This window comes from Tasmannia lanceolata, unplaced genomic scaffold (assembly GCF_043159265.1).
Source record: "Tasmannia lanceolata isolate RefF3 unplaced genomic scaffold, GAP_Taslan_0.1 ptg000011l, whole genome shotgun sequence".
NCBI classification, from domain to species: Eukaryota; Viridiplantae; Streptophyta; class Magnoliopsida; order Canellales; family Winteraceae; genus Tasmannia; species Tasmannia lanceolata.
This window is the reverse complement of record NW_027518688.1, coordinates 16,737,026-16,809,114: the sequence shown is the minus strand read 5'-3', so window position 1 is coordinate 16,809,114 and position 72,089 is coordinate 16,737,026. Positions and strand designations below refer to the sequence as shown.

General features: G+C 39.3%; 2 protein-coding genes across 2 annotated transcripts; both read right to left on the bottom strand.

Annotated features, from left to right (window-relative positions):
* Positions 1-20,469: 20,469 nt before the first annotated feature.
* On the bottom strand, positions 20,470-23,508 carry LOC143886185 (uncharacterized protein At2g39795, mitochondrial-like). Its single transcript, XM_077390138.1, has 3 exons — positions 23,194-23,508; positions 22,108-22,469; positions 20,470-20,845 (listed from the first exon to the last, which is right to left on the bottom strand). The coding sequence occupies exons 1-3, from the start codon at positions 23,452-23,454 to the stop codon at positions 20,755-20,757; spliced, it is 714 nt and encodes a 237-aa protein (XP_077246253.1). The 5' UTR covers positions 23,455-23,508; the 3' UTR covers positions 20,470-20,754.
* Positions 23,509-24,368: 860 nt separating this feature from the next.
* LOC143886499 (ABC transporter B family member 13-like) lies at positions 24,369-37,923 on the bottom strand. Its single transcript, XM_077390492.1, has 11 exons — positions 37,466-37,923; positions 32,369-32,423; positions 31,640-31,815; positions 30,923-31,123; positions 29,446-29,705; positions 28,981-29,294; positions 28,644-28,867; positions 27,637-28,007; positions 27,124-27,551; positions 26,133-26,374; positions 24,369-25,845 (listed from the first exon to the last, which is right to left on the bottom strand). The coding sequence occupies exons 1-11, from the start codon at positions 37,736-37,738 to the stop codon at positions 24,622-24,624; spliced, it is 3,768 nt and encodes a 1,255-aa protein (XP_077246607.1). The 5' UTR covers positions 37,739-37,923; the 3' UTR covers positions 24,369-24,621.
* Between the last annotated feature and the right edge of the window lie 34,166 nt (positions 37,924-72,089).

The window sequence follows — 72,089 nt, the reverse complement described above, 5'->3', positions numbered from 1 at the left end:
GAGAAGATAGCATCTTGGCAGATGATCAGGGCGGAATGATTAGACAGTTATCATGATCAAACCTAAATTGGGATCTGGGAAGATAGCATCTTGACAGATCAACAGGGCGGAATGATTAGACAGTTATCATGATCAAACCTAAATTGGGATCTGGGAAGATAGCATCTTGATAGATCACCATGGCGGAATGATTAGACAGTTATCATGATCAAACCTAAATTGGGATCTGGGAAGATAGCATCTTGACAGATCAACACGGCGGAATGATTAGACAGCTATCATGATCAAACCTAAATTTGGATCTGGGAAGATAGCATCTTGACAGATCACCATGGCGGAATGATTAGACAGTTATCATGATCAAACCGAAATTGGGATCTGGGAAGATAGCATCTTGACAGATCAACACGGCGGAATGATTAGACAGCTATCATGATCAAACCTAAATTGGGATCTGGGAAGATAGCATCTTGACAGATCAACACGGCGGAATGATTAGACAACTATCATGATCAAACCTAAATTGGGATCTGGGAAGATAGCATCTTGACAGATCACCACGGCGGAATGATTAGACAGTTATCATGATCAAACCTAAATTGGGATCTGGGAAGATAGCATCTTGACAGATCAACACGGCGGAATGATTAGACAGTTATCATGATCAAACCTAAATTGGGATCTGAGAAGACAGCATCTAGGCAGATCAACAAAGCGGTATAATTAGACAATCATCATGATCAAACCACTCTAGGAACCAAGAACACGAAACTCAAGAAGGAACAATTTTGATTCAAGAAATCGAGATTGTGATCGAGTCCATTACAAGATTGATCGTCTCTTGCCGAGAACGTTAGGAGTGTGCGATCTCTGTTGAGAACCAGACACAGGTAACTTGCTGAGGTTTTGAGTATTGACCATTTTTTTCTGAGAGAACTGAATTTTGCCGGGGATTGAAGGCTGCGCGAGCAAATTCTAGACTCCACTGAGGAAATTGATTTTCTGGGGAAGTTGACCTTTCAGAGAGTGCACTTGTCTGAGAAGTTTGAAGTTTGGCTTGAGATATACTCGTACATCTCTTATCTCAACTTACTGAAGACATTGGCACTGATTGCCTTTTGTGCTTGATATCTTTTATGATGCAAGTCATAAAAGATGCCCCTAGTATATTGTGTTTCCATGACAGGAGTTTTAAGGAGGCAGGACAATGATGGTTGAAGAAAAGATGCTTCATTTCATGAAGGCTCAAGGATGCAAAGTTCTTTTGTATGGAGAGAATAGGACAATAACCATGATGGCTGAGTCTGAAAATCCCTTCTTTCGCATTGCTCACTTTTGGAGGCTTAAGGTCTCTGGTAGGTTTGAACAAGATGTCTCCCGCCCCTTCTGATACCTAAACCAGGATTTACTCTGAATTTTCTTCGCATTTTGGATGACACGCTCCCATTCTTCCAGCATCTGACAGTTTGGACTTCGCAAGGAGAGGGAACACAAATATGAAGGAGGAACAGATTTCCAAGGACTCAATCAAAGAAGATTCTCATTGTTCCAAGGACTCGACTCGCTTTTGACTCACTCTTGGATCTGATGTGTCATTTTTTAAGGGTATGGCTTAGCCACTCTTAGAGTATTTCGAAGACCGTGTCAAGATGCACAACTCTCCTTTTTCGGTGTTTATGTCATGGTTATTATCCCTTTTGGATTGCTCGGTTTCGATGCCCTCAGTTTAGAGGAATGTTAAAGTAAGCTTGCTGGCACTACTTGGACTCCGAGATTTTACCCTGGTTGAAGACTGTTTCTCCACCTCAATGATTCACTTTTTGCTGGAAGTCATTGCCATTGACCAGATTGCCTTTTCAGGTTTTCAATCTGACGGACCGCTTGCCCTAACTTTTGCCTGGTTCGCCCTTTCGGGTTTTCAATCCAGCGGGCTCGATACCCTAACTTTTGCCTAAGCTGACTTTTCAGTTGTCAACTTAGCGGGTGAATGACCCTAAATTTTGCCTAGACCGCCCTCCCGGGTTTTCAGCCTAGCGGGTCTTCAGATTCCATCGTTTTTTGTTCTTGACTTTGAACCTCTGCTTGTTCACCAGAAGGACTTTCTAAGTGGGCTGGGGTTCAAAACGGTTGGATATTTCTTTTGGATTTCAAAGTTTCGACTAGACTTGGATTGGCCAGGTTGCCTAAGTACCCCAACAATGGAGGATCAGGTTCGAGTGGTTCGCTGAGGTTTGGAACAGAATGATTTGGCTTTTAAGCTCAAAGGTTGAAAGGGAATAATTTGACTTTTATCCCAAAGGTTGAAAGGGAATAATTTGACTTTTATCCCAAAGGTTGAAAGGGAATAATTTGACTTTTATCCCAAAGGTTGAAAGGGAATAATTTGATTTTTATCCCAAAGGTTGACCGAACCTGAATTGATCAGGTTGCCTACGTACCCCCGAAGAGTTGGGGATCAGGTCAGACGTAGTTCGGGCCGAAATGCCCCTAATTTGCGGGTGTTTGAAAAGAATGTTTGATTTTGTTGAGGCTCGAAGGTGTTCGCAAAAGGATTTTTTTTTGAACTTGGGATTTTTGGCGTTTAAGGCTCAGGCGTCCAAGGATGGCCTTCTGATGTTTTGGCATACAAGCTTCTTGAATGGCTAAGGTTCAATGGCTTTGAACTTTTTTCCTTTCTCTTTTTTTTTTTGAGGAGTCTGGCGGCATTTCCTGGCAAGACTTCATCTGCACTGTGCAAGCTAGACTGATTGAATTCCCACTTTTTCTTTGGGATCTCGCACTGATATTCGGGATTCTACGGCTCTGGGTCTTCTATGAATGCTGAAGATGATTTTGAAATTTTCAATCCATTTATCGACTCTGCTTCCTGCGATTCTGACGTTCTTGAGGAGTTGACGTGGGGCATGCTCCCTTCTCCTTTCTTCTCTGGATTCTATCTTATTTTTCTTTGTTCATTCTGATTTTTATTTTTTTGCTTGGATGTGGGGAATGCCCCTACGCCTGGAATGCTTTAACTTGAAATTCCATCGCAATGTATAGCCCAAGTATTCTTTTTGGGGTTCATGCTCTATGCTCATGACTTTGTTGTCTGAAAGTCTTCTCTCAATTTTTCATTCACTGCATTTGATGTTTGGTATTCTTCATTTGAATTTTTTTGCTTTTTTGACCTGTCTGAAGCCGAGGGTGACTCACATTGAACGATGCCAAGGCACGCTTCTGGTTTATCCTCATAGGACCAAGCAACACTTCTTTGAACCCTCTAAATAGGTTTATCGATTCTTTGCGCTCTTCGGGAGATTTTGCCAATCCTTACTTCCCGAGTTTCGGATTTCGATACCACTATCCACGGTATCGATTTCATCTGCAAGTGGCTTTGCTCGACGCTCTTCCTCTCGTTTGATTATCTTTCAAATCACGAGGAGAATTTCATCGGCATCCTCGTCCGAGGAGGGTGTCTTTAGTTATTTTAAACATTAGATCCAAGAGTGAATCATAAAACATTGAAGATATTGAAATCAAACTTTATTGAATTGAAAACTTTCAAGTACATCAATAGTTCTCAACACGCCTCAGTGGGCTCTTCATCAGACTTGACAGAAAATAAAACACCGACTCTAAATGAAAAAGACTGACAAACAGGACACCCCCTTCTTTTTTTTTTCTTTTTTTTTTGACATTGACACTATGACTCACCAACCTTCAACACAAGAGTTGGTATACACTCGATAGAAGTTAAATCTTGAAACATGACATTTGGAACACCTCACTTGAAACACGACACTTGGACGCGGACAAGGACTAGGCACTGAAGTTCAGAAGTACACGTCTTTCTCCATGATGTTGTCGGCTAGTGGTTTCGGTCCTGGTATAGGAATCTCGGAAGAGGTGGTCCCATGTAGTTCTGTCGACCTGGCCCAAACTGCCCCTGAAAACCTGCTGGTGGCATCATGCTCTCTGCCCTGACATTCTTCGGAGGCTCACATTCTGACATTTTTTCTTTCCCTTTTGATGCATCCCTCTGCTTTGATGCAGCATAAACAGAGGTGGTGGAACCGTTGAAGGGTTGAATAGGTCTAACCGGTGCATAATTCATGAAAGCACAGAGTTCAGGAAGAAGGGAAGAGTCTTCATCTATCTCGTCCTGAATTTTGTGTTTCAATGCCAGGCACTTTTCTGTTGTATGACCAATACCTCTATGGTACTCGCAATACTGATCTCTTCTCCAGTGCTTGGGGAGTGGGATAGGAATAAGCTTCGGATCTAAAAGTGTCAAACGACCTTCGCTGACCCATTTCTTCATGATAACTTCCTGAGAACATGGTAGCTGAGCACATTCCCTCCTCAGTCTCTGACCCATCCTCTCTTCCACTGCTATGATTGGCTTCTTAAAAGGTTGACGATAGGGTTCAACATTCTGAACTTCACTGGGAACAAATACAGGCTTCGTCCCACTATGCAAATCAACATATCTGTCAAGAATTAAACTCTGAACTGATGTTTCTTCTGTCATAGTACCCATATCGGCAAACTGCTTAGGAGCTGAATCACATCCGGTAGACAGATATCGTATCTGAGTTTTCATCTCCTTCACTTCTTCAGTTAACATGGACATCTGACCAAAGAGTTTAACCATCCAGTTTTCCATTCGGATGAGGGCCGACCTTTCAAAAGATTCCTCCATTGGTCGAAAGTTTGATGGAACAGGTGGCATTTCTGAGATAGGACGAATAAGGGATGCAGGATCCAATAATGGTTCATCTGTAGAGATAGCTCCTACCATCGGTAAAGGGCTAACTGATCTTTGCACTGGTTTTTTGGTAGCCCCGGGTTCTCCAACAACTACCTTACCATCCTTGATAAGTTTTAGGATCTTATGCTTCAAGGCTTGGCAACTGTTGGTTGAATGTCCATGAACTCGATGATACTCACAGAAGTCTCGTTCATAAAAGTTGCTAGGAAGAGGATTTGGAGGAGGAGAAGGTTCAGGAAGTTCAAGTTTACCCACTTCGACCAATCCTCTCAAAGCTTTTTCAAAATTCTTCGGCAATGGAGGAATCTCTTTACCTGGTTTCTGAATAGGCTTATTTCTTTTCTGAGCCACCTTCTTGAAAGGTTGACGGGAGGTCTCCACATTACTGACTTCTTCAGCTGCTACCATAGTCCTCTTTCCGTCTCTAACATCAGTTGAGGTCCTTGTCTTTAGGCCTTTAGCCAGTGCATCCTCTACTTGGATTCCCGTCTTGATGAGATAGTTGAAATCGAGAAAGTATTGGATAGCCATATGATGGTAATACGGTGGAGACAGATTTTTCACCACAATTTTAATCTGATCTTCATCGGACAATCTGTGGGTCATCTGAGCAGCTTTTCTCCTCCATCTTCGGATGAAGGAAGTGAAAGTTTCATTATGCCCCTGTTTCAACATTTTCAGATCCCTTTTGGTTACCTCTATCCCTTCCTCCATGGAAAATTGATCCACAAACTTGTTAGCAATGTCTTCTAAGGTTCGGATCTCTTCAGACTTCAGACTCAAAAACCATTTCTTTGCAGTTCTGACTAGAGATCGAGGGAATACGAGGGCAATCTGCTCTGGAGAAAGTCCATGTTGCTGTAGAAGAGGAATGACAGATTTCAGATGACTGGTGGGGCATCCCGTCCCATCATACTTGTCAAGATCAGGTACTGTGAACTTAGGAGGAAGAACAACTCCCGGGACTATCATGAAGTCGGACATGCTCAACTTCTTAGGGCCTTGGAACTTCATGCTTTCCATTTCTCGGGTTAGCTTATCCAACCTATCTGTTATCGCTCTGCCCTCATTGGCTCTCTCCAGATGAGGGAGACAATTATCTTCTGCATACTGCTCATCCTCGACATCGTCTTCGACATTCAAAACAGCAAGCCTGGCCATTGCAGGAGGTGGGGGAGGTATAAGTGGAATTTGCCGGGGTACAGGTTCTTCAGAAGCAGAACCTCTATCACTTTTCAGACGGACTATCTCCTCACTCATACTATTCATCTGTTGGAGCATAGACTTCATCAACTCATTCATCTCGGCCAGAGTATTTCCAGATTCAGCCATAGGTTCTGGTGTGGGTTGAATAGAAATAGGTACTGCAAATGAGTGAGGTCAATAAGGTCAGACTCTCGCCATGGAATCGACAAACACTAGAGTTCAATATAGGGCAATCAAATGAAAATCCCATATACAAGCTGAGACAAAAGATGATACGAGTATATCCTCCCATGGATAAAATCCGGCAGCATAACATCTATGCAAGGAAATGTGGTAAGATAAGCACATAGAGTTTGTGAGCAAGTCTAAAGGATAATGACCAAACCCAAGGTATCTGAAAGAAAATCGGCAGCATGACGGCTATACTAGGAGGGTCTCAGCAACTAAACATGAAGAGTATGCCGTCATGGTCAAGATAAAGCAGGGCTCTCAGCAAGAACACACTCCGGTAATGATGATGGCAAGATAGACTCATAATCGACATGCGGAGTGATCTGATCAGGATCGATCAAATGATCAGGCTTACGGAAAACAGATCATGACTAAAAGAGCCAAGAATCTGATGATAATCCACAGAATGGATAGATGGGGAAAAATTGATTAGATTAGAAGGAAACCTAACTAAGAAGCAAGCCCTAATCTAATAATAAATATATACATATATATACATCCTAACCAGGGGCACCAACCCTAGTCTAATCTAGCGCAGCCAAGAAAATCTTGACCCAGAAGTGTCTGTGAGTGTACTAGATAACGCGGCGGGTAACCACAGTGTGACTTACCCTTCTACACTACATGGGTAGGCTGACTTCTATCCTAGGCTTACATATGTTGGTCGCACATGTTCGTCCTATATGAGTACATATATATAGTGTCCTAGCAAGGGTTCCCTAATTTTGGTTCTAAAGGGAGAAACTAATATATATACATAATATAATGAAATAAAAGTAGGGCCCGGGCATTTCTGCAGGGTACTATGCTTATGACCATACCCTTGATGTATAACGCCAGCACACCCAGCATTATACAAAGTATGTTCATTGCTCATCGGCTGCTGTAGAACACCAGCACACCCAGTGTCTACGGCTGCAGCTCCGGCGCATAGCTCGGAAATAGATACAACGGTTCCCATCTGGTACGCGTCATATCTATTCCCTGAGGCCAATAATGAAAATGATGAAAGAAATAAAGAATATGACAATGTATGATGTGCGATGTGTGAATCCCTTGTTTTATTTACGCGCCTACTTGGTGCCCCTGGATTTCTAACGATAAAGTTCCCATTTAACTCGATTTTGGCCCAAATTTCCTCAAAATTAGTAACAATGGCATTTTTACAGAGTTAGGCAATGTTTCAAGAAATCCCCAGCAGAGTCGCCAGCCTGTGGAACCAGATCCGGGACGGGCGTGGAGGGACGTGCCCCCGCGCGAGTCTCAGAAGATCGTCCACGTGAAGGAGAGCCCCACCAAGGAACTCTCGAAAGAGTGCCCCTCACAGCATGAGCGGCGATGTAAAGTGAGATACCTCTCGATTCGGGGACTAGCCCAGATTCGAGGCGTACCTTAAACAAAGAAGAGTCGCCATCCAAGGAAGTGGGCCCTGGATCCCATGCTGTGCTCTGTTGCAACAGATAACCAGAGATATAAAATAGGGTTCGTGCCTGATGACGAATGGGGAAGGGATTAGGCGCCCCCAATTCGCCCAAGTGCTAGCACCTGGTCTCTTATGCCATTTATTATTAATTTTGAAGAGTTTTGGGAGAAAATCATGCGAAATGGGAACGAATATCCCCGAGATAACGTCTAGCTAATCATGCACGTCTCGGAGATGAATAAGAAACACACATAAAAGAAGTGAAAGAAGTGTCACCTAAAATATCTAGGTTATGAGTGACATGCCTGATTGGTGTCTAAGTTCTGGTGGGCAAACACATGCATGCTACAGCTAAAGGTATAGGATCTGTACATAAAAATAAGAAAACACAGCAAAACACACAACACAACACGACTCGACACATGACCCGACACGACAAACCCTAGACTCTAATGCAATACTTGACTCGGACCAGGATGGCCATCCATCCTAGCTGCACTACGTATCCCGGCCTCGGGAAGAATCAGAGCCAACGTAGTTCGGTGCCCTATTCTAAACTACGATGCCTAAAACTCTAGGACCGCTATCCTAGACTCGATCCACTAGACTCGACTGATGTTTAAAGCTTTTTGTGCGATTGCTTAAATTCAAGTGGATTGTAATTTTTAGGACTCTATATGCCCTAACTAATGCAAGTGGGCCCTATATCCTATGTGTATCTAGGCTGTGCATTCTAAGGAAAACCATGGGTTGACTATATGCTTCCTAGTCTAGCCATCGGTTCGACTAAATGTCTAACCGATCGACTTGAGGCCTCCTAACTCTAGGGACACTCACACGACAGGACACACCATATCAATACAAATCAGGACCGACTCCTAACTCTAAAACACCCTAAATATCTAGGACAGACTCCTAATTCTAGGGGAAGATCTTTTTGAAAAGGTTTTGAAATTTTTTGTATTTTGAGAATATTTGAAATGTTTATTTTTAAAGGTTTGAAAGCTTATGGAAGTTTTGAAGTTTTTTGTATTTTTGGGAATATTTGAAATGTTTATTTTTAAAGGTTTGGCTGGACCTGGGATGTGAACCCCAAGCTGCACTACGTACCCTGTTGAAAGGGATCAAGCCAACGTAGTTCGGACCAGAATTCCTAACTACTCTGCACATGACTCAAGATTTTTTGAAATTTTGATTTTTAAAATGTTTGAATTGTTTTTGAGATGTTTTTGAATTTTCAAGTGTTTTTTGGAATGTTTTTGTTGTTTTCAAGTATTTTTGAAATGTTTTTATTGTTTTTTGACACCAGAGAATAAAATCCTATCATCATAAGGGTAGGGAGACTTCTGGAATCCCGCAAAGGTTGGACATCATCCTATACTTTGCGGGGGAACGAACAGGAAAATAACTCGGCAAGGGTTGGACAGCATCCTATACCTTGCAGGAGCGGGTAAAGATCACAACTTGATGGGAGGATGGACAGAATCCTAACCCCTATGATGACAGGAAAAATTCCTGGACTGACTGAAGGACTGACTCCTGTGCTGAAGACTGTTATAATTACTATTTATAATTACTATACAAGATTACTATTCAAAAATACTATTCATAATTACTATTTGTAGGTACTATTCAAAACTACTATTCATAATTACTATTTATAAGTACTATTCAAAACTACTATTCATAATTACTATTTATAAGTACTATTCAAAACTACTATTCATAGTAGGACCCGCTGATGTGGGACCCGCTGTTGTGGGACCCGCTGATGTGTGACCTACTGTGGGACCCGCCGATGTGGGACCCACTGCGGGACCCGCTGGGACCCGCTGTGGGACCCGTTGTGGGACCCGTTTGTGGGACCGCTGTGGGACCCGCTGTGGGACCCGCTGTGGGACCCGCGGATGTGGGACCCGCTGTGGGACCCACTGATATGGGACCCGCTGTAGGACCTACTGATGTGGGACCCGCTGTGGGACCCGTGTAGTGCAAAGAATGAATAATTATAAAATAAAATAAAAAAAATGAACTTACGCCAGCTATGGGAGGAACAAGAGATCCAGGAAAGTGTTGACAGAGTCGTGCTTGTGTGGGGCCCGCTGATGTGGGACCCGCTGATGTAGGACCCGCTGATGTGGGATCCGCTGGAGGTGGGGCCCGCTGGAGGTGGGGTGGAGGAGATGTGGATGCCGGTGGAGATGGTGTTGGCTAGCCCCCTTTTTTTTTTTTTTTTTTTTTTTTTATCTGCTGAAGAGGGTGAGAGAGAGTGGGAGCTGAAAACAAAGAGAGGATGAGGCAGAGAGAGGTCAGGAGCCCAGTCCCCCCAGAGTGAGAGGAGAGGATCCCCATATAGAGGTAGAGATGGGATCCTGTGGAGAAGGTGAGCCGTCCTCGGAAGAGGGCGGATTTTCCGGCTTTTGAGAGGGTTGTTGGGAGACGTCATTGAGCTGCTCAGCAGGAAGACCGAGACCAGACTTTTGATTTTTATTTTATTTTTTCACACATGGCTTGTAATCATACCATATATATAAAAAAAAAGAAAAGAAAGAAAAACACCCCATCAAAACAGTAAGAAGTCTTTGTTCCATATAACCGTCCAAAACCCGTGAATAGAAACTATTGTTGAAAATATAGCTTTGGTAGGACCCATTTATTCCATGCACGTATATCTTTTTTTTTTTTTTTGTTAAAAATAGAAAAGAGAGAAGCCTCCCCCAAATATCCCTTCTTTCATTGCCATATTTCAAATGAGAGGAGAAGCAAAAGTCCAACAATGTTTCTTTTTATATTATAAGGATGACGGTTGTCTTTTCAAAAGTGCCCTCCTTTTCTCATTGGATCCCCTCAAAATAATTTTTCTAATAAAGAAAGAGAGCTCAAAGACTTTGCTCATTTAGCCGTTTCACAAATAATTCTAATAAGCTTTCTTTTACTTGTCTTTTTCTTGGTGGGACCCACAAAAAATGCCTTTACAATGTGCGGGCCCCCCTGTTTGATCCAAATCTAAACAAATGGGGCCCACCAAACGGATCCAAATTCTCTCTTGCTCGGATTCATTCTATTCATTTTCCGCCTGACCTTGGGATTTCATTCGAATACGCGGTTTTAGGGCCCTGTCAAAATGGGGTGTCTACACTTTCCCTACCTTACTCCTAGCTATTTGTTTTCTTTTTCCTTCTCCAAAAGACAGAGACTCTTTTAAAAGCTGTAGATCTTACTAATCCTTTGTTTTTTTTTTAGAACTCTCTCGAAGTTTTTAGCTAGTTGATCTTTCCATTTACATCACTAAGAGTAAATTTCACTGTTAATTTTGATTGACTACAGAATTCTGCTTGTCTGGCTTGTATTTTTACTTTCATTTGTTTAAATTTGATGATAACACTGCTTTTGTGGGAATGGCATATGACATGATATATTTTCTAAGATGCCTGGCTTGAATTATCTTGTGTTATAAGTGGAGCTAGGTTGATCATGTAAATGTTTTTATCACAAGAAGTTTAAGCAGGAAAGATGTTATAATGTGCTTTCATAGAATATTCTCTCCAAGTCAGTGAATGATTAGACCTTTGAGTTGATGGATCAATGTTCTTAGTTTTTTATAATTGTGCTAATAAGGGGGACATGAGACAAATTTTGTCTTAGTGTGGAAATGGAACAATACATATGGTAGTCACTTATTTTCATGTTCTTTAGGTACATAACCTAAGGATCATCTCTTTCATGGCCATTGGTGTGTGAAGTTGATAGTGCGGAAGCTTAAAATTATTCATCTGAATTTGATCCCCTTATTCTCATTTACGACCCCTATTTGAATTTTCAAACCTTATGGTCCAATGTCTCAATGGGAATTGGGAGCCAGTATTAAGCTTCTTTACTATTGGAATTAGTCTCTTTAGTTTTATGATTATTGGCAGAAGGTTAAAAAGGGAAATTATGTGGGGAGATTTTAACTCATATTATTCTTTTCTCTACAGAACATCTATATATGGGTGTGCCTATATGTGTTTGTATATGTACATGTCCGTGTAAATATGTCTGTGAAGATGCGCATGTGTGTGTATGGGTTTGTGAGTATGTATGGCTATGTATGTCTATGTGATGATGTTTATGTATATACATTTATATGTGAGCACGTATATGTACACATGTCTGTATATGTGAGTAGATGTGGGTATGGCTGTGCATGTGTATGTGGTTGTATGTGTGTTATTTATACATAGGTGTATGTGTCAGTCAATGTGTGTTTTTGTGTGTGGATGTGAGGATGTATATGCAATTATGTGTGTAGGAATGGCTACCTTTATTCCATACATTATATTCTTCAGATTTTTTTGGAATGATCATCATTCTTGCTAGTCCGCCGCACCAATTGGTTTATAAGGTACTTATGCATGATTTGTTTTCATGTATATGGTTTGTTTATGGCAGAGCAGAGCCTGAAATCATTTACCATATATCCTGAGATTAGCCAACCTACAATTTGAAATTAGCCAGCCTAAAACTCAGAATCAGTTGGACAAAGCCTGAGATTAGCAAGCCAAAAAAAAAAAAAAAAAACTGATCCAGTTGGCGAAATCTGGAATTCAAATGGAGTAATTCAAAAGATGTTATGGTGTTTGGTCTTGAATGTATATGAAGACAGTAATGTCTTTTGTTAAAGAAAATGGAATCATCTCAGCTGTTGTTTGCTGATATTGTTGTCGAAAGCATTTGTTATGATTCATCCAAATTTAATCATGCATATGGTTGCCATAGCAAAGAAGGAAATTGTGTTTTCAAAATCTAGTTTTAGCATGGATTTTTCTCCTTGTAGATTTGATTGACACAAGTGTAGATTTTACATGTAGAGCAGGTACATGTCAAGGTTCTCACATCAGTTTTTAATTTCTCTTTTCTTCTTGTTCTTTATGAGAAATTTCACTGGCATTGATGTAATATGCATTGTGTTCAAAGATCATGCTTAGAATTTACAGGAAACATGATATTATTTTAAATGGGTTATCTCATCGCTTGGACAACACTTGTGATACTTTTATTCATAACACTGGATGATGGTACAGGTGCTAGTTTAAGAAAATGTTGTTAGAGCCCATGTCCTCTATATGGTCTGTATTTGTGAGAATATGGTGACATGCTATAGCTTTGGGTCCGAATGAGCAAATGATTTGGTTATGGCGGGTATTTGAATTTTATAATGGCTTCATATGTTCTGTTGGTGTTACTTGCTTGTACCCAAAATGTAATATCGAATGAATAAATCTCAGAATTTATATCAAGGAAGGTTATGGGGAAGCTTAAATCTTGGAAATCATATTTTGTACCTTTGAAAGTAGAGCTGAAACTTGTTGGGTGATTTGATTGAAATTCAGTTTTGTCAGAGGCAACATTAAGTTGTGAAAATAATTTTGCTTCAAGTTACTCTTTTGACTCTATTGCTATATGTAGGGAACATTTGCTTATCCTCTTCATTTTTCATTGACCCTGTAAGACTATCATGGATTAGGCAAATAGTTTGTATAAGAGTAGTTGCTTGTTAGGTTATCATTGGTGCTCATTGTCCTTATCCTTGTTACTTGTCATATAAATTGAGAATCCAAGGTAAGAATTCATTTGAATTGTTATTACAGGTAGCTGCTGTCCTATATGATTATTCACTTCATAATTATAGCATAACTGCTGTTCTATATGTTATTTCACCCCACAGTTGTAGCATAACTGCCGTCCATCTCTGCATAGTTGCTGCCCTATGGCTTATATGCTTCAAAGTTATGATTCTAATTGGAATTAAAGAACACAAAGCTGTTGTTCTGCACTGCATATCTGATGATCATCATTGTATATCTGCTGTCCTAACAGTTTATATGCTTTGCAATAATAATTTTGGGAGTGGATAAAAAGTATATAGTCGGCCTCTAGCATCTGATAGCTGCTACATTTGTAGGTGGTACCATTCTTTGGTAGTGTATTATTAGAGAGTCCTTGACTCATTTGTCCTTTTTAGTGGTATTATTAGAGAGTTCTTGACTCATTTGTCCTTTTAGGATTATTATTAGAGAGTCTTTGACTCATTCGTTCTTTTGTTGGTATTATTAGAGAGTCTTTGACTCATTTACCTTCGCTTTTGATAGTGTTATTAGTTAGGAGTTTCCCCTGTTAGCCCTAGGGTTTTGCTTTGTATATTCCCTTAGGTCTTTGACCAAAAGGGTAAAACTCTTTAAGCTTCAAAAACATTTGAAAAGCTTTAAAACTCAAAAACATTGAATATTTTAAAACTCAAAAATATTAGAAATTTAAAACATCAAAAACATTTGAAAACCTAAAAAATCTAAAGTGTCGAGTGTTTTAGAAGTAGTAGGTAGGAGAGTTCGTTTCGAACTACGTAGTGCAGCTTGGGATCTTTATCCCAAGTTCAGCCAAATCTTGTAAATAAACTTTGAAAATCTTTCAAAAACCTTTAAAACCTTGTTTTCAAAAGATCTTCCTCTAAAGTTAGGAGTTTGTCCTAGATAGAGAGTTTTGTTTTAGAGTTAGGGCTTAGTTTTTGATTTGTTGTATGCTTGTTCGTGCTTGTTTAGAGTTAGGGGTTTGTCCTAGAGTTATAAGAGCGCCTCCGTCCTCTCAGTTGGCGATCCACATCGTCGATTGATGACTAGAATATGATGCGTTAGTCAACCCTTTGTTTTCCTTAGGAAACGCAGCCTAGTTACACATAGGTTGTATGAACCACCTGCATTAGCTTAGGGCTAACCTGCATTTAGTTAGGGCATATACGGTGTCCTAAAATCCACAATTCACTGGAATTAAAATAATCGCTCAAGAAGCTTTAATAACTAGTCCGGTCTTTTAGATCGAGTCTAGGATAGAGGTCTAGGTGTCTTAGGCATCATAGCTTAGAATAGGCGCAAATAACTACGTTGTTCTGATTCTCGTGGAGGCGGGGATACGTAGGCTTCTTGGGATGAACATCAGACTATCCGAAGACTCGGGCTCAATCATTAGCCTTAGGATTTGTTGTGTTGTTATGATTGTGTATTTTGTTATTTTCTCTTACTTTCATGCGCAGACCTTATACCTTTAGTTGTAGCATGCATGTGTTTGCACATCAGAACTTAGACACCCATTAGGCATGTCACTCATAATCTAGCTGTGTTTAGGTGACACATCTTTTATCTTGTTTTGTATGTGCTTATTATTCCATCCCCGAGTCATGCATGATTAGGTAGACGTCTTCTCGGGGATATTTCATATGATTTTCGCCCGAAATTCTTTGGAGTTAGTAATAAATGACATAAGAGACCAAGTGCTTGCACTCGGATGAATTGGGGGTGCTCTTCGGACCTTCTCCATTCGTAACCAGGCACGAGCCCATATATATTTCTGGTTATCTATTGCACAGAGGATTTGATTTTGGGGTTCCATGGCCTATCCATGGATGGCGACTCTGAGTTATTTTAGGTACGTCATGGTTTGGGGATTTATCCTTGGATCAAGAGGTATCTAGTTTGTATCGCCACTCGTGCTATGCTATGAGGGTGGCACCGTTTTGAGAGTTTCTTGGCAGAGCTCTCCTTCACGCGTGGATGATCCAGAGGATTGGGGACTCGTTCCCTCATCGTCCTCGGATCGGGGTCCACAACATCCCAAACACTTCTGATTTCACTTTGAGAGCGTACACCCAAGTCTTCCTCATTGCATCGTCGATGAAAGTAACGAAATATCTCTTACCACCATAAGAGAGTTCCTGAGCCGGTCCCCATACATCAGTATGTACCAACTCTAGCTTCTTGCCCTTGTTGTGTCGCCCTTTCAATTGGAAACTGACTACCTTCTATTTCCCATAGATGTAGCTCTCACAAAAATTCATCTCCACCTTCTTTAGCCCTGGAAGCAACTACCTCGAATGTAACTCCTTTACACCCTTTTCGCCAAGATGTCCGAGTCAATAATGCCAAAGTGTGGACAGACTGCCGGTAGCTACTGTAGTTGCAATGATATCACCGATATTGTCTCCCTTGAGAAGGTAAAGCGTACCTGTACGCCTTCCCTTTGCTACTACTCTTGATCTGGAAGTAATCTTGCAAGTAATCATGCACTCTGTGCATCCAAAGGTTGTTACAAAACCTTCTTCGTCAAGCTTGCTGGTTGAGATCAGATTTTTCCAAATCTGGGATGTGCCTTGTTTCATGCAGAATAAGGTGTCCTCCACCGAGAACCATCATGGTCACAGTTCCTTTACCGACAATAGGGCACTTTTGACCATTTTCTACGACCACTTGCCCGAAGTCTCCACTTGCATACTCATGAAACACATTTTTGTGTGAGGTGCAATGGAAAGAAGCACCTGAGTCTACGAACCACTGATCCGGTGCCAAATTAACCCCTGCAGAGAAACACATATGTTCTAGCAGAGGTTCACTGCTAACCACATTAGCCCCTTGGCTCTCTTCCTGCTGCTTCTTTTTGTAGGCCTCACATTGATGCCTTCGATGCCCGGTCTTGTGACAATTCCAGCACTCGTCTTTTACTGCCTCCTTTTTGCCCCTTGACTGCGATCTGCCACACCTGCCAAATCTTCCTCTTTTCTTACTTCTTCCACGGTTTTCTACTGCTAGTGACGTAGAAGATGTAGAGGTTGAAGGATTATCTTCGCCTGAGACTTTCCTTCTCATCTCCTTATCCATGATGCTGCTCACAGCATCGTCCAAAGTCAGATCGTCTTTCATGGTGCTAAAAATCCCTTGCACTGCGGTGTTGTAACTATGTGGAAGGGAACAAAGGAATAGCAAAGCTTGAAGCTCCTCTTCCAACTTTACTCTTGCAGATTCCAATTGGTTTGTGACCTACGTGAAATTGTTGATATGTTTTGCCACAGAACTCTTGTTGGATAACTTCATGTTAACCAACTCCTTTAGTAGAAATATTTGATTTGATGTGGAGTGTTTTTTGTGCATATTTGAGAGAATATCCTTAGCTTCTTTTGTAATCTTTGCTTTTGAGATGTGGCACCCCGTTCTTTTTGTCAACCCTAGACGAATGGCTCCGAGCGCCTTTCGGTCAAGGATTTTTCAAGCCGATTCTGCTACCGGATCCACAATTGTCGTTTCAGGTTTTAAACCTAAAAGAGGCTCATGGAGGTCTTTTTGATAAAGATAGTCCTCAATCTGGAGTTTCCACCATCCAAAATCTTGTCCATCGAATTTTTTGATTTTAATTTTATCTTCCACCGTCTTTGTTGCTCTTCGACCATAACATCACCAAATCGCTCGATGAAACCCTGATGATCAGAGCTCTGATACCAGTTGTTAGGGAACCGTGCACCGATTCAATAATAACAAGCAACCACAAACAGAAATAAAAGTAATGAGCATAGAGAAGAGAACAATCACACCGGGGATTTGTTAACGAGGTTCGCCTAAACTTGGGTATGTCCCCTCTCAGAGGCACTTCTACAAATCCACTATACTTGGAAGAATACATGGTTACAGTGGTCTTCTCATAAGATCACCTATGGCCTTCTTACAACTTTTATAGTCTCACACTATCTCACAAAGATACCCTCTCGAGGGTGCACACAAACAATGCGCTCTCTCTCTCTCTCTCTCTCTCTCTCTCAAGGTCTCACTCTCAAGATAGACACTCTCTCACTCTCTCTCACACACAGAGAGAGACTTCTTGTTTCCGTTGGTGAATGAGTGGATAATCGAAATGAGGGGGGGATGCCTCCTTTTATAGGCATGGTTAGTGGGCACCACCCATGGTTGGTGGCTCACTAAATTTGACAATGAAAGCGGGGGTAGCCGTCAAGTTTGAAACGGTGGAACTGCCACCATATTTGAAAAAAGGTAAAGGCCATGTGTGGTAGCCATGCTTTAATGGCTACCACATACCATGGCATGCCTTTTGTCTTCACATACAACAGGAAGAGGATCTCCAAATTTGATTTTTCCTCCCCTCCTGGAGAGATAAGATCAAGATTAGATGGAGCAGAAGGGTGTGTAAAGATAGGAGTGCTTGGATGTTCATTGAAGAGATTTTTCCAAGGATGGGTCTCGGGTAAGAGGGAGTCGTGGCCTCCATTTTTTTTTTCCAGAATCTCTAGTAGAAGGAAGATCATTTGCCTTCCGATGAACAGAACCTCTGTCCTTATCATATGCATTTATCTTGATTGGATCTCCATCAGTTGAACCTGACTTTAGAATGGCAGGGGTGCTAAGGTGGGTATTGTCAGATTTCAAGGAAGGTCTGAGAGGATTTTGGAGGTCTCTGGTCAATCCAAAGTTAGAGGAGATTAGTGGATATTTTGCATTTAGGCGGTCATTTAACCTGGCTGGATCTAACTTAGCCTTGTTTACTAATTGGCAAGAGTAGGCATGGTTATTTACTTTATGAGGTAATCTGGATTATGAATCACCTTTTTTTCTCTTCTTTCTTCTGTATTTTTTTTTCTATGACAGATTCGGATTCACAATCACTTACTCCATTTCTATTTTTTTCTATGGCAAGAGTAGTCTTCTACTCCATTTCTAAATAGATCCTAAAATCTTAGATTTAGATTTTCTTTTTCTCCCATTTTTCACTGGAAAAGCAGGAATTTAGTGCGAGGATGATAAAAAGTAAACTTACTATGCGTAAGGTCACTCTTGGGGATCACGGACCCATGGTACAACCAATTTTGGGTCCCACAGGGCGACATGTATGTGGAGTCAAGACCGTTGATCTCATAGAACATCATGAGATGACCCACAGGCATAGGTCATATACGGAACGGACATCCTGATGATTTATATAATCCAGGACAATCAAATCCTGAATTATTTGAGAGGGCATGGATTATTTGAGAGTGAGAAGTGGCCAAAAATTAAGCATAGTTTTTTTGTGTCTTGGGTTTTCAGGCTTTTCTTGCCCACTCCTCACTCCTTGCATCTCCTATCTATCCCTCCGCCACTCACTATTGGGTATGCTAATATTCCAGGAAAAAAACATTCATATATGCTCTATTTGGTTACTTGTTTTGGGAAGATTGTAGGAGTTTCAAATGCATGAGATCTCCCAGAGATCTCCCCAAAGCATGTTTGGTTGTCATTTACACCTTTGACCACTAGACAACTTCTAGACATCATTATTGGTTTTTATCCTAGGTGGCACCTACGTGGCAGAGATGTCCCCCCCCCCATAATATTCTCCCCTTTTTTCATCAAAATGGAGAAATTTGTTGGGGGAATTAGGAGAAATTCTTGTCTTATTCTTTCTCTCTCTTTCTCTCTCTCTCTTACTTTTCTCTCTCTTCCACCTATATTTGATAATGACACCCTACATCTTCCGCTAATTTCCTCGCGCAACCAAATACTACTTGCAAATCTCCCTCCTAATATTCTCCCCATCTTCCATTCTTGTCTAATTCTCTTTGACTTATTTTTCTCCTATTCTCTCAGCCATCTACAAGAAACTAAACAGAGCAATAGCGAAACGTGCCCTTATAAATCAATGTATTCAAACTGCCCAGGGTTTAGCTTTTTTGGCCCTTATAAATCAATCTATTCAAACTGCCCAGGGTTTAGCTTTTTTGGTGGGACCCTAAACGAGGCTATATAAATCACAAGGGTATATGATCATCCTATCGACGTTTTCTCAACGGCATTCGGCTGGACGCCTTAGCTTGGATAAGCAGATTCGATCACATACGTGTGGTATCAGCGAGAACTAAAAGTGTTTTAGCATTTTCCTAACAATAAGAAACAAGAGCAAAGGCAGCTACAGAAGAATAGAGCTTGGGGCTGTTCTTGGGGGGATATAAAAATCCTTGGATAAGCTGTTTCTGGGATTGGTTACTCTGCTTGGATAATTTTATCTTGAATATCTAATTGGGTTTGTTCTATTAGGGGTGCACCATGGGCCGGATTGGGTCAGGCTGAGGCCAACCTAAGCCCACTCGGAGGTAGCATTACCTCAACCCTAACCAAGCCTCGAGTTGAGAAGGGACAAACCTACGTAACCAGCCTCTAAATTCTCAACCCTAACCCAACTCGAAATTAAATTACACCGGCTTTTCCCAACCCAATCCAAGGGAATGCTATTCCAACCTCCACGGATATTGGGTGAGCCCTGCCCAAGTGACGCCCCAAGTTCTCGACCTGAATAGAGGATAGCAAGCTTATCCAAGGGTAAAGTAAACCTGAGTTTGTTATCCCCATGGAGAAAAGCCCAAAAGAGAAAAGAAGAAGAACGAGAAAGCGAAGCCAGACAACCAGATTAATGACACCACCTCAAGATGATGAAACATTGCCAAGAGATCCTTTCGAGATGAATGATCGATCGAAAGCACACCAAGACAATGGTGCATGGTTTCTCTACAGTAACAAGAATTTATGACCTCAAAATCAGATTATGAAACCTTCAGATTCTCTAAACACTTATATTATGTTGTGGGGACAAGTCCATGATGTGGGCACCACACCCACAAAAATGAGGGACTCCTATTTATAGTAGGTGATTAGCTTTCCTAACCACAAAAGGAAAGTGAGAGATTGACGTGAGTGTGACGGTAAGATAAAAGAAGAAAAAACAGTAAAAGAGTGGAAGAGTGAAAGAGTGAAAGAGTAAGAGAAGGAGAGAGAGAGAGAGAGAGGTGGGTTATCTCTTGGTCTCGTGTTATTCATTTATTTTAGGTGCACCCCCTCATAACCTGATTTGACATGAAAAGTGGGGAACTTTATGCTGTTAATCTTCATGTTGTTCATGTCTTGATCTCCAGATTGCCCAGTGTGGCACTACCCTGACCTTTAAATCCTTGCTGATTTTCAGACCTAAAGAATTTCCATTTTCCAAAACATAAATATAACTAGTTCTTGTCAGAAAGACATGTTAAACATAGAAATAAAATGACTTCCCAAAACCTACCAAGAAGTTGAGATAGAAGCAACATCTTTGAAATGAAAATACAAAGAAAAAACTCATATGAAATCTCCTTATCAACCCATCTGAAAACCAAACTAAACTAATTTTAAACATCAATTAAAATCATCATTTCCCAAAGTCAGCCTACATCCCATACTCGATAATGAAGTCCCTTGGTCCATCCCCCTGATCATGTACTCACGCCTTTTAGTGATGGCAAGTACTCAGCACCAACTCTTTTGATCATCTAACCTTGCAAGAACTTCGCGAGAAAGCTATCGATACCTCTTGCTTCCATGTAATTGTAAAAAGCTTTCTGTAATTTCTCATCCAAATCCCTGCAGACAATAAATAGATAAATACAGTAACAGATTCAGCTTTTACCCAAAAAGTACCCTCATTGACCTGATTCAAAAATAACCTGGGTTGGGTTTAAAAATCATGGGCGTTGGGTTGGGTTGGGATGGGTTCCAGCTTGAAACCCGACCCCGACCCAAACTCTGGTCGGGTTATGTTCAAAGAAAAAAAACCGGAGCCCGGAGCCCAAAACCTGACTCTTATAGGTATACTAAGATTTTCTTACATATCTCTTGAATAACATGATAAATTATTTTTCAATGCAATAACCGTTTTCATTGAGGTGATTATGGTTTTTTGCGAAAAAAGTAGTTTCCTTCATTTTATGCAATTGGTGACTAAAATGTAGAGATTTTTAGTGTGAAAATCTGTTGTTTTCTACCATCTTTGAAATTAGTCACTACCCTAAGCTACACATTAGAAACCTGGTCTGAGAAAGTATTTCAGATAAGGTCGGGTTTATGAATCTCAAGTTTTCTCATAAAATACTCAACCCAACCTGACCCTGGATAATTTCTCGGGTAGGGTAGGGTTGGATTTTGGAAAACCCAACCCACTCCCACTCGACCCTAACTGCAACCCTAACAAAAAACACTAGTTTTAGATGGACATCCTTACTATTCTTTTTGTGCTTGAGTTGGGCCTGAGGATAGAGTGAATCTCTGCAATTTATTGGGTATGAGTGAAGGGTGTTATTATAATGATAAAGAGAATGCCATTGTTGATTGAAAATGGAAAATGATATCTGCGCCAAGTGTTTCGATAAACATGCGCTCCACTTGTTTGTCGTGTAGTAATTAAAGGGTTTAAAGAGCTTTTTGAGAACCGTAATATACCCTTTAAATACTACACGACAAACAAGTGGAGCGCATGTTTATTGAAACATTTGGCACAGATATCATTTCCCTTGAAATTTTGAAACACACACAACAACAAAAATAAAAAACATTAAGAAAAAAAACAAAAAAAAACCCACAATTTTTATTCTGCGACATTGATATCATCAAAGCCAAAATCCTTCAATGAAACCTAAAAACCCATTTAAATGGCACAGATTGATTTCCTAAAGCCCACTTTTTCAGTTGATTGTTGCCCAGTTTTCTTCTACAAAATGAAATTTCCAGCTCGATAACCATTTGTTTTGTTTGATTTTTATATCCAAAAACTGAAATTCCCACTTCCATTTTTCGTATACAAGTCAAGGAAATCAAACAATTGAAATTAAAAAGTACGAAAAACTTACGAAAATCTGGGGCCTATAATAATAGGCATCGGTTCTATCAACTTAACACGATCAGAGGGCAGTAGTCGCATTTTATGTAAGGTGATATCTGTAGAAGAGGCAATGCAAAAGAATTCCATAGAACTCCTGTGAAGGCTTGTGAATTTTACAAGTAGAGGAATGAATTCCAAAGAATTGGCTACAAGCAGAGGAATATCCAGCTGACTCCAACTCTCCTCTACTTCTTTCTCAAAAATATCAAGATTCAGAACCTCAACTTGGACAGTCTCAATCAATAACTCTCGCCTTAAAGTGATGATTGAATGTTCGCTGATATTATCGATGACCTCAAATGGGGGGAGCTCGTCTGGAGAAGCATCGTACTACACAGAAAAATAGGAGAAATCACAAGAGAATATCAAGTTAATCCAAATTGGTTCACAACGTGATTGATCTTCTTAGAGAGAAGATCAGCATCTTGGCCCACTTCGAGGAAGGGTCAGTCCTCCTTTCTACACAAAGACACACATTCCGGAATAAAATTCTTACAAAGAGGAATCATACGAGGAAAATAAATTTTGACACTAGGATTGGTTTTCTGAGTTAAATCTCTGTCAGCTCTGAACTGCCCTGTTTGGATTGCAAGAAAAACAATTATGATGGGGAATTTTTTTCTCTTTATTTCTTTACATGATTCAGAGGGAAATGATATGAGTATGGTTCATTTAGAGGGGTATTATTTATAAATTGAAGAACCATCTACGTGAAAATTGATTAGGGTTGGATCAACATATCTTTTTAGTGTGTAAAACAAGTAAAAAATTTAGAAATACTTTTCATTTCCAAACTTTTATAGAAAATTCATGCAATCCAAAAATGGCCTAACAAAATAGAAAAAGAAAACATGGCAAACCAAAAACACCCACAATATGTATAGTTTTAGGAGAAATGATATTTGCAAGGAGAAGAAAAGAAGAAGAAAACTATAAAAAAAAAAATTAATAAACTTAAAATCCGAGAATAAGAAGAATAAGAAAAAAACAGGAAAAAACTCCTAAATTAATAATTTTGAAGAGAGAATTTGATGGGTTTTTTGTTTACAAGTACCTTATCGGCATCGAAGGGCTGTAAATTCCAATTGAGTTTCTTAACAAGAACACGATTGAGGCGGGCTTCGGCTTTGAGGTTTTTAGCAAAGGATAAGCCATTGAAGGGAAATAATGAAAAGGGTTTTGAAGGGGTTTGAGAGATTTTTGACCCAAAAGTAGAATAAGATGAAGAGATTAATAAGGAGCAATAATGGGGTTTTCTGGATGCGACGGAGGAGAGTAAAGAGGAGCCAAGGAGGGAAGAGATTGCAGTAGCCATTTTTCTCTCCTCTTACTACACTAAATCGGTTTGGATTTAGATTTTAGACTCTATGTTTGGTATGATACAATAAAAATGCATACTGCAGTTATTTTAGTAATTTTATTATGACAAATATGTAAATATGTATTTATTAATAATATAAATATTTACTGGGGATTTGCTAGGGTCCATCACAAAAGGCATTTCGCGGCTAGTGTGTCGCATGTCAGACCAGTCACCTCGTGAGTGGAGACAACATGCTAGCAATTCCCTATTTACTGATTAAATAACATTGCATAATTTTTGCAATTGCAGTAAAATAGTTTTTTTTTTTTTTTTGGATATTGGACTTAATTGGACTGGACTTGGAATTCATTAATTCAAATAATGTATTTCTTATCCAAAAAATATGTGTCCATTATGGAGAACACCTCTAGTGTTCTTCATATTTTTTTTCCATTGTTTTTAGGGTTTCCATCTGATGGACAAAATCTCACATAAAATAGAAAACCCCATTCTATATTAGAAATAAATAATCAATATCAAAACTAGGGTTTGATGGAACACATAAATGGGGCTGTGAATCTCAATTTCCAACCTACATGAAACACATGAAAGGTATTGTTGCAACTTGGGCTGGGTTGAGTCTGGTTGAGGCAGACCCTAGCCCAACCTGTGGTACAATTAACTTCGCCCTAGTCCTAACCCTAACCCAATCGACCTCTAAATCTCTCAACTCTAACCCAATTTTCAAAATAAGGCTGGGTTGATAGGTTGGCTTGGGGAAAAAAATTTAGAGGAGACTGGTCGACCGGGTTTGGTTGCAATCAACCCTGACCCAACCTTTGTTTCTCAACCTTGAGGTTGCAGATTTGATCCCAGCTCTAAACCCAACCCAAGTTGCACACCTAGTAAAGGAACTGGATATGATATTACACAAAACATTTTTTATTTCATTTTATTTTATTTATGCAAAAAATGCTGAGAAATTTCAAAGAGCTATGCCATTGAAGACTACTAAGGATGATGAATTTGGCAAAGTAGTACCTCTATTAAAGTTTGAAATTCTATGATAGAAGAAATATGTACATCGATGACCACACTAAAAACAACACCCATTATCCCTGCACCAATCTGGTTTTAATTGAGCCTTATTATATAGAGCCTTTCATTTTAAGCAGAAAATCAACTGAGAAATTCTGAACTAGTCTGCTGTTGTAGACTAACCAGCTGACTGTACGTACTGTGGGACCTACTCATTAGTTCACTGTGGCTGCCACTTTCCACGATCTTCCCATAATGTAGCACGGCGATCCTGTTGGCGTTGCAAATAGTCGACAATCTGTGAGCAATTACAATAGTAGTTCGGCCTTCCATTAGCTTATCGAGAGCCTCTTGAACCACTCTCTCAGAGGCCGTGTCCAATGCACTTGTGGCCTCATCCAGAAGAAGAATTGTGGGATCTTTTAGGATTGCTCGTGCAATTGCCACTCTCTGCTTTTGTCCCCCCGACAACTGTACCCCTCGCTCTCCGACTTGGGTCTGGTACCCATCGGGCATTCTACTGATGAACCCATGAGCATTCGCTGCCCTGGCGGCCTTCATTATTTCAATCTCCGAAGCCCCTTCTTTTCCATATTGAATGTTTTCGTAGATTGTCGTAGAGAATAGTGCGGGTTCCTGCTGAACCAAACCAATTTTAAGCCTCAACGATCTCAAGTTTAAACCTCTGATATCCCGCCCGTCGATCAGAATTGCCCCTGAATTCGGGTCATAGAATCTCATTATAAGTGCAATCACAGAGCTCTTTCCTGACCCACTTTGTCCTACTATTGCGAGGCTAGTTCCTGCCGAGACTTGTAAATCCAATCCCTTGAAGACCGCGACATCAGGCCTGACAGGGTACTTGAAGCTCACATTCTTGAATTCAATATCTCCCCTGATTTCTGTAACCACTTCTGATTTTGGATCATTGAGGTCTATAGCTGTTTTCCTTTCGAGGATACTAAGAACTGACCCAAGAGCTTGTGTTCCCTTTACAATGTCGGGTGCAAGAGCAAGTGTTTCCGCAACCCCCAATGCCGTGATCATCAACACCATGAAGGACTTCATGACATCACCAAAGTTGGATTCTTTGTGCCTGACAAGTTGCGATGCATACCAGAGGCCAAGTGCGTAGGAACAAAATGCGAGTAGTTGAGTCAAACCGTAGCCTAGACCTGATATGTGCCCACGTAGAAGGGCTTGCTTATTTGGTCTGTCTAGTTCTTGGGCAAATTGGGCTGCAATTCGGTCCTGGGCATTGAACGCAGCCACAGTTCGAATGTTGGTGATGGCTTCCCGGACAATAGCAGTGGCCTGAGAATAGGCACGGGTGTAATCTCCTCCGAATCCCTTCAGAAATAGTTGCTGCACATAGCATGGACAATGGAGAACTTGATCAGAACACAAGAGAGAAATTAGGGGTGCAACTCGGGTCGATTTTTGGGAATTCGGGTTGAGCTTCTACCTTAAAATCGGGGCGGGTTGATTCCTATTCATTTTTTAGCAAAAGCTCAACTCAACAGGACCCAAGTTGCACCCTAAAAGAAATCAAACATTGTTCTCAAATGAGAAACATAAAATAAAAACAGATATTTCTCATCAGATCCAAAGCAAGTCCATGGTTTCTTTCAATGAAGCAGATTGATAATTACCTCAGCTAGTGAGGCACCAATAAGTAGAGGAAAGGTTGCAATGAGGACAGCTGCCATGCGCCAACTGAGACAGAATGCGATAACAAATGCGGTTACAGTAAGTGACACATTCTGAACTATGATTGATAGACGGTCCGATAGTGCACTTCTCACTATTGTGGCATCGGCCGCTAAAGTTGACACCAGTGACCCACTGCTATTCTCATCCAAATCAAACCAGCCAATCTCATTACGGAGGATAGCTGCAGCTCAAAAAAAGTGAGTTTAAAAACTGAAATAAGATGTACTTTACTATTTGTTATATGCCTTTTTATCTATGTTATTTTTGGAGGTTTCTTGGATCTTATGATTTAGTTTCATTATTTTTTCCCTGTTAAGTATATTTCAGTATCTATGAGATATTCAATCCTCACTATATTCTCAAATTTCTAATTTGGCTCTTAAAGTTCAATTCCCCTTTGCGATTTTGGTGCTCTCTTCCATGTGCACGCAAATGCTCCTCCACATTCTCACACATATTCTTTCATGAGAGCGACTCCTAAATCATATCGATTAGCACATTTCATGTGTGTATTGAACACACTGAAGAAGGGTTTTTTTTTTTTCTTTTTGATGACATAGGGTATCCCCACCGCAATATTTGGGGTGGGACTATTCCCCACATTGAAGAAGTTGCCACTTCAATTGTGAGAATTCGCATGTGATTAGCTCGCCCCCATGTTTACTCCTCTCCTTAGATTGCAGACCGTTTCACTGATCTATGATTTAGAAAATGACAACTTCTATTGGTTGACAAGTTACCCCTTATTGAGTTGCACGTATATGTATATTTCTTTTATTTTAGGAATTTTATGCATATTTTTATCTTTTTTACTTGAATGATAACCATATGTTTAGGAATTTATTAATCTATCATACAATTCTTTAATATGTTCCTCAACTTAGCAAGTAAGCACCCATAAAATTGAAATGTGAAATAGAAGTTGAATACCTGAGAACATAAAGAGGCGGACACGAGTAGTCACTCTTTCTCCCATCAAGGTATAGAAGTAGTGCTGCAATAGATATATAAGCACAGTAATGACTGCTGCTCCAACGAATATGAGAGACATTCTTTGGACCTCTTGTTTGATTTCTAGATTTTGATGAGAGTAGAACACATTCAGGATATGTGTAATTCCAAGGGAAAATAGAGGAGCTTCCATTCCTGCAAGAACGGCACCCACCGACCCAAGTACCGCAAGTGGCCACTCTGGGGCATTAAGTCTAACAAGTTTCGAAATTGGCGATGCTGTGGATGATCTGGGCTTAACCAAGTGTTGATTTTTAGTCTCCAAATCTATGGGGTCCATTGCTTCAGTCTCATGGTGATCTTTTCGATTGGGCAGTTCTGAAAATTGTGTTGCTACGGAAGAGTCCCTGACGAACATAATTCCACAGATTAGAGTTGTGTCAGAGCAACAATTTTAGTTTAAGACCTCGTCTTAATTTTAGAAGCACTTACATTGACTCTCTAAAACTTTCTTGACTTTGATATCCAATATTTTCTGATACCTGCAAGCTCACTAGATTGGCATACTCTCCTTCTCTTTTAGACATCAATTCCAAATGTGTGCCACTTTCAACAACTTTCCCATTCTTCAAGACGACAATGGTATCAACGTCGCGAATTGTGGACAGCCTATGCGCAACAACAATTGTTGTCCTATTTGACATGATTCTCTCAAGTGCTTGCTGAACGATGAGTTCAGATTCTGCATCTAGTGCGCTGGTGGCTTCATCTAGTAGTAAAATCTTGGGATTTCTTAGAACTGCTCTAGCAATGGCAATTCGCTGCTTCTGCCCTCCAGAAAGCAGAGTCCCCCCCTCTCCCACCTTAAATCAACACAATGAAATTTAGAAACAGATGTGTGTGTGTGTGTGTGTGTGTGTGTGTGTGTGTGTGTGGAAAAGTGTTTCTGGTCGATCATCCAGATAACTTATCTATTCTGTCGATCAGAAACAGAGTGGGGCCCACATTGTTTGGGTGATCCAAACCATTCTATTGATGGGACCTGACATAGATATTGTGTGCCCAAAAAATCATCTCCATAGGATCATCCTAATCATCTCCATAGGATCATCCTAACCCTTCGATTTGTGGAGGTTTAAAACCATCCATTTTAAACCTCCACAAATCGAAGGGTTAGGATAATCAATGGAGATGATTTTTTGGGCACACCCTATCTATGTCAGGGCCCATCAAATGAAGGGTTTGCATCACCTAGATAGAGTGGGCCCCACTCTGTTTATGGTTGATGGACCAGATAAGTTATCTGGTCGATCGGCCATAAACACTTATGTGTGTGTGTGTGTGTGTGTGTGTGTGTGTGTGTGCGCGTGTGTGCGTGTGTGCGCGCGTGTGTGTGGGTGTGGGTGCGCACGCACGTGCTTAAAATAGGACATCTTGTGCATTTTGTTTTAACAGAAGGATAACAGAAACCACATTTCAATATTGAGGAATATACCAACCTGTGTGTTGTAACCGTCAGGTAAAGCTTCTATAAAAGAATGTGCATTTGCAGCTTTTGCAGCCTCCATGATTTGATCCATATCTGCATCATCTCTACCAAAGAGAATGTTCCCAGCTATAGAGGTAGCAAATAATGCTGGTTCCTGACTAACCAGTCCCAGCTGGTCTCTTAGCCATTTCAATTGAAGAGTCTTCAGATCATGCCCATCCAACAGTATTTTGCCTAGTCAATGTCAATATGTAAGCCATGGAGTTGCTCGACGAATGAAATCCATTCATCGTATTATCAGTCTCCAATCCTTGCTAGTAAAGAGTAATATTTATATTATAATATACCTGATGCTGGATCATAAAATCGTTCAACCATGGAAATAATAGTGCTCTTTCCTGATCCACTCTGACCCACAACTGCGAAAGTCCTTCCCGCGCTAATGGAAAATCTTAAATCTTCAAAAACCATATTTGGTCTTGAGGAGTATGCAAAAGAAACTTCACAGAACTCAATTTTCCCGGAAACATTCGGTAAAACTATTCCATTGTCTGACTGTTTAGAAGAATTTGAATCTGCTTCTATCATGCTTATAATATTGCTCGCAGCAGCCCAGCCTTTGGCAATAGCACTGAGGTTTGGAGCTGCTTGACCAAGAGCACTAAAAACACAAAACAATGTATTTAAAACAAAGAATTTCCCATTTCAAAAAGAGAAAAAAAAAATTCCATTTAAAATAAAAAATAAAAAATTTATGTTAAAACAATTTTATGTTAAAACAGGATAATAATTCTACCATTATTGGGGCTTACAATCCACTCATGATAACGTTGAGAATTGTTGTAAATGCTTTACCACCATTGGTAACCTTATGCCTGACAAGGACCCCAGCATACCAAATAAGTAATGCCCATGCACAAAATAGAAGCCCATATGTAGATCCAACACCTAGTCCTTTTGCAATTCCACTTTTCTTCCCCAGCTTCAGGGCAGTTTCAAGTGACTCTGAATATGTTTTGACTGCTTTTTCCTCTCCGACAAACGAGTACACAGTACGGACTTGTGAAATCACCTGGTTCAAGTAGAAGGAAATAGATTTCAGATTGATGCAACACACTTCACAAATAACTAAAAATTTAGGGTCTGCTTGAATGTAATTAATATATGATAAACCTTATTATCACTCACACACACACACACACACACACACGCACGCTCACACAAAGGGTTTGAAGTTATGAAAGCAAAGTTCTTGAGAAGTATAAGTAAGCTGAATAACCTTTTCAGAAGAAAAGTTTCAGGTGTTGCATATTTTCAAAACAAGTTTTAAGAACTTTCTAAGATTTCAAGAGGTGCTCTCTCTCTCTCTCTCTCTCTCTCTCTCTCTCTCTCTCTCTCTCTCTTCTCTCTCTCTCTCTCTCTCTCTCTCTCTCTCTCTCTCTCATGTTCCTCCTAATTCATGGGTGTGGATGGTTTGCTATTTTTCGTGGGGTGCAGGCCCTGATTGATAGTTTGTGTGGAAATTGTATCATGGGACTTTATTTCTGTGATAGCCACTTGCATAAGTGGGGAATATAGAAGTGTTTAGGAGACCCTTAATTGGCTTGCCATGCCCAAATTTCTTGATTTTTTCTTTGATTTATGGTCTTCATTTTTCCATCAAATCCATAAACCAATTTCAGCTCTTTCATCAGTTGTGTTTCTAATTTCGATCGTATTTATCGCTGTCATTCATCATACCAATTATACCCAACATCAGGCTCATCTTCAAGCAGAGTGTGAAGTGTGAATCATCAGTCATCTTCTTCTTCTTCTTTCCTGAATCATTAGTTTTCTTTATTAGTAATTTTGACAGAAAGAAGTTTGATTTACATAGTGAAAATACATTTTGTACTTAAGTTTCTGCAGCTCAGTATGATAACTAGCTGGATTGGTTTGATCCATAGAAATGATTCTTATGAGAACCCCAAAAAGTAGTGCCCCCAGAAAGAGCTTTACATGTCACATTAATAACTAAGTCCCATTGCTCTGTTGGTTAAGTTCAATAGCTCACAAGATTTGCAAGGAAAATAAATATTTTTCCTTATCGATTCTAGATACTCCATGGACTAGTCAGAAAATATTGGGTATAATGAGCAGTTTTTTATATGTTTCTCATGTTATATTAATCACTAAAGTTCATTAGACTAACCAATATTCATTTCCCTTGGTTGGACTTTTCCTGTAAACAAAATATCGATCAACACAAGAAAAAGTAATTCCAAACACAAAGGAGGCAGTGATCTTTACCTCTTCTGCTACTTTTCCAGCTTCAGCATATGCTTCTTCACCCTTCTTTGAAATATTAGACATTGTTAAAGTGTATGCACCTCCAGCAATAACCATCAATGGAATGACGGCTACGGTGAGAAGCGTAAGCTGCCAAACTGACAAGAATCCTATGGCAAATCCAATAAAGAACTGAGCAAGGTACCTCATGCAGTGCCCTGTCTGCATTAATATATAAAGGAATGTGTTTAGTAATCTCATCAATAGTAAGTTACCAACCATAAACTTTAAATCATACTCAGGCCTAAAAGTTCAAATAGTTCAATGTATTATACATGTATTTGTTCTTCATTGCCAATGTGTGTTCGTAGAATCATAAAGATTGTATCATTGGTGTCCAGTACCACCAATGAAACTCGCCATTTAAATATTCAAATTTATTGCTTAGAATCAGTTCCCATGATCAGTAAAACAAACCCAATATCTTATAATATAACAAGGGAAATGTTATCAGCACAACCATATTTTTATATTTGCACAAACCCAGCTGTCTTTTCTTCTTGAATTGGCTCCTGAGAGCTTTTTGGGAGATGTAATAACCAGTTTACAACTCTTTAAATACTAAAAGACAAGATGGTTTGTGAAAATATCAAAATATCATTGTGCTGATATCATTTCCCTATACCAAAGATCTTACAAGCAAAATCTATACTGAAATCCAGTACCCAATATTTATACCTTATCACCAATTGCATCCTGGACAAGTATTGCATCACTTGAAATGTGAAAAATGATATTTGCATCTCGGACGTCTGTATCAAAAAAGTTAATATCTTTTCTGAGTACTGACTGAAGGTACTTCACCCTCAAACGAGCTGTCTGTCTCTCCCCAGTTTGCATCCAACATGATACCCCTGAGAAAATTGATTAAAATATTGTTCATCAGAGAACATTGAACTGTTGCTTTCAAGTTTACTTACATACTTAAATCAATTAAACATTTTCAGAATCAATCAATTTTTGCAATTCTACCTGTAAGGGCATGGATTAGAAAGTCACTGTAATTGCAATTGTACCAAGTGCAGCTAACAAATGAGGTTTTTGATGCTTAATTTTGAATGCAAGACAGCATATTCTTCAACCAACTCAGAAGGTAATTTCTAAAGGGAAATGATATCAGCACAACCAAGTTTTGAAATTTGCACTAACCCATCTTGTCTTTTACTATTTAAAGAGCTATCAAAGGCTATTACAGTTCCCAAAAAGTTTTCACAAGCCAATATAAAAAGAAAAGACAAGCTAGTTTTATGTAATTATTAAAACATGATTGTGCTGATATCATTTCCCTTTCTAAATTAAGTTAATAATCAAGGGGAAAAGAAACTTCCAGAACTGTTATATTGCTGGTTCAAGTTCTATCAGATATGAAGGGATGTCATGTACTGAGCTTAAAATTTTATGACATACCTATCCATGATGATGCCAAGAAAACAAGTCCGAGGTAAACTAATTGCAAAGCGAGCTGCAATAAAGAAGAAATTCAGAAGTGAGTGAAAGTTCAAATTTCTAGAATTATTCATGACAGAAACGAACTGAATTCCAAATATCTCAACTCAACTCAACAAAGCCTTTGTCCCAAGCTAGTTGAGGTCGGCTAAATGAATCCTTTAGAAAAAAATTCATGAAGAAGGTAAAAGGGATCTACCCGGCTCTAATCCTGGTTCTAGTTGGGTTCTTCTACGTGGATCATTTTAACAATAAGCAACACATATTCCACGTAAAATAAAAACATGAACATATATAACAATAAAATTGGTGTTTTTTTATTTTCTAAATTACTATGATTTATACCGATATTGAAATGCAATAAGAGCGCCGATTTAGAGTTTTTAGACCAGAAACCATTGTAATGGTTGAAGTAAGAAAGATAGATGTTGAACTGGAATTACTGAAAATAGAACTGAACCAAACAAAACAATCAACAGTCACTCATTGATTATAAGTACTTTCCAATACACCCATAGGCATTAAGTATTCAGAAAGAATCAACCAAAAGAATAAAATGGGTAATGAAACTGCAAAAATATCCTCTGGAAAAAGGTTTACATTGGACTCACCCTCAAAATTAAGAGTGCTGATTGAGCATTTCCATCTTGCCTATAATTCAATCTTTACCAGTACCTTTATGGAACCTCCTTAATATGATCGTCAATTCTGATATAAGGTAATTTGCTTCCACGACATGTCATTTCATCTTCCGTAAAAAGGCGGTCCACTTCAATATAATTTGTTCACTCATGAAGGACTTCATTAGCTGAATTTTGAGTGTCACCTTTCAAAGTACATAACTATTGTATCACCATGAAAAAAATTCTAATCTCAGTGAGTAGCTTATAGAGGGGAATATACTCACCCTGTTGTTCCAGCCATGAAAACAGTCTCTCTCTCTCTCTCTCTCTCTCTCTCTCTCTCTCTCTCTCTCTCTCTCCCTTTTTTGATGGGTTTTCCCTTTTGGGGTTATTCTCCATGGGGATAGAAATCTTTGGAGAAGCTGTTCCTGGGATTGGCTAACCTGCTGGGACAATTTTATCTTGAAAAAGCCCTGGGATAGGCTACCCTGCTTGTATAATATTGCCTACCTATTGGAGCTATTCCCGACGTCAACAAAGGACAGTAAGCCTATCCAATGATAACATAAAGCCCTGTTAGGAATTCCCATGGAGAACAGGTCCTTTGATCATATACTATTAGCGGTTTGTGGAACTCACCCTTTTCTTATGTTGATGTACTTCATCTAAAAACCACTGACTTAATTAGATGTCTTGTGCTATAATCTATAATTTTGTGCAACCACTGACTTAGTTGACTATCAACAGCATTTAATCAAGCCATCATTTAGTAATATCCAAATCCCAATTGGAAAACACTGACAGAACAAGAAAGGTTCTCATCATACAATAAAACATTGAAATCCACACAACAAATCATTTAGGGCCCATTTGGATGCCAAGAAGATTTTGATTTGGATTTCTCACATTTGCAGCCCTTTTTGCATTGTAATTTGGATCGGATCAAATTCTTGGATTTCTAATTCAGCAGCTGACAGTGAAAAAAATCAGATTTCTAAATTTGCTGTGGAAATAAGAAATTGGAAATCCACAAATCTGGGAGTTTCCTTCATCCTCTTTGCTCCTCAACCTCTCCCCCCCACTAGGAAGTACCCCCTTCCCTCTCTGTCTCCCTCTACATGAGCTGCCGGATCTATTCAATTTGTATTCAAAACTCAATTCCAAATCAAAATACAAAATGGGAGGTATCCAAACGGGCCCTTAAGGCGACGTTTGGAGACCCACAAGATTTAGATTTGGATTTCTCACATTTGCAGTTGAGATTTGGAAATGGATCAGATCCTTAGATTTCCAAATCAGCTACAACAGTGAAAAAAATCGGATTTTCAAATCTGTTCTGCAAGACATTATTTGGAAATCAATATTTGTGGCAATTACCCTCACCCTCGCTGCTCCTCGACCTTGCTGCAGCAGCAGCGAGACGTCTCTCTCTCTCTCTCTCTCTCTCTCTCTCACACACACACACACAACATGTGGATGGGATGATTGATGTATTTTGTATCCAAAACTCAAATCCAAATCCAAATCCAAATAATAAAACATGAGGTATCCAAACGTGGCCTTACTCCAATTATGTTAACTTCATAAACATGAAAACCAAAGTCACAGAACACCTAGCAATGGCACCAGCATACGTGAAACAACCAATTACTCCAAAAACTGTTAGAGATGGTGTTATTTAATCAATTGTACTTCAACACTCCCCCTCACGTGCGTCGCCACTCTTTCTTTTGGGTTGGCCCTACACTTGGATTTTTAATATCAGGGAGTTGTTGGGTTTTGAACCCAGAACCTACAATGACTCTATACATGTGAAACAACCAATTACTCCAGAAGCTTAGGCTGTTAAGAGTTTGTGTTATATAATCATTTGTACTTCAACTGCATAGTAGTACCTTAGAAACCTCAGAACTCATTCTCTGAGGATCTGCAGACAGAGAACCCAAGGAGTCGATCATGCTGCCGAAGAGCGCAAAGAACACAGGAAGACCAGCTCCATGGATGCACGCACCAATGCTGCTGAAAAGTATTAAGAAAAAGTATCGGCAAGAGCAAACAACCCAAAGAGTGGAGTTGAAGATTTCAATTCCATTGCAGAGAGAGAGAGAGAGAGAGAGAGAGAGAGAGAGAGAGAGAGAGAGAGAGAGAGAGAGAGAGAGAGAGAGAGAGAGAGAGAGAGATGAAGCAAAGGCCATGAAAGGAGGTCTGTCTCTGCCATGGAGCTCTAGTGGGGTGTCTGGTCTCTGGTTTTCCAGGCATTAAAATGAACAGTGGCTTCGTTGGCCAACTAACAAAGGGCCTCTCAAACTAATTCAAAACTAGTTCTAAAAAACAGATTTCTTAAGATGGAAATCAAGCGATTCTTGCTGCCCAAAGAGTTGGGTTTCATGTATTTTACTATGTGAATCCAAAACCCCTTCGAATGAATTCGAGATTTTCAACTAAAAGAACGAAAACACTTCCAAAACAGGATTTCGTTTGGAGTGTAAACATGAAAGTGGGATTGACCGGTATCCTGCTCAATTTTAAAACCGGTTCCTCTAGCATTACTCTTTTTGAAAGAATAATGACATGAAAGAACCGGGAATAATCTCTTGCCTTTTGAAACTACCCTCCCAAGGTCATGTGGCATGAAGAAATTTATTTGGGTCCCCTCTCGTTGGTTCCCACTCCTTTTAAAAAAAAAAAAAAACTAAAATGGTTTTATTTTGGGAAATGATATCAGCACTTCAATGTTTTGATATCCACACTCTCCTTGCTTGTCTTTTAGTATTTAATGGGCTTGTGAGAGCTTTTTGGGAACTGTAATAACCAGTTGACAGCCTTTTAAATACTAAAAGACAAGCTAGTAGAGCGTGATATCAAAACATTGCAGTGTTGATATCATTTTTTTTAAAGTAGTGTAAAAAAGGCTTGTGTATGACTAAAAGTTTAGTCCTAGGTTGAAAAGTGAGAAAACTAGAGAGGGGTAAATAAGTGTCACTCTTCTCTCTTCCTTTTAAAGCACAATACCATTTTGCAAGTTGTGTTGGGCTCACACCATCAATGCAAGTGCACGTGCGCGGCGTGGACACTGAGCTATAAAGTGCTAGCGGCGCTTTTTGGCGCACTTTGCAATTCGTCGCAAGGTGTGATTGGGTGCGTTAAATTATTTTGATTAGACTTGGGTCATTGATTTTTATCGGTTAGTGTGATTAGATGATGACCAAGTGAGATTGGTCACAAGCTGGTGCGATCTGAACTATAAGATTGGGACTAGGTGTTTTCCAACAGTCAGACTCGATTAACTGCAATCTAGATTGTAGGAGCATGTGGAAGTGATAGAAGGTCAATCGGGTGTGAAGTAAGTGCGTGATGGTGACGGTAAGTGTAGCACCGATAGTAACTCGATCGGGTACGGTCTGGACCGCAGGATTGCGACCTGTCGCGTACCATTAATTGATTATCAATCGGAGGGGATCTATGCCACAAGTTGGCGATCAATCGTGATCCAATGGTCAAATGACCGTTGGGCTGGCTATAATTTTATACAGTCCAATTCACAACAGGAGCTGATATGGGTCGTAGAATCGTGATCGGATGTGATCTAATGGTCAAATAAGCATCCTGCAATGATCATGTGCGTTTAAAAGGTGCATTCAATGAAAAACGTAAATTGCTAGTAAAGAAGACCCATCAAGTCATGACTTCCCAATTCAAAATTTGGAGCTTCCAATGGAAAAAAAAAAACACGCACCATCCTAATCCGTGTTAAAGAATTTGGCCACCCGAACTTGCCAAATTCAATATCACACTAGACCCAAGCTGGATATCTTATGCTATAGTCTATAAATTTGTCCAACACTGACTTAATTTACTATAAACAACATTCAATCAAACCACTAGCTATTTAGTAATATCCAAATTCCAATTGAAAAACACATCATTTGTTTCATATCTCCATCAAATATTCTCATCCCCTGTCCACTTTGTTCAACAAATTCATCCTTGTGGAAAAGCCACAAACCTAAATTGCTGGTAAAGAAGCTCCATCAATTCATGAATTCCCAATTCAAAATTTGGAGCCGCCAATGAAAAAAAAACCATGCACCATCCTAATCCATGTCATAGAATTTGGCCACCAGAACTTGCCAAGTTCAATACTCACACAAGACCCAAGTTGGATATCTTTTGCTACAATCTATAACTTTGTCCAACCACTGTCTTGATATACTATGAACAGCATTCAATCAAGCCATCATTTATTAATATCCAAATCCCAGTTGAAAAACCCCGAAACAATCAACAAATTCTTGAAACAGAACAAGAAAGGTTCTCATCATACGATGCAACATTGAAATCCACACAAAACCAATTCATTTACTCCAATTACACTCACTTCTGCAACATTAAAACCAAAAGCATAAAAACCCAAGCAATGGAGACAGTATAGTACCTTAGAAACCTCAGAACTCAATCTCTGAGGGTCAGTAGACAGAGAACCCAAGGAATCAATCATTCGTCCGAAGAGCACGAAGAACATGGGGAGCCCAGCTCCATGGACGCAGGCACCGATACTCCCGAAAAGCATTAAGAAACAGTCGGCTGTGTCCGCAAGAGCGAACAACCCGAAGAATGGAGTCGAAGATTTCGATTCCGGTTCTGATGGGCCTGGTTTTTGAGTTGGGTTCTCATAGTTTGTGGGAACAGAGAGCTCCACACCTTCCATTGAACAATGGAGAGAAGAGAAGAAGAAGAATCAGAGATGAACAAAAGGCCATGAAAGGAGGTCTCTCTTTGCCATGGAGCTCTCGTGGGGTCTCTGGCTTTCCAACTAGTAAATGTACCTGCTCAATTAGGCCAACAAACTTATCAGTCTCTTTAACTGTCGGCGGTGCAGGTCATTGAACATGCCTCCCTCCCCCCCCCCCCCCCCCCCCCCCCCCATGAAAGGAGGTCTCTCTTTGCCATGGAGCTCTCGTGGGGTCTCTGGCTTTCCAACTAGTAAATGTACCTGCTCAATTAGGCCAACAAACTTATCAGTCTCTTTAACTGTCGGTGGTGCCGGTCATTGAACATGCCCCCCCCCCCCCCCCCCCACCACACACACGGGGCGCAAGATAGCGAGATGTCCTTATTCTTGCTAAAAATAAGGTTTGCTGTCTAATACTTCCTCTCTTTTTTTTTTAGCAAAATGTTTAAAATGCATATTAAAAGCATTTTTTGGGGGCAGTGATAAATCGACTCCCCATGTGTCTTTCTCAAAGAGGAGAGAGATAGACACATGGGGAGTCGATTGATCAATTTGGGGAGTGGATTGATCACTCCCCTTTTTTGGCTTACTTTTCAAATTTGCTCCCGCTATATTTTGTAAATGACAAAATTTTAAGGGGAGTGATAAATCGACCCCTTTTAACGTAAAACGTTAGAGTGTATGAGTTGTACACCTGTACAGTGTTTAACGGCAAATGAAAACTTTGTTCGCAAGTCCTAACGTGTTACGTTAAAAGGGATCAATTTAAGATATATGGGGGTCGATTTATCGCTGCCCAATTTTAAATATATTTTTTTTGTCTTTTAGTTTTTTACTAAGTTCTTTGAACCAATTCCTTATTAAGATCGATTTTCCCGTCCATTTTTTTTTTTTTTTTGCCAAATCAAGTTTTGCTAACTATGGTAGTAGTGACCCATTAGATCAGAGGTTTCAAATCATTCCATTAGCGAGTATTTAAGACACATGTGCCTTTAACATACGGAGCAATGCTTCAATGTGGTGCGACCTCATTTCAATACAGTGAGACACCCCCACTTCAGCATAGCAGGTCCCATCTTTGATTTATCTGAACCATTTATTTAATAGTCTTTGTTTTAGATCTCTCGATCCCCAAAATCAAGCCCATCATGCAATCCTAATATCCAATAATGTGCATTTTTTTGTGGTTAAATTTGAACAGTTGCTTATATGAAATTTTCACCATCCATATATAATAAGAAATTACATATTATGGGATATAAGGATTGGGGTATTGGTCTTATTTTCATATCACTTTTGCAGGATAGAACAACCACCTCAGATGAGTTAAATGGATAAGGCAAAAAGGGATTTCTAGGCAAGTTCGCGGAAAGCCGCCGTTTTGAGGCTCACTTTTGCAGGTGAGAACAGCCACACAGGCTCACTTTTTAGCAGGTTTTGTCTTATTAATTTAATTCATTTGAGGTGGCTGTTCTCTCTTGCAAAAGTGAGCAGCAAAATGGGTCACTGCAAAATTGCCTAGCAAATAAAAAATAAGTGAGTGTCTCGGAAATTTTGCAAAAGCAATTTAGAGCCCCTCTTTTTCGTGAGAGAATTGTCACTTCATATAAAATAAATGAATAAGACAAAATGAGTTATAACTTCGCTCTCCTTTCTTATGAAAGAAAGACCTCAAAATGGCTTTGTACAAAATTGCCTTAGATATTCCTAAAAGGAAAACATGGCTGATGTGAGGCACCATAAAATTTATTTACTTTTTGTGCAACTAACTTCTTTGGCACTGATATTCAATGTCCTCAACAATAAGGAAATGATAAATTAGCTACTTTTTCTTCCTAGGGCCACCTCCTTAGCGTAAAAGGATAGTCATAAATACAATAAAGGGGGCTTTCTATTCACCGCCAAAGATGGCCTAGATCCAATAGTTCATTATCCAAAGGATCTCTTCATTCTAATATTCGATCCATTCAAGAATTATCAGTATGTATTTATCAAATATGTTCCTATCTAACTGAAACCCAAGAAAAGAAAGGGGGCAAATATATCACTTCCCAATAATAAATTAAGGCGGAATGGTATAGACATTCCTAGAAAGGGCATTGACACATACGCTTTTGTTCTATATAAGGAATGCTTCAATAACATCACGCGGTCCCACGTTTGATTGATATGCACTATCAACATAATAGGCCTTGCTTTAGATCTATAATGACAAAAAATATACGCCATCATCCAATTTAAGGCCAAATAATGTGAATTTTTGTTGTTAAATGTGAGCTCTTGTCTATATCTAGTTTTTGGGTGTCTATACTCAGACACAAAAAATACACATTATGATTGGAATAATTTTTGGGCCAAAAGATTCTTTCAGATTTGAAGTTGCCTGGCTGGCAGCTCCTAAAATGGTGGAGAAGATGGGTCAATGGTGGAATGAGCACTCGGTATTTGGTAAGGCAGATGTGGTTATTGGATCTAAGCTAAGATATGTCAAGCAAAAACTTAAGGAGTGGAGCAAAGATAATGATAGGGTGACGAATGAGATGGAAGTATGGATATCATCTCGCATCAATGAGATTGTTGGAAAGGATGAGGGGGTCAAGCTAGTGAAGAGGAGATGGAAGAAGTTGGAATCCTAAAGGAAGAACACAATCGAATTATCTTGCGAGATGAAATTTCATGGCGTCAAAAATCTAGAGTGAAGTGGCTCAAAGAAGGGGACGAGAATTTGGCGTATTTCCATGCTATGGCTAGCGTGAGAAGACGAAGGAATCGAATTGATATGATGGATGTTGGTGGGGTCTTGAAGGAAGATAAGGGTGCCATCACTAAAGAAATTGTGGAATTCTATAAAAAACTCTACTCATCGGAAGCAATCTTACGTCCAAATCCAGATGGAGTGGACTTTGGGTGCCTTGAACAACAGGATAGTGAACCTTGGAAAGTCATTTTTCTGAGGAAGAGATCCAGATGGGGGTTTTCTCACTAGGTAAGGACAAAGCTCCAGGCCTGATGGCTTTTGTCTTGCCTTCTTTCAAAGATGTTGGAAGTATGTGAAGGGAGATGTGATTAGCTTTTTTCATCAGTTTTATGAAGGGATGGAGGTGGATAGAGGGACGGGGGGCACTTTCATCGTGCTCATTCCTAAAGTGAAGGGTGGAACCGGTGTGAAAGATTTCTGTCCTATCAGTTTGGTAGGTTGTCTCTACATGGTATTAGCTAAAGTGCTTGTTGATCGCATTAAAAGGGTCTTGCAATAGATCATTTCTTCAAACCAATGCGCATTTGTTCTTGAGAGACAAATTCTTGATTGTTCCCTTATAGCGAATAAGGTGATAGATTTCCAAGTGAAGATGGGTTATCAGGGCATTGTATGTAAACTAGATATGGAGAAAGCATATGACCGAGTGGAATGGGATTGCCTTAACTATTTGATGGGGAGAATGGGGTTTGGGGTGAAATGGCGATCCTGGATTATGAAGTGCATTTCTTCGGCATGGTTTTCTATCATTATCAACGGTTCTTCGTTTGGCTTTTTCAAATCCTCACGGGGCCTAAGGCAAGGAGACCCTTTGTCTCCCTTCCTTTTTGTGGTGGTGGCAAAGACTCTCAGCAGGCTTTTGGAAAAAGGAAAAGGAAAAGGACTTGTAAAAGGCTTTCAGGTAGGAGATAAAAACTTAGACATCTCACACTTACAATTTGTTGATGATACCCTATTGTTCGGCTCTCATGATTTTGATGAAAATTGCAAATTTAAAAGCTATATTGCGATGCTAAGAAGTGATTTCAGGGAAAAGATCCAATTTCCATAAATCAAAGGTATTTGGTATCAATATGAATCAATAAGTTATATCTGATATGGCGGGTATCTTGGGTTGCACAGTAGACTACCTTCAGTCTACTTACCTTGGCCTCCCACTTGGAATGGGTTGGTCCTAAGAAAGAATGCTGGGAACCAATTATAGAAAGTGTGGAGAGAGGATTGGATACATGGAAAAGAAATCTTGTGTCCAGAGGAGAGAGAATCACATTGATCAAAGCAGTCCTAGCTAATATCCCTATATACCAATTATCAATGGCCAAATATCCTGTGAGCGTGGCGTTCAGATTGGAAAAAATTCAAAGAAGATTCTTATGGGGTGGATCGAATATGAAAAGAATGGCATTCCTTTGCTCAAGTGGAATAAGGTGTGCAATCCAATTAAGGCGGGATGCCTTGGATTCTAAGAATTAGAGAGACTAATCAAGCTTTGTTAGGAAAGTGATTATGGAGGTTTGGGGAGGAAAGCACTCAGCTTTGGGCCAAATTGATTGATATCAAGTATAATTCCAAGATAGGAAGATGGGAATAAGAGGACGAGTTCAAGAAGAAGGGCTCCACAATGTCGCGGGAAGTGATGAAACTTAAACCAACATTCGAAAAGGTATCAGGTTCAGGGTGTACACAAGGAATCGCATTAGATTTTTTTTTGATGCTTGGTGTGACGCTAATCCTTTGAGAGACCTCTTTCCTGATTTGTTTGTAGTGGCAATTGATAGGGATGTTCTAGTCAAAGAGTGTTTTGATCGAAGGGACAGTAATGTGAATTGGGCTCCGTCCTTTAGAAGAGACTTTTTTCATAGAGAACTGCACTCGGTGGATAGGCTGCTTGCAATGTTGGAGAAGAACAACATCAAACGTTATGGTAGGGATAAAAGAGTATGGATATGGAACTCGGGAGGGGACTTCTCGGTTAAATCATTCTATCATCAGTTGGTGTAGACACCCCATTTTGACCGTGCCCTAAACCCTCCAAGTTTGAGCAAAACCCCACCAAATCAATCAACTAGGATCCCAAAATTCACCCTAAGCTAGTTTAAGGCCCTAGCTAGGTCCCTCCGAAATTTTGTCAAAATCCGAGCTCGTTTGCCTAGCGAACGAGTCGAGCAAAGTCGTAGTACAAGTTCACAGAAGGGGGGTGGATTATCCTGGATGGGGATGAGCCTAGGTCGAATAGGACAAAAAATGCGGGCGTACTGTATCAACTTTCCGCGCGCCCATCAGATAGGAGTGCCAATATCCGCGACCTTTATTTGATATAAATATCAAATTTTCTCTCATTTATAGAGAAAAGAAAAAAAAAGAAAAAAATCCGAGAGAGAGAGAGAGAGAGAGATCTGTGCGAAATCTAATCCACCGATTCCCATCTCCGGCATCTTCTCCGGCATGAGCTCCGACTGACCTCCGTCAAAGCTCCGGCTCGTTTCCCCTTCTTAGAGATCGGATCTACACAAAGCTATGGAGAGATGATTTCCAGATCTGAGATTTCAAACCCTCTTCGTTCATATTCTTTTTCTCCGATGGTGTTTTCCGGTCGATCATCGATCTGCAAAAGTTCCGGTAAACCTCGGCCATGACTCCTTCTCCGGTCAAAGCTCATATTCTCTGTGGATCCGATCGGAGCTCTGAAGCAAGAAATGAAAAGAGGAGGGATCTGCTATGAGAATAGCAGAGAATGAAATCAGAGAGAGAGAGAGATCAGATCTACGGACCTACAGAGAACATAAGAGTAGAGAGAAAGTTGGATTTCACGTTTTTCTTCTCCGATTAACCTTTTTCGGTGGGATTGCCGAAGCTCCTGCAAGATCTACGCATAGCAAGAGGAAGATTGAGAGAGATACAAAGAGAGATCAAGAGATCGAGAGAGAGTTGGGAACTGAGAAAAATCCAGAGAAAGAAGGAAAATCAGAGGAGGAAAAGGGGATCTGAGCTTTTCTGAATTGCAGAGAGATCAAGAGAAAGCTAGGGAAGAAGAAGAAGAGAAGCTTAATCTCTGAAAAATTAGCAATATAAGAGAAATTAGAAGTGAGAGAGTATAAAAGGAAGAGAGAGTGCTTTCAGCTTCATCACAAATTTGGCCATTCTTGTTGGAATTTTCGTCAATTCTAGTTTTGGTAATTCTACTCGAATATGTAAAGCTCTAAATTCAGGTACTTTTCTCAATTTCCTCATTCATTCCATTTTTTCTGCTTCTCCTTTTGTTTTTGTTTTGATGATCTTAATCCCCACTAGCTTTGTTTTGATCTTAGAAAAAAAAAATCATCAGCACATAATATCACTAAAATGTGTTGATTTGATCTGTTGTGTGAATAAGGAAATGATTTTTTTTAGATCAATTTGAACTGATGCTTAGCAAGAAAAGAAAGAAGATCATTTTCATGTGTAAATTTTACTGATTTGATGAGAATTGTTTGATTTACTTAAATTCATTTGGTTTCATAAGTTAGAAAATAATCTTCTTTGGAATTTCTGTTGGAGTGATTGGCCCTCAATGCTTTCGGTTTTGCATTTTCTTTCTAAATTTCTATTTTATTTTAGTTTATATGATTTAAACCTAGATCTATATCATCTGATAGTAGAGTTTTTCTTTTCCCTTGATGGCTTGTTGAAGACAAGAGTTAAATGAGAATAATTTCACTGGGTTTTATATGAGGTAAAGATAGAACAAATTTATGCCTGGATTAAAGCCCCTTTATTCGTTCTCTGCTTCTGTGGCGGATATTATGACTTGGAGTTATATGAGATTCACCTTGAGATTGGATAAAATTCAGAATTTTAAATTGGTCAGTAATGTTGTTTAGTTTCTGAAATTTTGATATACCTGTTTCTATTTGGATTCTATCCCCATCTTCTTTCTTTTCTTAATTTGCAATCTGATTGAAATCATGTAAGTCAAGAAAGCTTATGAGTTTGGTTGAGCAATTTTATTTTTTATTTTTTATCAAGATGTTTGAATTAGTCTGCGATTAAAAGAATATTTCCTTTCAATATCCCTGTCATGAGAATAAGATCAGCACAATCATGCTTGTAGCAATTTCCATGACCTGCTGGGATGTAGTTGACAGTAGGTTTATATACCGAGTATAAAATTTCAATGGGAAAGTGGTCTTTAAGAAGTTTTGAGATGGTATGATTCCTTTTATTTCAGTCATTTCCTTGGGAAGTGATTTAGGACAGTTCAAATAGTGGATATCTTGGACGTATGAGCCTAGCTAGTCCTCATTATCTCATTTCATGTTTTGGGCTTATAGGTCTGCAAGCTTTTAGATTTCTCATTTCTTTGCTTTCATTCTATAAAGTTGTGGCTGTCTTCATTACATTATTAGTTGACTAATGTAACTTTTGTGTGTTTCAATTACTGCAAGTCATAATATCAATAGAGTTATGCATTTCCATGTCTCCTTTAGTTTCATTTGTAGATTCTTTGGTATTGGTTCTTCGCTATCATTGTAAGGGCGATGAAGGCGTTAGCCCAAGCCCATCCTATAGGAGACTTACCCAGTCTTAGTAGTAATCCCCCTCTCATTTAGAAAACTTGTCAAGTCTTTTAGACATCTTTTAAACCCTTGCCCTTATCATTGCAAGGGCGATGAAGGCGTTAGCCCAAGCCCATCTTTAGAGGGATTTATCCGGTCGTGGTAATACCCCCTTCTTTCTTCTTCTCTCTCTATAGACTTGCATAGTCTTTAGAAACCCTTAGAATTTGTCCTTTCATTGCAAGGGCAATGAAGGCGCTAGCCCAAGCCCCTCCTTTAGAGAAATCTACCTAGACATGGTAGTGTTCTTTTTCCTTCTTCTTTTCTTTAGATAAAGACCCTTTATCCTCTTAAATGCCTCAGATTATAAGAGCCCAGTCATCGCAGGGGCGATGAAGGCGCTAGCCCAAGCCCATCATTGGAGGGACTTACCCGGTTGTGATAGTATCCTATTTTCTTTTATTCCCTCTTTCTTTAGATAGAAGTTTCTTAGATTTTTAGGCACCCTTTGAACCTTTCCCCTTTCTCATCATTGAAAGGGCGATGAAGGCGCTAGCCCAAGCCCATTATTAGGGGACTTGCTCAGTCCAAATAGCACTCCCTTCTTTAATTTGAAAGACTTACCCAATCTTTTAGATGTATATTCCTTAAACCTTAGGTCCCTATCATTACAAGGGCTATGATGGCGCTAGCTGGAGCCTACCCTTTTAGAGAGACATGCTTTGTCTCGTAGAAAAGCTTACCCTCAGGGAGACAAGCTATGTCTCATGCAGAGAATGTTGTATCCTTTAGAGACAAGCTGGAGCCTACCCTTTTAGAGAGACATGCTTTGTCTCGTAGAAAAGCTTACCCTCAGGGAGACAAGCTATGTCTCATGCAGAGAATGTTGTATCCTTTAGAGACAAGCTTTGTCTCATTAGTGAGCCCATCCCTAGGAGACATGCCATGTCTCATTAGCACCTCTTTTAGAGTCACTAATTTTTGAGTTAGTCTTAGCATAGGAGCATGTCCTTAGCTAGAAAGTCATTCTTTCAGGAGTCTGTCCTATCATCATAGGGGTTAGGATTCTTTCCAACCTCTCATCAAATCATGTGATTTTTATCCACTCTTGCAAGGTATAGGATGCTGTCCAACCCTTGCAGAGTCGTGATTCTGTCATTTTCCCCCGCAAAGCATAGGATGCTGTCTAACCTTTGTGGGATATCAGGAGTCTGTCCTCCTCTTACGATGATAGGATTCAGTCCTCTTGTGTCAAAAACATCAAAAACATCTGAAAAACCAAAAATCTCAAAAATCTTGAGTCATAGGAGAGTAGTTAGGAATTCTATTCCGAACTACGTTGGCTTGATCCCTTTCAACAAGGTACGTAGTGCAGCTTGGGATCCACATCCCAAGTCCAGCCAAACCTTTAAAAATAAACATTTCAAATCTTCCAAAAATACAAAAATTCTTCAAAACCTTTTCAAAAAGATCTTCCCCTAAAGTTAGGAGTCTGTCTTAGCTGTTTTGGGTATTTTAGAGTTAGGAGTCTGTCTTGTTTGTATTGATATGGTGTGTCCTGTCGTGTGAGTGTCCCTAGAGTTAGGAGGCCTCAAGTTGATCGGTTAGACATTTAGTCGAACCGATGGCTAGACTAGGAAGCATATAGTCAGCCCATGGTTTTTCTTAGGATGCACAGCCTAGTTACATATAGGATGTAAGGCCCACCTGCATTAGCTCAAGGCTAATCAACTTGCATTAGTTAGGGCATATAGAGAGTCCTGAAAATTACAATTCACCTGAACTTAAGCAATCGTGTAAAAAGCTTTAAAAATCAGTCGAGTCTACTGGATCGAGTCTAGGATAGCGGTTCTAGATGGTTAGGCATCGTAGTTAGAATAGGTCATCGAACTACGTTGACTCCGATTCTTCTCGAGGCCGGGATACGTAGAGCAGCTGGGATTGACGGCCATCTTGGTCCGAGTAAAGTCGCATTAGAGTTTTATGATTCATTTTGTCCAGTCATGTATAGAATTGAATTGTGTTGTATGTTTTGCTGTGTTTTCTTACTTTCATGTACAGATCCTATACCTTTAGCTGTAGCATGCATACGTTTGCACACCAGAACTCAGACACAAATTAGGTATGACATTCATAACCTAGCTATTCTTAGGCGACACTATTTTCTTCTATTTTGTGTGTGCTTATTATTCCTCCGAGACATGCATGATTAGATAGACGTCTTCTCGGAGATATGTGTTCATATTTCGTATGACTTTCGCCCAAAACTCTTCAAAATCAATAATAAATGGCATAAGAGACCAGGTGCTTGCACTTGGGCGGACGAGGTGCTCTTCGGACCTTCCAAATTCATAACCAGGCACGAACCTTCTTTTTATATTCTATGGTTATCCGCGGCAACAGAGCATAGTATGGGATCCTTGGCCCACTTCCTTGGATGGCGACTCTTCTTTGTTTAAGGTACGCCTCGAATCTAAGCTAGTCCCCGAATCGAGAGGTATCTCACCTTTGTATCGCCACTCATGCTGTGAGAGGCACATTCTTTCGAGAGTTCCTTGGTAGAGCTCTCCATTCACGTGGATGATCTGTAGAGAGAGACTTTTTTCATGGGGGCTCGTCCCCCGCCTCTCTCTCGGATCGGGGTCCACAGTTGGTGCCATGTTCTGCATCATCTAAAGTAGCCAAGGTTTGGAGTATCCAAGCTCCTCCTAGAGTTCAAGCATTTGCATGGGCAGCTATTCTTAGAAGAATTCAAACTGTCGATTTCCTAAGGAAGCTTAATGTATTCATTATCGATCTTTGTCCTTTGTGCATTGAGCAGGGGAATCGGCAGACCATTTGTTATTTCAATGCAGGGTTGCTAGAGAGGTTTGGAATAGCTTATTATCAAGGTTCGGTGTTGCATGGGTCCTCCTTGCTAAGTTAGAAGATTTGTTTGATAATTGGGAATTTGTTCCATGGAAAGGTAAAGGGAAAATTCTCTGGAAGGTATCTTTTCTTGACACAATATGTGTCCTTTAGAAAGAAAGAAATGCCAGGGTGTTCAAAGGTTTCTCTAGGAGATCACTCTTTCTTTTTAACAAGGTCATTGCTCTCATTGTTTCTTGGGTGAGAATCATTCCTAGTTTTACTTTTATGTCGGCATATGATCTTTGGTACGGATGGAATGTGATATGCAATGGGGCTAGGGATGCTTCATCGGTGGATCAGGTTTGGGAATCTTCTGAGCAAGGAATGAGGAAATTAAACTTTGATGGTTCAAGTTTGGGAAACCCGGGACCATCCGGTATTGTAGGCGTCTTAAGAGATGATCAAGGAAGAGTAATATGGGCTTTCTTAGGACCAATAGGGGTCTCGGATGCAGACGAGGCTGAGGTGAGAGCAATTCATTATGGCATTAAGCTATTATCAAATGATGACATCGCTAAAGTTGAGATTGAAGGGGACTCGAAAAATGTGATTATCTGGATTATTGGAAAACACTCAATTCCTTGGAGATTTGCAGCATGGTTTGATGAAATTCAAGACATTGTCGATGATTCATGCATTCAAGCCTATCATGTAAGAAGATCAGCCAATGGTGTCTCCGACAAGTTAGCCAATGATGGGGTATCAAGGGATAATATTAAGATGTTTGATTTCCTTCCTCGATTTTTCTTCCCCTATTTTGTTTCTAATTTCCACTTGTACCTTTATTTGGGTCTATGGCGCCTTTAATATATTATACTTACCATTCAAAAAAAAAATTTGGGCCAAAAGAGATCCAAAGGATGGCTCTCAAGTAGGATGTCCGCATCAATTAGAGGGTGAGACCCACTATGTGGTATCAAGCACTGTTCATTTATTTCCATGAGGTCGTGCCCCACTTAAGCACTCTCTCTTATTCTATAGATATGAAAGTGACTATCACATTGCAAAATGCCTAATTTTATGATAAATGCGCCCCTTTTCATCGCTTGGGACACCCAGCTGCATTGTACGTAGGGCTGCAACTTGGGTTGGGTTTTACCCAACATGCATTGACCTGACCCTAAAACAACATGGGTCGGGTTTAGAAATCATAGGTCCTGGGTAGGGTCGGGTTTTAAACTGGAAAACCCTACTCAATCTTGAGTAGGGCCGGGTTTAAAGAAAAAAACCTGAAACCCGACCCGACTCATATGGTTGCACTGTGACTATCTTAAATATCTCTTGAATAACATTGAAAATTATTTTCTAATATATTGATATAATTGTTTTCATTGAGGCGATCATGTCGGTTATGTGAAAATATAGAGTCCATCTTAAAGTTATACACTTGATGACATAAATTTAGAAATATTTGGAGTGAAGATTTGTTTTTTTCTAACAATCTTTAAAATTAGTCGATATCCCATGTGTTGGGGTTCCATGTAAAAGCAAATAGTCCCACATTAGTAAAGTGATGGGGATGAGGATGGGTTATAAGGGAATGGGCACCCTCCTTCTAACGGCTAGCTTTTAGGGGTGAGTTCTACCCAATTAGATTCCCTACAATAGTATCAAAGCAGGGGTGTGGTAACCCCGGTTTGCATCCGAGGGCGGGAATGTACCTCGGGAAGATCTCGAAGAAACCCAGGTGAAGTATCTCGTGGTTCCCACGTTGCTGCCGCATGGAGGGGCGAGATTGTCCACGTTGCTTCCGCGTGGAGGGGGAGATTGTTGGGGTTCCACGCAAAAGCAAATAGTCTCACAACGGTAAAGTGATGGGGATGGGTTATAAGGGAATGGGTACCCTCCCTCTAACGGCTATCTTTTAGGGGTGAGTTCTACCCGGTTAGATTCCCTACACTATGCTAAAAAATGAAACCTGACCCGATCCGACCCAACCCGAGAAACTATCTTGGGTAGGGTCAGGTTTAGGAATCTCGGGTTTTCCACTAAAAAACTAGACCCGACCCGACCCGACCCGAGATAATTCTCGGGTAGGGTAGGGTTTTGGAAAACCCGACACGCCCGACCCGAGTTGCACCCCTAATTGTACGTGGCAATCAGGTCACTTCATTCCTTAAATGTGAAGTACATTAGCCCCTTCGAAGTAATAGGTACATTGTAGCTGGGTGTCCCAAGCAAGGTTTTAAATTTCGTCTGAAATCCAAAATTCAGATTTCGGTCAAGACGTAAACCGAAACGAGCGAAATCCGAAATTGGCGAAATGTATCAAATTTCGGCTGAAATTTCTTCAATTTCGGCGAAATTTTAAAAAACATTTCCCAAATTTTAGTTGAAATTTCGGCCCAAAAATTTGAAAGGGGTTTTTGCAAAAGAAGTCCTCTACTTTGCTTTATTTGCAAAAATAGTCTGGTAGATTCACAATTTGCAAATAGAGTCACCACCTTTGAATGAATTTTGCAAATTAAGTCATGCCATCAATTTGTGACCAAAATGCCCATGATTTTTTTAATTCGTAGAAGACCAAAATTTCCTTTTATATAAAAAGATGAAAATCACCTAGCAAAAGGACCAGAATACCCATGAAGGTCAGTGATATGATTTGATAGGTGGGTCCCACTAACCCAATTCAAATCCATGAATCAAGTGAGGCCCACCATTCTGCCTTATGCTTTGATGATTTGATAGGTGGGTCCCACTAACTCAATTCAAATCCATGCATCAAGTGAGGCTCACCATTATGCCTCATGCTTTGATGATTTGATAGCTGGGTCCCACTTACTAAATTCAAATCCATGCATCAAGTGAGGCCCACCATTCTGCCTTTTGCTTTGATGTGGTATGTTCCATGGTAGAGCCATTTATATGGTGGACCCCACAACTTTACACATCTTCTTTTGATGGGGTGGGCCCACTTTTTGACACCCATGCATAAGACTGCTAGTATATGTAAAAATGATATTCCCACACCCGCATTCGAAATTGATCTTTGACTGTCAAATGTATATTGGTCTTTTTAATCTTAGTATTTTAACGTATGAGGAGATTTTGGTCTTTTCAACGAGTAAACAAAAATCTAACATGGGTATTTTATTCAAAAATTGATGGCATGACCAGACTTGAAAAATTTGCTCAAACATGATGACTCTATTTGCGAATTCTCAAAGTAGAAGACTCTTTTTGCAAATAAAGCAAAGTGCAAGACTTCTTTTGCAAAAACCCCTTTGAAAATTGTTAGAGAGGGATGAAATGGGGTATTTTTCAAAAGTGTGTCCCCCTTTGGCAATTCTCGTATTCTGAAGTCTCCCACTAGCAATTTTTCTAAAGTTTTTATCCCTGGTTAACCCTAAATTTATGGAAGAAGAAGCCTTTGGCAATTCTCGTATTCTGAAGTCTCCCACCGGTAAGTTTTCTTACTTTTTATCCAGTTTTATCCCTGGTTAAACCTATACTTACGGAAGAACAAGAAGAAAATGGCTTTAACTCTCTTCCATGGTTGCTACTACTCCCCAATTTTTTCCCTTTTGAATTCAAAGACATAAAAAAACGAAATGCATTTTGGTATCAAACTTCAAATGCCTCACTTGAGTAGAACGGCAAGGATCCTACTTCCAGTAGAACCAAAGAGAAGGCTAACTTTTCCTGTAGAATCAAACAACCAACATTTCGGGCTTAACATCCAAATGCCAAAAGAGAAGGCTTATTTTTCCGTTAGAAGCAACGATGAAGGGTCCCCATAATAGGGGTCGGCAGATCACTCTTTCTTTTTAACAAGGTCATTGCTCTCATTGTTTCTTGGGTGAGAATCATTCCTAGTTTTACTTTTGTGTCGGCATATGATCTTTGGTGCAGATGGAATGTGATATGCAATGGGGCTAGGATGCTTCATCGGTGGATCAGGTTTGGGAATCTCCTAAGCAAGGAATGAAGAAATTAAACTTTGATGGTTCAAGTTTGGGAAACCTGGGACCATCCGGTATTGGAGGCGTCTTAAGAGATGATCAAGGAAGAGTAATATGGGCTTTCTCGGGACCATTAGGGGTCTCGGATGCAAACAAGGCTGAGGTGAGAGCAATTCATTATGGCATTAAGCTATTATCAAATGATGACATCGCTAAAGTTGAAATTGAAGGGGACTTGAAAGATGTGATTATCTGGATTAGTGGAAAACACTCAGTTCCTTGGAGATTTGCAGCATGGTTTGATGAAATTCAAGACATTGTCGACGATTCGTGCATTCAAGTGTAGACACCCCATTTTGACCGAGCCCTAAACCTCTCTGTGAAAATGAATAACCCCATCAAATCAATGAGGTAGGACCTCAAATTTCATATTAAGCTAGCTTAGGATCCCATCTAGGTCCCTACAAAATTTCGTCGAATTCCGAGCGCGTTTGCCTAGCGAACGAGATGGGAGAGTGTCCGTAATGTAAACCAGAAAAGGGGAGTGAAATATCCTGGAAGGGTCACGGCCTGGGGCAGAACGGGACACGATTGGATGGTGCGCCTATCAACTTTTTCGTCAATAGTGCGCCCATCAATGTTGGTGGTGCCAATATCAGCATCCAAAATATCTTTAAATAGGGATTTTGAGCTCATTTTCAGGAGAAAAAAAGAGAGAGAAAGAGAGAGAGAGAGAGAGAGAGAGAGAGAGAGAGAGAGAGAGAGAGTCTTCGCCGGCCATCTCGCCGATGCTCCGGCGAGCGCATCATCTTCATCTCCATCAGCTACGACATCTCTAACACCTCAATACTTCATTTTCCATCTCCAAAATCCTAGATCCAATCAATCTCCTTCATTTCTACCTTTGAAACCCTAGATTCAAGCCATTTTTCCTTAGATCTAATCTTAGCTCCATTGATTCCGGCAAGGTCCGCCGGAATCGGATCATTTCCCTCACCTTGCTAGCCAGCCATTTTCTTACGAATCTGACCTTGATCTCTGTATTCACAAGGAGTCCATAAGATCCGGATATTGAGTCATCGGATTTGGCAAATCTTTGCAATTTCTGATCATGGCCATTACCTAATCCTAACTCGACCTTCTCCGATTAGTAGATTTTCTTTTCTTGAAATTGTAGAGAGAGGGAGTTGAGGGAGAAGGAGAAACAGATCAGAGAGATTGAGTTGAAAGAGTAGATCTATCAAGGTGAATAAACTCAATTTCAGGTATTTTTATTATTCCTTCATGATTTTAATTCTAGTATCTTAAGGTATTATTCTAGAGTTGTTTGTTTGTGGAAAATGATGAATAATGCTTTGGAGCTTATGGTGCATGAGGAATTTGTAGAAAAAATGTTGTGGATCAAGTAATTCGTGTGGAAAATTGTTGCATAATGCTTTGGGATGTAGTTATTATATAGAAATTGTCGAAAAATGTTGTGAGTTTCTTTGTTGTATGCTCTGTTTCAGCTAGGATTTTTTTTAGAGCTTGATTTTGAGTTCAAGACCCTTCGTGTACAGTACATTGTCGGCTGTTTCCAGACCATTTCTGGTCAGAATTGGCCAGAGCCATACAAAGGAAAGTTGTTCCACACAAAATTTCTTAAAACTCTCATATTGTGCAAAGTTTTTCCAGAATCGATGTTTTGATTGTCAAAATCCATCTGTAAGATTTCAGCTGTTTCAAAAAAATTGTCATACTGTGCACAGTACATTGTCGGCTGTTTTCGGATCATTTCTGGTCAGAGTTGGCCAGAGCTGTAGAAAGGAAAGTTGTTCCTTACAAATTATCTTAAAACTTTCTTATTGTGCAAATTTTTCAGAAACAATATTTTGGGTGTCAAAATTGAGTGTAAACTCTCAGCCAAACACCTAATGTGCTTTTTAATGGCAATAACCTAGAGATGATCATTTTCTAACCACTTCTGGCTGGAGTTGGCCGAAGTGATCAAAAGAGAAAATGTCACTAATCATGAGCTCTACAACTTTGGTAATTGTGAGTTTTGATGGTTTTGATGTCTAGATGGTCAAATTTTCCTCAGAAAATCACATTTTCTACACCTTATGTCATTAATATGATATGGCTTGCCTTTTGTTATTGTTCTGATTCTAAATCATTTCTAATGACTATTTTTGGATATGTAAGCGTACTAGCAAGTTATAAATCATGTATTAGTAAATTTTCATGAATTGTTTTACATTTTTGACGTGTTTTAGTAAAAATTGGGTGTTTGGTTGTGCTTTAACAATGCCTTGTCAAACTTGATATTGATATGCAAACAAGTGATCTACTAATGATTTGAACCTTAATTAAACATGTTGGAAATTTGTAAAAGATGTTGGAAAATGGTTAATTAAAAGATGTTAAGGAGCTATGATAGAGACTTGCACTTGAGCTAAAAGAGCTTAGCATTCCTAGACATTTAGGCTTTCAAAATTCTTCAAGTCATTTCCAAATGCATTTCCATGCTTTCCAAATTTCTTGGATTCCTTTTCTATGGCAAGCTAAACCTTTTCTTTTCATTTGAACCTATCATTTGCACATAATTGTCTTGTCTTGCATTCTCTTGCACTTAAAGTTCCCTTCTTTGGGAAATACCTCCTTAAGGGTATTCATCATCATGTCTTGATTTCATTAGAGGATTCCTTTGCCTTAGGATTGACATTCTCCTACACTGGGAGACACACTATGTCTCATAAGGCACTCCTCCCTTGGAGACAAGCCTTGTCTAGAGCCTATTCCATAGGAATCTATCCTTAGTCAGAAAGTTTTTTTCATTAGCATAGGAGTATGTCCTTAGCTAGATAGTCAATCATTCAGTGTCTGGAGTCTGTCCTATCATCATAGGGGTTAGGATTCTGTCCAACCTCTCATCAAATCATGTGATTTTTTTATCCACTCTTGTAAGGTATAGGGTGCTGTCCAACCCTTGCAGAGTCGTGATTCTGTCTTTTCCCCCCGCAAAGCATAGGATGCTGTCCAACCTTTGTGGGATATCAGGAGTCTGTCCTACCCTTATGATGATAGAATTTTGTCTTCTTGAGTCAAAAACTCAAAAACAATTGAAAAACATCTAAAAACCCAAAAATCTCAAAATTCTTGAGTCCTAGGAGTAGTTCGAAAAATCTGTTTCCGAACTACGTTTGCTTGATCCATTTCCACAGGGTACGTAGTGCAGCTTGGGATTCATATCCCAAGTCCAGCCAAACCTTTAAAAATAAAACATTTCAAACCTTTCAAAAATTACAAAAATCTTCAAAACCTTTTTTTCAAAAAAATATTCCCCTAGAGTTAGGAGTCTGTCCTAGTTGTTTGAGGTGTTTTAGAGTTAGGAGGCTGTCCTGATTTGTATTGATACGGTGTGTCCTGTCGTGTGGGTGTCCCTAGAGTTAGAAGGCCTCGAGTTGGTCGATTAGACATTTAGTCGAACTGATGGCTAGACTAGGAAGCATATAGACAGCCCATGGTTTTCCTTAAAATGCACAGCCTAGATACACATAGGATATAGGGCCCACCTGCATTAGCTTAACGCTAATCAACTTGCATTAGTTAAGGCATACAGAGAGTCCCAAAAATTACAATTTACTTGAACTTAAATAATTGTACAAAAAGCTTTAAAACCAGTCGAGTCTAGTGGATTGAGTCTAGTATAGCGGTTCTAGATGGTTAGGCATCGTAGTTTAGAATAGGTCATCGAACTACGTTGACTCCGATTCTTCCTGAGGCCGGGATACATAGAGCAGCCAGGGTGGATGGCCATTCTGGTTCCAGTCAAGTACTGCATTAGAGTTTTAGGATTCGTTTTGTCGAGTCATGTTTAGAATTGAATTGTGTCGTGTGTTTTGCTGTGTTTTCTTACTTTCATGTGCAGACCCTATACCTTTATATGTAGCATGCATGTGTTTGTACACCAGAACTTAGACACCAATTAGGTATGCACTCATAACCTAGCTATTCTTAGACGACACTACTTTCATCTATTTTGTCTGTGCTTATTATTCCTCCGAGACATGCATGATTAGATAGACGTCTTCTCGGAGATATGTGTTCCCATTTCACACGACTTTCGCCCAAAACTCTTCAAAATCAATAAGTAAATGGCATAAGAGACCAGGTGTTTGCACTTGGGCGGATGAGGTGCTCTTCGAACCTTCCAAATTCATAACCAGGCACGAACCTTCTTTTATATCTCTGGTTATCCGTTGCAACAGAGCATAGTATGGGATCCAAGGCCTACTTCCTTGGATGACGACTCTTCTTTGTTTAAAGTACGCCTCGAATCTGGGCTAGTCCCCGAATCGAGAAGTATCTCCCTTTGTTTTGCCACTCATGCTGTGAGAGGCATTCCTTTTGAGAGTTCCTTGGTAGAGCTCTCCATTCACGTGGATGATCTGTAGAGAGATACTTTCTAGTCGTGTGGGGCTCGCCCCCGCCTCTCTCGGATTAGGGTCCACATCAAGCCTATCATGTAAGAAGATCCACCAAACGTTAAGGAAAAATGTAACCACAAAAATCATTATAAAAGTAGCAGCAATAAAGGGTGGGCACCCAAAACTTTTAAGATAAAAGAATTTTATCCCTTTATTTTGAATATTGCTACAACTATGATATTGATATGTGCATTTTATTATTTTGTTAATGGGAAGTTTTCTTATAGTTTTATGTTGAGTTATTCGTGTTAGTTTATGGCTTATGTGTTTATGGCAGTGGGTGTAGTTATTTATGATGTCTCTTTTAAGTGTGAAAAGTGAGCATCAAAATAGCTTTGAGGTGGCTCTTTGATTGATAAACTATCTATTAACTTTCGTCAGTTTTAGGGAAGTTCCTAGCATTTATTTTGCTAAAGAGAAAAAACGAGAGAAAAAATTAGGGAGAAAATACTATAGAAAACCACCTTCGATCATCAATGGCTTTTCTCTTATCTCATACTTTCTCAAACCTTTATCAAACGAGAGAAAAAGCGAGCGAAATGATGTATTTTCTTTCAGTTAAAGTCATAATCCCTTAATGAAGACAAATGTAACCTCAAAAATCATTCTAAAAGTAGCCGCAATAAAGGATGGGCATTCCAAAAATTTTAAGTTAAATAGATTTTCAAATTTCGGCCAAAATTTCTTCAATTTCGGAGAAATTTTAAAAAACATTTTCGAAATTTCAGCTGAAATTTCGGCCCAAAAATTCGAATGGTGTTTTTGCAAAAGAAGACCTCTACTTTGCTTTATTTGCAAAAACAGTCTTGTAGTTTCACAATTTGCAAATAGACTCACCACCTTTGAATGAATTTTGCAAATCAGGTCATGCCATCAATTTTTGACCAAAATGCCCATTATTTTTTTTAATTCGTAGAAGACCAAAATTTCCTTTTATATAAAAAGATGAAAATTACCCAGCAAAAGGACCAAAATACCCATGAAGGTCAGTGATATGATTTGATAGGTGGGTCCCACTGACCCAATTCAAATCCATGCATCAAGTGAGACCCACCATTCTGCCTTATGCTTTGATGATTTGATAGGTGGGTCCCACTAACTCAATTCAAATCCATGCATCAAGTGAGGCCCACCATTCTGCCTTATGTTTTGATGTGGTAGGTTCCACGGTAGAGCCATTTATATGATGGACCTCACGGTAGAGCCATTTATATGGTGGACCCCACTCCAATCATCCAATCCTAATGTGTTTTTTTGTGTGCATTGAATACAGACACCCTAAAACTATATATAGACAACGACTCACATTTAACGAAAAAAATTCACATTATTTGGCCTTAAATTGGATGATCGCATTTTTTTTTTTTTTTTTTTGTCATTATAGATCAAAAGCACGGCCTATTAAGTAGATAGTGCATAGTAATCAAAGGTGGGACCGCGTGATGTTATTGAATATATAGTACAAAAGTGTATGTGTCATTGCCCATTTTTAAGAATGTCTATATCATTCCACCTTAATTTATTATTGGAAGAGATCTATTGGCTCCCTTTTCATAAGAGAGATTTTATACGGTAAGCCCTTACAGTCCCTTATTTTTCAGAAAGTACTGTACGAACCACACTATAGGATGATCCAAACCGTCCATATGATGGGCCATAACGTGAATAGATTTTGCCCAAAAGATCATTTCCATAGGATGATCCTAGCCCTCCGATATATAGATGAAGAGATTTTATACGGTGTAAGCTCTTTTAGTCCCTTATTTTTCAGAAAGTACTGTACGGACAACACTATAGGATGATCCAAACATGGTATAAAATTTCGGTTTTGGTACAGGTTTCGGACTCTGAAATTTTGAAATTTTAGTCGAAATCCGGTACAACAAAGAAAATAATATTTTATTCAATATTAAATTTCGGTCGAAATTTTGGTGGAATATTAAATTAATTTAAAAAAAAAAACAGGATTTTTTTATTTGCTAGGCAATTTTGCCGTAAGCCATTTTGTTGCTCACTTTTGCAGGATAGAACAGAAACCTTAGATGAATTAAATTAATAAGACAAAACCTGCTAAAAAGTGAGCCCATGTGGCTGTTCTCACCTGCAAAAGTGAGCTTTGAAACAACTTTCCATAAACTTGCCTAGGAAATCCCTTTTTAAAATTTAATGTAAAGACTTTTCGAGCTCACCTACTCTGCTGTAATTACCAAACTACCCCTGCTGATGCGGGGTTTGCGGTGGGCCATCCTCGGGCCACGTGTCTACAGCTAATAGGCTGCTGTTTTTATACCCCATCACAACTCATCTTAGAGATTTTATTCCTTTTGGTCGTTCCTTTGGTTCCTATTTTTTAGTGATTGAGTGTTAATTAGATATTTAGAATCATACTATTATTAGGACTTTGTATTTTGTTATAAGTGAACGTATGCAAAGGGAAAAGTAACTTTTTTTGGATTACAGGATTTGTACAAAGTGGCCTTGAGCCATCTTTCTCTTTTGTTACGGATCAAATGTAGGGAAATTCTATTTGATGTTGGATTTTCAATTTCTTGTTTCTTCCGTCTCATTAAAAGGTGATCTGTTCTCGGATCATTTCTTGACACGTGTTCAGATCGTGAAGGTCAAGACCGATTTTACTCCTAACACCCATTTTGCTGCTCACTTTTCCACACGAGCTCACTTTTTAGCAGGTTTTGTCTTATTAATTTAATTCATTTGAGGTGGCTCTTCTCTCTTGCAAAAGTGAGCAGCAAAATGGCTTACAACAAAATTGCTTAGCAAATAAAAAATAAGGGAGTGTCTCGGCAATTTTGCAAAAGGAATTTAGAGCCCCTCTTTTTTAGGAGAGAATTGCCACTTCATATGAAATAAATGAATAAGAGAAACTCAGTTATAACTTTGCTCTTCTTTCTTATGAAAGAAAGACCTCAAAATGGCTTTGTACAAAATTTCCTTAGACATTGCTAAAAAGAAACTGATGTGAAGTACCATAAAATTTATTTACTTTTTGTGCAACTTACTTCCTTGGCAGTGATATTCAATGTCCTCAAACCTCAACAATAAGAAAATGATATATTAGCTCCGTTTTCTTCCTTGGGCCACCTCCTTAGTGTAAAAGGGTAGTCATAAATACAATATAGGAGGCTTGATATAGATGGCCTAGATCCAATAGTTCATTATTCACTGGATCTTTTCGTTCTGATACTCCATTCAAGAATTATTAGTATTTATCAAATGTGTTCCTATCTAGCAGAAGCCCAAGGAAAGGGGGAGAATGTATCACTTCCCGATAATAAATTAAGACGGACTGATACAGACATTCCTAAAGCTGGGAAATGACACATACACTTTTGTTCTATAAGGAATGCTTCAACAGGGCACGGCATCATTTTATTACAATGAGGCGTGCCCACAATAACATAACAGGTCGCTCCTTTGATTAATATGCACAATCTACTTAGTAGGCCTTGCTTTAGATCTATAATTGTTAGTGATTTTGCATTTTCAAAATCATGTATATTACATGTTTTAGTGTTTTGGAAAATGTTTTATCAAAAGCGTTTGGGAAAAAGAAAATATTTTCTTGGAAATATTTGCTTTTACAAAAGGATGTAGAAGTGTAGTTGAAAAAGATAGTTCCACATCGGATGAGAGAAATGAAAGAGAAGGGCTTATAAAGCACTACCTTTTCTAACTCTTGTTGATTGCACATTGGGTTGAACCCATGGTTGGACCTGCGGGACGGTGCAACGCACCGTTCGCGCACGCGAGCGCGCGGCGTGGGCAATGGGCTATAGGGCGCATAGTGGCGCTTTATTGGCGCTTTTTTAGGTGCACTTTGCACTTAACGGTAGGCCCAACGGGCCCATGACTCCAACGGTCAAAGGGTGTGATCAAATGGGTTGTGTCCCTTCCCCCAACAGTCATGTGCCAAGGGGGTGCGATCCACACCATAGATGGTTGATCTAACGATGATTGGGTTGGAGAGAGGTTTTACTCAAACCAACAGTCACCTCTAGAATCGATCAGGACCATTCAAAATCAATGGGTGCGATCTAACGGTCAGATTTCAAACATTCTGGAAAGGTGCCCTGTAGAGGTGTTTTTCACACTGAAAAGTCACCAGATGGTCTATAAAATATGTGCAAACTTCAGTCATTTAATATAGAAATCGAATTGGCAATTCTGACTGATTTTACACTCTCTTCTACACTCCTACAAAAATCCCCAAGTATTTCTACATACTGTTTTTCTTTTGTTTACTGTTCTAGATACTGTTTTTCTGCAGAAACAGAATCTAGAGATTTCTCTAAGGCTTGAAATTTCGGAAGGGCATTTCGGGTTTGATTCCGCTAGTGCTACGCGTCATCAAACATTAGTAGGGCTTCCCTACTAGGCTTCATTGTATCTTGGAGGCAATTCGCGGATCCCCTTTGCACACTACTAGTGGGGGCGAATCTTGTCTTAAGGAAAGTGATATCACGCCTTGAAGCAACAAGTTTCTGTTTTCTATCATCAACAGTACCCTCAACAAATTTTCCAACAATAATGACCCTACAATACGCCATCATCCAATTAAATGTGTAATTTTGTTGTTAAATGTGAGTTGATGCCCGTGTTTAGTTTTTTTGTTTTCTATACTCAACAGTACAAAATTTACACATTAGGAATATTGGATGATTGGAGTAATTCTTTGGCCAAATGAGATCCAAAGGGATGGCTCTCAAGTAGGATGTTTACATCAATTAAAGGTAGAACCCACTATGTAGTAGCAAGCACGGCTCCTTTATTTCAATGAGGTCGTGCCCTACTCACTCCTCTTATTCTATAGACACAAAAAAGACTACCGCATTGCAAAATGCCTAATTCTATGGGTGTCAATATCAAATCCCTAAATTAGGTAGATAGTATAATTATCCTTCTCTTGAAACGTTTAGAAGTGAGATATAGTGTATATGCCTATATATAAATATTATTATTTCTCGTTGTTTGATAAGAACTTAATCCTTTGGGATTGAGCCTTTAGCTCAATTGGTTAAGGCTTTGTTTTTCAACCTTGAAGTTGGAGTTTCAATCCAGCTTACCTACCCAAGAAAAACCTAATTCTTCAATAAAATACTTGTTCTTCTTCAACCTCGAGGTCAGAGGTTTGGCACTACTATGGTTTGATAATTGTAATAACTCATCCTGTCTTTTATTATTTAAACTCAAATGCCAATTAAAAAAGAAAAGACAAGCTGAGTTTGTGCAATTATTAAAAGATGGTAGTGCCAATATCAGTAGCCTATATTTATATATTAAAAGAACTCGAGGGCAACAGCAGGATAGTAGCTTCACCCCTTTATAAGGGGAGCTCTTGTCTCTTTGGGCCTATTTAGTTAGCAAGAAATGGGTGGAAAGAGATTGGAAAGAATGGATTTTCCACGCTTTTACCTCTTTCCGTTGTTCACTTGTTTGGTAGTATAAGGAGAGCAAATATTGGATGGATTGGTCTTTCCGTCTTAGAAATATAATGGTTACCAATCCACGAAAATCTTTCCCTCATGAGACATGGGATGCGCCTTTCCTTTCCACACGGAAACAATTATCGGCCAACTCATCTCCACGTCTTCATCTAAAAAAGAAGCTATGCTTCTCACATCATCTTCAAGCTTAGCCAAAAAGGGCTCTGGTTCTCATGTCTTCTTCGTTCTCACATTTTCTTCTTTTTTGTCGTATAAGAAGGCATTTTTCCCGTTTCTTTAGTCCATCTTTCACAAATAAGAAGCTTCTCGTATAAACTTTCCCATCGAAAAGGTCATGACTGAGGGGGAGAAATAGAGAGAGAAAGAAAAGGGTGAAGAAGAAAGAAATCAAGCCTCAAATCCTAATTTCCCTCATGTGAGATTATAACTTGTGAGATTACAAAAGAATGAAAGATAACACGTTTGAAATCCGAGAAAATTCAAAAAATACTAAACAACTTGGACTTATCTTATTTCACAACTGGTGAGACATTCAAACAGTTACTATTGAGCGTGTTCCAATGCTCTCTCTCAAGCTAAGGGGCATGGATAGGACACTGTGATTGATTGTAACAAAGAGAGTCGACAGAACATCAAAGGTTTCATAATCTGTCAGTTGATCTTTGGTTGAAACAAAATGAACGTTCAAATTATGGCAACTTGGGCTTATCTTATTTCACCTGTTAATGTGTGTTACCATCTCATTTCTTATGTGTTTTCTTTAAGTTTCATGTATGTTTCACTCGCATTTCCCTTACGGGCAAGAAATTAGACTCTTTGCCACAGACAACCTTTTGGCCACATATAGATCATCTATTTTAGTTTTCTATTGGCAATGATAAATTCACCCCTCACCTTCCCGGAATGTACAATAGTTGTACTGATCTCTCTCTCTCTCTCTCTCTCTCTCTCTCTCTCTCTCTCTCTCTCTCTCTCTCTCTCTCTCTCATGAACAACAACTGAATTAGATCTTTGAACAACGTGGCCCCACCTACTCTAATTGTCCCAACTTGTACTCTCTCTTTGCTTGAACAAGAATCCTTAGTGGGGCCAATAATGAATGGTTTAGACCTATGAAGGTGGACACCATAAAAATATCTTTTTAAAAAAAATCACCTGCGCTTGCTTGTTTAGAAGATCCAAACCGCTCATTTGTTGCAAACCAACATACATGGGCACAGTGAATTTTCTAAAGAACATGCGTATTTTTTTGGATGGCTTCTAAAGAACATGTGTTACATAATGCATGTTCTCAGAGTCTATTATGTCTGTTCGTAAGTGAGCCTATATTTTGCAAAATACAATGAAGCACACCTTGTTCGAAGATCCAAACCATTCAGTTGGTGGGTCCCTAAGGTTCCTAGATTATGCCCCAAAAATTATCTCCATTGGATGATCTAACCCTCTAATTTGTAGATAAACTATACCAAATAGAAATCTCTATAGGCTGAAGAGTTAGGAACATCCAATGGAGATGGTTTTGGAAAAAGGCCTATTTACATCGGGATCCATCAAATGAACGGTTTGGATATTGGAATAATCTGTGCTGCAATGACTTTTCTAATAAATATGTGTTATATGGTGTCTGTACATGTTTTTTTTTTTTTTTTTAAAATAGAGTGAGGCTCGATCACCTTGTTCAAAGATCCAAATCGTTCAGTTGTTAGGCCCCAACATAAATACATTGTCTCAATTGATTTTTTTTTTTTTTTTAAATCCACCTTTTTTTATGATGATCACTATCTTCAAATATCTAAACCATCCATTGTTGGGGCCCACCAAGGAATAATGTTCAAAGAGAGAAGGTAATTGGATGATCTTCCTAAATGCTCCTCGATCCATGAGTCATAATCATCGTCTTCCTAATTCTTTATCATCTTAATTTTCTTGAGGATAATAATAAATCTATCATCTAAAACTCGTTTATAATTAAAACACTAAGTAGAGATCTTTTAGCGGAGTTGGAAGTCCTACTCAATATTGGTCGGTCCCAATGTGAGCCACACACAATTAACGCCAACAATATATTTAAGCAAAACTAATAAATTCCTTAGCCACTTGCCCCTTTGCAACAAGAAGCTAATGAATGCTTCGGCCATTTACTTGAATTCACGACCTGAGGGATGAGTCTTGTAAAGTCAATCAAGGACAAAATCAACTGTCTACAATTGTCTCTCGTCGGAAAAGCCCGCAAAGTGTCCAAATATTGAAGTTAAAAGGACGACAAAATTTTAATGACTGACTGAAAAACTCAGGGTTTCTCGAATCCTGATCAATAAGCCTATATAGGATTGAATTAGTGGTCTTACCCTTTTTAATTGACCAGTGAGAGTTTTTTAAGAATTATAATAGCATTTGATACCTGGTTGAGCAATGTAAGACAAGGTGTGTTCGCCACATTTTCAAAACATGGTGATGTGGATATCAATAGCCTTCAAAAAATTATGAATCCACATTTAGGATACTTAGACATGATCATATTTGACAAATTATAAAAATGCTACATATGTTTGGTATGATACAATAAAAATGCATATTGCAGTTATTTTAGTAATTTTATCACGACAAATATGTAAATATGTATTTATTAATAATATAAATATTTACTGGGGATTTGCTAGGGTCCATCACAGAAGGCATTTCGCGGCTGGTCTGTCGCATGTCAGACCAGCCACCTCGTGAGTGGAGACAACAGGCTAGCAATTCCCTATTTACTGATTAAATAACATTGCATATTTTTTGCAATTGCAGTAAAATAGTTTTTTTTTTTTTTGGGATATTGGACTTTCCAATTGGAATGGACTTGTAATTCATTAATTCAGAAACAATAAATTCCCATATAAATGCCAAATTTGCACCTGTATTTCTTATCAAAAAATGTGTCCATTATGGAGAACACCTCTAGTGTTCTCCAAATTTTTTCCCATTGTTTGTAGGGTTTCCATCTGATGGACAAAATCTCACATAAAATAGAAAACCTCATTCAGAATTTAAAAATAAATAATCAATATCAAAACTAGGGTTTGATGGAACACATAAAATGGCAATTTTACACCTTTATTTTCTTATCCAACAAATGTCCATTATGGAGAACACCTGTAGTGTTCTCTAATTTTCACCATTGTTTGTAGGGTTTCCATCTGATGGACAAAATCTCACATAAAATAGAAAACCTCATTCGATATTAGAAAGGGAAATGATATCAGCAATATTTTGATATTTTCACAAACTAACATGTCTTTTAGTCTTTAAAGAGCGGTCAAAAGTTTATTACATTTCCCCAAAAGCTCTCACCAGCCAATTAAAGAAGAAAAGATAGCTGGGTTTGTGCAAATATCAAAATATGATTGTGCTGATAACATTTCCCAGTCGAAATAATCAATTGATTTGATGGAACACATACATGGGGCTGTGAATCTCAATTTCCAACCTACATGAAACTCATAAAAGGTATTGTTGCAACTTGGGCTGGGTTGAGTCTGGTTGAGGCAGACCCTAGCCCAACCTGAGGTACAATTAACTTCGCCCTAACCCTAACCCAATCGACCTCTAAATCTCTCAACCCTAACCCAATTTTCAAAATAAGGCTGGGTTGCTAGGTTGGCTTGGGGAAAAAAATTAGAGGCGACTGGTCAACCTAGTTGGTTGCAATCAACCCTAACCCAACCTTTGTTTCTCAACCTTGAGGTCGCAGATTCGATCCCAACTCTAAACCCAACCCAAGTTGCACACCTAGTAAAGGAACTGGATATGATATTACACTAAAACATTTTTTATTTTATTTTATTTTTTACCCGGGATTTATTTAGGAACCCAGGGCAGCACCTTAAATTTTATTAATATATAGAAAAATAATATAAAACATTGATTACTATAAGGTGAACTAAGCTAGAGATGGTCAATACAAAACCTTGATTACTGCAAGGTTACATCTCTTTCCAAAATTCACTTAAACACAGAACCCCGTTTCAGGCTAAGAAATGACATCCTAAGTCCTCACATCCAAACATATGAGGTGCCAATATCAATCACCAAAATACATACAACACTCAAAAGGATACCGGAAATGATATGTTATTACAAAACCTTGATTGCTACAGGGTGGATTATCTCCAAACCTTACATAAACACAAAATCAAATTTCAGACTACCTATATATAATTTACTATCAATAATCTAATCACATTTCTTTAAATTTCATTACAAAGAAACATGTGCACCTTTTTTTTAAAAAGCAAGGTGATACAACACAAAAAGGAAAAAACAAAACAAAAAAAAAAGTAACAGAAATCTTTCACCACCTTCTTCAACATAAACACTAAAACCCAAATGATTTATAACAAGATTAACAAGAGACGAGTCTCACCGGAGATGCAAGATGCGGCGGAGGTTATCAGTTGCCCCCGCATCGATTCCGATTACGATTCCTCCGGCTTCCGCATTGCAACAGGTTTTAGGTCTTAAAGAGAATTTTGGCAAAGGCAAGCTACTCGGATGAGGAGAGAGTGGAAAAATCGATCCAACGTCATGAAAATCTGAGATTTGAAGAGAAGAATTACTGATGGATTTCAGAAGCTTCGGAACTTCCTTAGGAAGATTGATCGGATCCGGTCCTAATCGGTTCGCCAACGAACTAATTGAGGGAGATGGAGGAGAATTTTTAATGAAAGGCTTTGATTTTTTAGGTGTAAGATTATAAGATTTGGTTTTTGTGATTTTATGGTTTTGAGAAGGAAAAGATGGGGGTTTTGGGAAAGGAAGAGGAAGAAGAGGTGGTTGGTGTGGAATAAAGGAGGAGGAGGAGGATGAGAATGATGAAAAACGAGGAGAAGATAGAGAAGGCGGGATTGTAAAAAGACCACCATGGATGGTGATGAGATTTTCAGATGGGAGTGAAATAGTAGTGTTTATGTTACCACCATTGTTACGTCTAGGGTTTCTGGTTTGATTGTAAGCAGAAATAGGTTTCTCTGATAAGAAAAGAGTTTCCATTTGGATAACTCGATCTAGAGCCTGAAAATCCAATCAAGGATCTGATCAGACAAGATAATGGAGCAAGAACAAGGTTTCTTTCTAGTCTGCCACCTTATATAGAAAAATGCAAATGCCTAGTCTTTTATTTCTTTATTATTAGGAAGATGAACTTTTCGCCCCTGCTGTAGGATAATGCACCCCTTTGCAACGTGAATTGTGGGCAGACTTTTTCTTGACGAGAAAATCACGATAGGGGGGCGCATTATCCTACAGAGGGGGCGAAAAAGAATCACTCTATTATTTTAACTTTTTTTTTCTAATATCTCTGCTTTATTGTGATTTTGCCGACCAAGTACACTGGCCTGCTCCAAACTTGCAAGACCAGCTACTGTGGGCGGCAACCGTCAATGCGATACCAACCGTAGGATTAAGAGACAAAAAGTAACCGTTAACGGAATATCCACCGTTGATTTCTTCATAGGGTTCCTCGAAAATAGACTGGTGGAAAAGGCCTTGGACCCATCTGAACCGTACACGTTTCACAATTAGGTGGGCCCCTAGGGAAAAGACACAAGTATTCTGTATTCGTTATGCACTTATGCCTAGTTCTGAAGGGCCTTTTTTCTGAAGAAGGAATGGATTTTTTTGTTAATGTGAGAGTTAAAATCAGGCTAGTTTTTTTTATGCATGTGTTTAGACACAACATTTGTGTCCCACCCGTGATCTGGACCGTCCATTTTTAGCAGTTTTGTCTTATTCAATGAATTCATCTGAGATGGCTGTTCTCTCCTCCAAAAGTGAGCCTTGAAATTGCTTTCCGCAAAATTGCGTAGCAAATCCCTATTAAGAAAGTCCCATCAGATTTTATGACAACCTTCTAACGGACTTTTGTTGAGTAGTTAGTGATGGGTCACACAAGTTGTCAAAATGATTTGGACCGTTCATCTGGTGGGGTCTGTTGTGGATTAGCCATAACTCAAAAACTCTTTTGGGACTTTCATGACTCTCAAATATGAACCTTTTTTTTTTTGCATGAGCTAATTAAACGAAAATCGTTTTAAATATCGCGTTGAGAATACTTTAAGGGCCTGTTTGGATGCCGAGAAGATTTTGATTTGGATTTCTACATTTGCAGCCATTTTTGTATTGTAATTTGGATCGGATCAAATTTTTGGATTTCTAATTCAACAGCTGACAGTGAAAAAAATCAGATTTCTAAGTTTGCTGTGGAAATAAGAAATTGGAAATCCACAGATCTGGGAGTTTCCTTCACCCTCTTTGCTCCTCAACCTCTCCCCTCCACTAGGAAGTACCCCCTTCCCTCTCCGTCTTCCTCTACATGAGCTGCCGGATCTATTCAATTTGTATTCAAAACTCAATTCCAAATCCAAATACAAAATGGGAGGTATCCAAACAGGCCCTAAGATATTTCCGATATATTGATACAGACATGAGGATTGATAGATGCAAGGGCGCCCTTGCATAAAGAGCCGGAAAAGGGGCCATGTTGATAACCTTTTAAAATGGGAAATGATATATCCACCCCTTTTCATCACATGGAACACCCCCTGTCAGTGTATCAATGACTAAAGAGGGGTTGTTGTACTTTTGTCAGAAGAATTCAATGGCCCTGATTGCCACAAACACTGACAGGGGGTGTTCCTGGTGATCAAAAGGGGCGGATATATCACTTCCCTTTAAAATTGGTTGAGAAAGTAAACTCAGTTGCACTTAATGACGTGGGTCCAATCGAGGCCCCTTGTATCATTCCCCGATAAACATTCATACCTCGCATTATGAAAGAGACGGGCAAAAAAAAATTGAGTTAAAAATAGAACCATAGAGTAAAAATATACGGTATTAACCTGTCTAGACATACCATATATAATAGAAAACGAAGAATCAGAAGTTATTTAAAAATTAAAACCATATAAATGTAAAGTTTCTTTTAACCAAAATATTTAGCTCCATTGCATCATCTTAACCCTTCGATTTGTGGAGGTTAAAATGCACTGTCCATTTTTACCTCCACAAATCGAAGGGTTAGGATGATCCTATATAGATGATTTTTTGGGCACACCCTATCTATGTCAGGGTCCATCAAATGAATGCTTTGGATCATCCAAACAACATGGGCCCACTGTATTTTTAACCTCCAATGTCCATTTTTAACGACCACAAATTGAAGGGTTAGGAGGATCCTATGGAGATGAGTTTTTGGGCACACCCTATCTATGTCAGGGCTCATCAAATGAATGCTTTGGATCATCCCAGCAATGTGGGCCCACTTCGTTTTTGGTCGGCGGACTAGAGAAGGTTGTCTAGTCAACCGACTAGAGACACTTTGCTTACTAGAGAAGGTTCTCTAGTCAACCGACTAGAGACACTTTGCTTAAATTGTAAGAGAAATTATATAATAACCAATGAGCAAAGTGTCTCTAGTCGGTTGACTAGAGAACCTTCTCTAGTCCGCCGACCAAAAACTCAGTGGGCCCACATTGTTTGGATGATCAATTAAATTTCTTGTAAATTTCTTGTAAATTTACAACCTTCTCTTGTAAATTTCTTTATCGCTATTAAATATAGACTAATGATATCGGCACTACCACGTTCTTATAATTGCAATAGGTTATCTTGTTGTTTATTTAAACAGCTGTCAAAGGTTTTTACATTTCCCAAAAAGCTGTGGCAAGCCAATTACAAACAAAAAGACAAGATGAGTTTGTGCAAATACTAAAACATGGTAGTGCTTATATCAGTATCCTAGATATATGACACAAGTAAATTTCTAAATAGCTATTGAATACCTTATAGACTTAAAATTCTTTAATTTGTAGCTATAAATATCTTTCCAACAAAAATCAACATCATTAAGGTCATGTGTTATTTATGTCGTAAGTTGCCCGTCATTGTGATGTAGAACATCTTGGAGAGCAATTTTTAAACGGCCATGACTTTTGGGGATTTGCTAGCGTCCATTGCATAAGGCTTTTGGCAGATGGGCTGTTGCATATGAGAGTAGCCACCTCATGGATGAAGACCAAATCTGCTGAAAGTGAGCCTGTGTAGCTGCGTTCACATGCAACAGCCCATCCGCGAAATGCCTTATGCGATGGACGCTCGCAAATCCCCAACTTTTGATATAGATATCAATTTGGGGGCTACAAATGCTCGTTAGAATCTGTTAGTCAATTCTCTTAGGCCACTAGACGATCACGAAAAAGGATGAGTAATTGGCCAATTTTTAAATTTTCAGTCAAATTTTTTATTTTTAGTAATTGTTTATTCTAGCCAATTGTATGGATTTAAAGTTTAGATTTCTTTAAGAGGTGATTTTTAATAAATTAATGTCGAGTGAAGAATTTTAAGTTAATTAGGGCTTTTTACCGTTCTTTGTAATATTATTATTTCGGACAGCCTATGTGTATGAGAATCTAGTGGGGGCCACATATAAGCTATATGTGAGAAAATGAAGTATATGCAGCTGCACAGATAAGCTATATGTGCATGGCTGCACATACCATAGTGGGGGCCACATTTTTTGGGAGAGCCAAAGCGTTCATTTGGAAGGCCCTTCCAAAGATAGGGTGTGTACCAAAAATCAGCCATATAGGATCATCCTAACCTAATCAAAGTTTGAAGGAAAAATGGACAGCCATTTTTTCCCTCCACAAGTGGCAGGGTTAGGATGATCCTAAAGGGCTGATTTTTGGTACACACCCTATCCATGGAAGGGTCTTCCAAATGAATGCTTTGGATCCCCCCAAAATGTGGCCCCCACTATGGTATGTGTTGCCATGCATGGATAACTTATCTGTACAGCTGCACATACTTCATTTCCTCTCTCTCTCTCTCTCTTTATATATATATATATATATATAACAAGCACGAATTCATTTTCTTGAATATAGTTTTAGTATTTCCTACATTCTCTGTGGATTCAAGTGTTCTTCTACACTTTCTTAACCCAAATGAAAAATAAATAATTAAAACTAGCCACAAGCAATTCCAATTTGGTGAATTTTTTATATACACATGAAAAAATGACTTTGATGCAGTAGAAAGCCAAATGATTTTGAATAGATATGGGTACATAAATAATTTTTTTTTTAAAAAAACAGTTTTGATTTGATATAGAGATAGCCCAAAAAACAAGAAAAGGGGCAATGGGTCATCATCCACATCATAATCCAATAATCCTTTTGAAATGCTTGCCTTTCTAGCCATCTATTACAAAAGGGATACCTCTCCTTTTCTTTTCTTGGCAACAACAAGTGGGAAGTGGAATTTCACCCTCTTTTCTTCCACGGGCTACCCCGTCTAGTGCATTTATTACTACTCTTTTTACACTGAAGGGGTGGCCTTGGAAGAAGGGGGCAAATACACATGACTTTGTTTTGCTGCGTGGAGCACCGACCATTTGATAAGCACGCGTCCCCATTGACATCTTTTCCAAATAGGAAGTAGTAAAATAATATCATTTCCCATATGTCAAAGTCATAAAGAAACACCTTTACAAATAAAGGAAGATTTGCTCGCCATATATAAATGAGCAACTATTTAGGGTGGCAATATCATTTCCATATATAAAATTAAAAAAATGCATGTTGTCATTATCATTAAAATATAGTCTATTTGTATTTTTTTTGCTTTTATTCATGGCCAAAAAAAACACGTGAGTAGTGTCATCCATGCACGTCATTTTATTTAGATAAGTTGCATTTGAGTTTCTCAAATAAGAGGAATTACACACAGGGGAAGTGATATATTCGACCCCTTTTCTTCCCCTGACAGTGGACACCCCTTAAAGTGTAAAAGAGTAGTCTCATAATGAGGGTGCCCAAAATCTGACTACACGTACTAGCTTGGGGAAGCCTGCACTCACAGGAAAAATGTCAGTAGGCCCGGAGTTGTGGTTCCAGGCGGCCACTTTGACACTCAAGTCGGAGATGGGAAACACAGACAAAAGGACGATGAGAAGGGTTGAGGGCCAGAACAAGTTAAAGCAAGATGGGGGAAAAGATTGGATCCTTTTGCATGAGTGTGTGGATGCACTTTTATAGGGGATCGAGGAGGCCCACGATGTCCACAACGCCAGTCGTGTCCTTAATTTTGCCCACGTGGGGTGGAGTGGGCGGTAGTTACAATCGTGGGGGCATGAATCCCTGAATTCCCAAACGGAGATGGGGGATGGCGGTCTTGGTGAGAACCTTTGGATTCTTTCTCTGATGTGTGAGGCGTGTTTATTGTAACGGTCACCCGGATTCCTTGATTA

Bases quoted from the DNA above. Each gene is read 5' to 3' on its own strand.
- LOC143886185 (XM_077390138.1), bottom strand. From the start codon at position 23,454: ATGGCTACTGCAATCTCTTCCCTCCTTGGCTCCTCTTTACTCTCCTCC. The intron at 22,470-23,193 runs GTACTTGTAAAC...TTTTCTGTGTAG, and splicing joins AGCCCTTCGATGCCGATAAG to TACGATGCTTCTCCAGACGA. The intron at 20,846-22,107 runs GTAAGTTTTTCG...TATTGTCTGCAG, and splicing joins ATTATAGGCCCCAGATTTTC to GGATTTGGATGAGAAATTAC.
- LOC143886499 (XM_077390492.1), bottom strand. From the start codon at position 37,738: ATGGAAGGTGTGGAGCTCTCTGTTCCCACAAACTATGAGAACCCAACT. The intron at 31,124-31,639 runs GTATAAATATTG...ATATTAATGCAG, and splicing joins AGGATGCAATTGGTGATAAG to ACAGGGCACTGCATGAGGTA. The intron at 26,375-27,123 runs GTATTCAACTTC...TTTGAGCTGCAG, and splicing joins CCGCCTCTTTATGTTCTCAG to CTATCCTCCGTAATGAGATT.